The following is a 71,692-nucleotide window of genomic DNA, read 5'->3' on the forward strand; positions in this document are numbered from 1 at the left end:
AGGGCAGGGGGCATGGGTTCCATCCCTGGTCAGATAACTAGGATTCCATATGCTGCATGGCACAGCCAGGAAAAAAGAAAAGAGAAAGAGAAAAAAACAATGAATGACCACCAGATCACACAATACTGCTTGTCACCCTCCGCTGAACAAATGGCACCAACCCCAGACTTCATTTGAGGCTGTGTGCATGTATGTGTCAGTCGCTCAATTGGGTCTGACTCTTTGTGACACTACGGACTGTATCCGGCCAGACTCTTCTCTTTGTGGGATTTTTCAGGCAAAAATACCAGAGTGGGTTGCCATTTTCCTCCTTGAAATGATCTTTCTGACCCAGGAATCAAACCCACATCTCCTGAGTCTCCTGCATTGTAGGCAGATTCTTTACCTGCTGCACCATCAGGGAAGCCCATTTGCTGTTGAAATGTAGCTAGTGAAGGGTTCATGCCTTATGCTTCCTTCACCCAGGACGAGAGTCGTTCCTCTCCTTCAGGGACGTGTTCTGTGGGCCTTCTGTTGAGTGGTTACTTTCAGAGCCAGAAACACACTCGGCTACGAGGGTCTGGGGATATTACTCCCTGCAAACAAGGGGTTTTGCTGATGACAAGGAATCACTCAGAGAAGGTATTTGGGAAGCTGATATATACAAACTGGGCTTCCCAACTGGTGCTAGTGGTAAAGAACCCTCCTGCCAAGGCAGGAGGCAGAAGAGCCATGGACCCCTGGGTCAGGAAGATCCCCTGGAGGAGGGCATGGCAACCCACTCCAGTATTCCTGCCTGGAGAATCCCATGGACAGAGAGAAACCTGGCAGGCTACAGTCCATGGGTCACAAAAAGTCAGACATGACTGAAGTGGCTTAGCACACAGACATATACACACTAACCACAGCGTAGGTCCTTTTTTTGGCTATCAGTTTGATTTGGGGTCCTTCTGTAGAATTTTTTTTGATGAGGACTTGTTGGACGTCTCAAGGTAAGGGGCCCCTGCCACCCACGACTGGGACAGAGGGAAAAGAAGTGACCTAGAATCTGGATGTTCAGGTTAGAACTACTGTTTGGGTTCCAAGTGGCTTTGGAAATGTCCTTTATCTTCATGGTCCGAAACAGCACATCTACAAACCGGGACCTATGACCTGTGCTCTATTAACCTCACTAGTGTGTTGACTTTTCTGCTTGTCTGTTTATTGAATGCTGCTGCTTAAGCAGAGGCCCATGACTCTGAGGCCTATAAAGAAAGGAGATGGGATCCGACAGAGCCTAGAAGACACAGGGTTATTAAATTGAAAGAAGACAAGAACAAGAGGATTCGTGACATGAGCCCAATTCTCACGTCATGTGGAAGTTGTCGGGCTGGTAGACAGGGACATATCTGATCAGCAACAAGAAGGCGCCCAGGTGCTGAGGTTCCTCTAAGGTGAAGGAGGGAGAATGTGCCTTATTGTCCAAAGTGGAACCCTTTTGAGTAAAGGTAGACACTATTAGTAACTATGCCTGGACACTGGGTGTAGACGCGGCTGTCCTGAGCAAACCGAGATGGCTGGTCATCCCCCTTAGGAAATGAAGAAAGAGTAGGAGGTACTTTCCCTTTGGTTCTTCCCTGGTTGCTCAGTGGTAAAGAATCTGCCAGCCAATTCAGAAAAATTGGGTTGGATCCCTGAGTTGGGAAGATCCCCTGGAGAAGAAAATGGCAATCCACTCCAATCTTTTTGCCCGGGAAATCTCATGGACAGAGGAGCCTGGCGGGCTACATACAGTCCATGGGTTCACAAAAGAGTCGGAAGCAACTTGGAGATGGAACAACAGCAACTTTTCCTTCGCATCTGTGAACTTCTGTATGGAGAGGTTGGTAGAGTTTTCAAAAAACTCTGTGATATAGGCCAGAAGGCCCTGGAGAAAGGAGAGGTTTGTAGTAGGCTGCTGCCTTCCACACCCCAGTTTCAGCCCTCCCGTCCTACAAAATGCCCATCAACCCGGAACTGACAAAGCCTCAAAGCCTCGTAAATTACGGGAGCTCAGGTCCTGAAAGTCTCCTGTTCAGGAGCCCGAGACACTTGGATGAGAGAAATATAAATAAAGACCCGTGGAGCCTCCCTCCAAAGGCTTGGTTCACAAGACGCCTCTGAGCCCTTGCTACAGCAATTTCCTTGGACGATGCCCGGCTGTCCAGATGGCGAGCCGGGTAAACAAGAAGTCCCTGTTCTCCATCAGCGTCAGCACGCGCCTCGCTCCGGGCATCTGCCGAGCTGGCGACGGGAGCTCCGTTTACAGCTTGGCCCTCCTCAGCGCGCCAGAAATGTGCCCTTGTGTAAACAGCAGAGCCTCCTCCAGGACACGTGGATGGGGCAGTGGACACCTTGCCCCCGGGGCCTGGGAGAACCGAAGCTTACCCCCCTCTCCTTTCACCAGCCCTGTCCTCAGCCTCACAGCCCTCCAGCAGCCTCCGAGCTCCCAAATGCAGGGAGACACCCAACTGATTCCATTTCTATGAATTCAAATGGCCTGCCAATTTTTCTGAATGTGTATTCAGCTGCTACCCTTTTATCCTCATTGGCTCTGCCTTTTACCAGCTGTGTGACCACAGGCCAGTCATTAACCTCTCTGAGCCTCCCTTTTCTCAGACAAATAACAAAATAATACTGCTGATCTCACAAGGTTCTCACCTCGATAGTAGAACTTCAGAAAATGTGTGTGACAGAAGAACACAGGTATGTGATAATCACTTAGTTGTGTCCAACTCTTTCCAACCCCATGAACTGTAGCCCACCAATCTCCCTTCCTCTGTCCATGGAACTTACAAGGCAAGAATACTGGAGTCGGTAGCCATTCCCTTTTCCAGGGGATCTTCCTGACCCAAGGGTAGAACCTGGGTTTCCTGCATTGCAGGCAGATTCTTTATCGTTTGGGCCACTGGGGAGGCCTGTACATGGGTATGGGGATGGTAAAATAGAGCTACTATCTGATCTAGCAGTCCCACTCCTGGGCACACATCTGGAGAAAACTCCAGTCCTAAAAGATACATGTATTCCATGTTCATTGCAGCACTATTTACAATAGCCAAGACATGGAACCAATGTAAACATGCATCTACAGATGAGTGGATGAAGAAGATGTGGTCTATATATACAATGGAATACTTCCCAGCCATAAAAAGAACAAGATAATGCCATTTGTGGCAACATAAGTTGGACCTAGAGATTATCATACTAAGTGAAGTAAGTCAGACAGAGAAAGACAAATGTCATATGATATCACTTATATATGAAATTTAAAAAACCAAAATGATACAGATGAACTTATTTATAAAACAGACTCACAGAGACTTGGACAAGAAGTCTATGGTTACCAAATGGGAAAGAGGAGGGAGGGATTAATTAGGAGTTTGGCATTAACAGATACACACTATTGTATATAAAAGAGATAAACAATAGGACCTACTGTATAGCATGAGAAAATATGTTCAACATCTTGCAATAACCTATAATGGAAAAGAACCCGGAAAGGAATATATGTGTGTGTGTGTGTAACTAAATGACTTTGTAGTACACCTGAAGCTAACACAACATTGTAAATCAACTGTACTTCAATAAAATAAGAAAAGGAAGAAAGAAAGAAAGAATACATGTAAAAACAGCCTCTTGACCCTGAATTTCCCATTTCTGGTGATAGAGACCCCTTCCCTGATTGAGGAGGGTAATTTCACACAGGAAATTTATTTCCTGGCTTCAGGGTGACAAAAGAAGGCCCAAGCATTTTTCTTTTACCTGCTGTTTCTTATGCAACTTCCATTTAAAATGATAAAATGCTGACACTGCATCTTTTGGGGTGGCCTGAATGCCATCCACTCCTTACTTAAAAAAATTTTTTTTTATTTCTGTATTTTTGACTGGGCTGGGTTGGGCTTTCTCTAGTTGCAGTGAGCAAGAGGTGCTCTCTAGTTGGGGTGCATGGGTTTCTCATTGCAGTGGCTCCTCTTATTGCAGAACATGGGCTCTGGGGCATGCAGGCTTCGGTAGTTGTGGTGCATGGGCTTAGTAGACCTGTGGCATGTGGGATCTTCCCACACCAGGGATTGAACCTGGGTGGGAATGCATCGGCAGGTGGATTCCTAACAGCTGGACCACCAGAGAAGTCCCCCCTCCTTACTGTTTCACTTTCACCTTGTAAGCAGGACTCATGGTCTGTTGCCTGCTCCCACCTCTGATTTATTCTCAATGCCTCACTGGTGGTCTTTCTCTTCTGTTGCCCATAATCTCCATGCATGGCCTCACAGTTATGTCAGATGAATGAATGAACAAATGATTAAATGAATACCAGGACCACAGAAGCACTTTGGAAATTGAACAATGGCATATAACCTTGTAGCAGACGCATCAGATTTGAGACGTCCAAATTCATCCATCACCATAGGGGATTTGTTGTTGTTGTTCAGTCACTAAATTGTGTCTAACTCTTTGCAACTCCATGGACTGCAGAACACCAGGTTCCTCCGTTCTCCACTGTCTCCCAGAGTTTGCTCAAATTCATGTCCAAGATTTGTACTCACTATTAAAAATGTGTCCTGACATTATTTTCCCAGTTCTGGTAGGAAGATGTAACCCATAAGCCTTAGAAGCCAGAGGAAATTTTTGCTACCACTGAATGTTAAATCCCTCTTGAAGGGGATCCAGGCAGAGATCAGAGTCTGTCCTCGTAAACAGAGCCCATCCAAACACGTGGCTCTGGAGCCAGGATGCCAGTTTCCATCCCTCATCAACCCCTGAGTGTCCAAGTGGGTCAGCTGTGGTCTGGGTAACTCACTCTGCCTCTCTGGGGGAGGAACCACCCCCAGTGTCTGTGCAGATACAGGCCAAGGGAGGGCACAGAGTCACACAGAGGTGTGGACCCCACTCCTGCTGGCTTGTTGGAACCAACTGTCAACTTTTCAGGAATTCTGCAGCCCTGTTGATAACCCTTTGGTAGCCTGAGATCAGCCACAGCAGGGGTATTAATGCCAAGGAAATCTGTAAATGCTCCAAAGCTGGGCTTTTTCTCCCTAGAGAGATGGTTCTTTATCATTTGTCCACACCCTCCAATGAGCACATCCCCTCCATTCTGAGCCCCAAGGGAAGCCAGAATAGCATGGAACCTGTGAGCCCCAGCTGCTGCTTCTACAAAATGGAGCAATTTGCCTTGTCTCCCATGTTGTGGGCAAGAACAGCCTTATCCGTGGGTGCAAGAGAGGGCCTTCTTCCTGCTGGCAGAGTTTGAAGGGATACAGAGAGAATGTCTCCATCCAGATCTGAACCACTGCAGGTACCTTCCTGAACACAAATCTGAACTTGCCATTTCTCTGCTCAAAAGCCTTTGATGATTCTGTTGCCTCCAGGTTGTAGTCACATAAAACCTCCTTCATTCTCTCATCCAGTCTGCCTCTCAAGTCTCCTCTCCTTCCCCCAGCCCTTCCTCTCTGCTCCCCAGTCACCAGTTCTGGGTACTTTCCAGATGTGCCAGGTGAACTGCTCCTATGCCTCTTTTCCTGGGTAGGAGCATCTTTACCTTGTGGGAGCTAGCCAGACCCATTATCTGGATTCAGAATCTGGGGTGCATGAGGGACAGCCAGGGACTAAAAACATGGTGGAGGTGTTGATTTAGGGCTGACTGTGGAGGCAGGCTTCCTGCATGAGAGACCCAGTCCTACTGCCTCCCTGCTATGTGACCTAAGCAAGTTACTTAACCATGGTGAGCCTCAGTTTTCTTATCTGCAAACTGGAAATGATAGTAGTATCTCTTTCATGGGATAGATGTGAAGATGAAATAAGCTCTTATACATTAAGATTTCAGCTCAGTGCCAGGAACAGAGTTAACATTCAGACTTTTTAGAGCTAACACCTAGAAACAATGTCCTTCTCATTATAGGGGACTGGAATGCAAAACTAGGAAGTCAAGAACATCTGGAGTAACAGGCAAATTTGCCCTTGGAGTTCAGAATGAAGCAGGGCAAAGGCTAATAGCATTTTGCCAAGAGAACGCACTGGTCATAGCAAACACCCTCTTCCAACAACACAAGGGAAGAATCTACACATGGACATCACCAGATGATCAACACCAAAATCAGATTGATTATATTCTTTGAAGCCAAAGATGGAGAAGCTCTATACAGTCAGCAAAAACAAGACCAGGAGCTGACTGTGGATCAGATCATGAACTCCTTATTGCCAAATTCAGACTTAAAGTGAAGAAAATGGGGAAAACCATTAGACCATTCAGCTATGACCTAAGTCAAATCCCTTATGATTATACAGTGGAAATCAGAAATAGATTTAAGGGACTAGATCTGGGTGATAGACAGAGTGCCTAATGAACTATGGGCGGAGGTTCATGACATTGTACAGGAGACAGGGATCAAGATCATCCCCAAGAAAAAGAAATGCAAAAAAGCAAAATGGCTGTCTGAGGAGGCCTTACAAATAGCTGTGAAAAGAAGAGAAGCAAAAAGCAAAGGAGAAAAGGAAAGATATTCCCATTTGAATGCAGAGTACCAAAGAATAGCAAGGAGAGATAAGAAGGACTTCCTCTGTGATCAATGCAAAGAAGTAGAGGAAAACAATAGAATGGGAAAGACTAGAGACCTCTTCAAGAAAGTTAAAGATACCAAGGAAACATTTCATGCAAAGATGGGCTCAATCAAGGACAGAAATGGTATGGACCTAACAGAAGCAGAAGATATTAAGAAGAGGTGGCAAGAATACACAGAAGAACTATACAAAAAGGATCTTCACGATCCAGATAATCTTGATGGTGTGATCACTCACTTAGAGCCAGACATCCTGGAATGTGAAGTCAAGTGGGCCTTAGGAAGCATCACAGTGAACAAAGCTAGTAGAGATGATGGAATTCCAGTTGAGCTATTTCAAATCCTAAAAGATGATGCTGTGGAAGTGCTGCACTCATCATACCAACGAATTTGGAAAAGTCAGCAGTGGCCACAGGACTGGAAAAGGTCAGTTTTCATTCCAATCCCTAAGAAAGGCAATCCCGAAGAATGCTACAACTACTGCACAACTGCACTCATCTCACACTCTAGTAAAGTAACACTCAAAATTCTCCAAGTCAGCCTTCCTCAGTATGTGAACCATGAACTTCCAGATGTTCAAGCTGGTTTTAGAAAAAGTAAAGGAATAAGAGATCAAATTGCCAACATCCGTTGGATAATCGAAAAAGCAAGAGAGTTCCAGAAAAACATCTATTTCTGCTTTATTGACTAGGCCAAAGCCTTTGACTGTGTGAATCACAATAAACTGTGGAAAATTCTGAAAGAGATGGGAATACCAGACCACCTGACCTGCCTCTTGAGAAACGTGTATGCAGGTCAGGAAGCAACAGTAGAACTGGACATGGAACAACAGACAGGTTCCAAATAGGAAAAGGAGTACGTCAAGGCTGTATATTGTTACCCTGTTTATTTAACTTCTATGCAGAGTACATCATGAGGAACACTGGGCCACATGAAGCACAAGCTGGAATCCAGATTGCTGGGAGAAATATCAATAACCTCAGATATGCAGATGACACCACCCTTATGGCAGAAAATGAAGAAGAACTGAAGAGCCTCCTGATGAAAGTGAAAGAGGAGAGTGAAAAAGTTGGCTTAAAACTCACCATTCAGAAAACTAAGATCACGGCATCTGGTCCCATCACTTCATGGCAAATAGATGGGGAAACAGTGGACACAATGGCTGACTTTATTTTTCTGGGTTCCAAAATCACTGCAGATAGTGATTGCAGCCATGAAATTAAAAGACACTTACTCCTTGGAAGGAAAGTTATGACCAACCTAGACAGCATATTAAAAAGCAGAGACATTACTTTGTCAACAAAGGTCCGTCTAGTCAAGGCTATGGTTTTTCCAGTAGTCATGTATGAATGTGAGAGTTGGACTATAAAGAAAACTGAGTGCTAAAGAATTGATGCTTTTGAACTGTGGTGTTGGAGAAGACTCTTTAGAGACCCTAGGACTGCAAGGAGATCCAACCAGTCCATCCTAAAGGAGATCAGTCCTGGGTGTTCATTGGAAGGACTGAAGCTGAAGCTGCAACTCCAATACTTTGGCCACCTGATGCAAAGAGCTGACTCATTTGAAAAGACCTTGAAGCTGGGAAAGATTGAGGGCGGGAGGAGAAGGGGACAACAGAGGATGAGATTGTTGGATGGCATCACCAACTCAATGGACATGAATTTGAGTAAACTTCAGGAGTTGGTGATGGACAGGGAGGCCTGCGGTTCACGGGGTTGCAAAAAGTTGGACATCACTGACCGACTGAACTGAACTGAACTGAGGCACTATCTGATATCACCATCATCACCATCACCAGCATCATAATCATCACCATCACCACCATCACCACCACCATCATCATTATCACCAGCATCATCACCACCATCATGACCGTCATCACCATCCACATCACTGTTATTATTAGCCTCAGATCGTCATCAGCACTGTTATTCCCAGAAGCAACACCTTAAGACTGTAAGTCAGTCTCTGCCCATGCATTCTTCTGATTTCTGTCCTTAGGTGGAATGTCTTTGGACCAGAAAAATCTCAGGGAAGGACACAGTTCAGTGCCCTTCACTCCCTTCCTGCTATGTGGGCAAGGACAGACTTTGGAGACTCCTGGGACCAAGCTAACAGTGTAGACCTCCCAAGTTCCTTATAAAAACTCACACTATGGTCAGATAGATAACCTAGTAGACAAACAGGAACCCTTATTTTAAAACACACAGAGGCACGCAATGGTTCCTACAAATGGAATTTGGTCCAGGGCTCTCCCACCCTGCATATTTCAGTGTTAACTCAGCCAGAGCCCTTAGCAGACCATATCCTCTCAGAAGCTGCATCTTTGACCAGAAGCTCAGTGCTGTAACTGTGCTGCTCCGGAAATTGCCAGGGCAGCAGAAGTGCCCTGGAGATCTGGTAGTTCATCACAGATGACTTGAAAGGGGAGAGGATGACCCAGGGAAAGCGAAAGTGCTGTGAAAATTAGAAATTACTCCCCATGTTCTCTTGCTGCAGTGCCACAGACTTCAGCGGCCCTTAAGAGAAAGTCCCCAGCTTACCGGCCCCTCCCCACCTGACTCATGTTAAAACAAAGGCTGGAGAAGAGGAGTTCCTTCATCTTGTATTCAGGCCATTTGCACATCTGAAGGACCAAGGAGGAGAATCTGACCGAGCAGGAGATGGACAATAGGAAGCTTGTCTGCTGGGGAGGAAAAAATTCTAGACTAGCACCAATGGCAGCATCATTGGGGAAGAGAGGAGGCGTATGGTTCTGAGTGTCGCTCAGGTCACCCAGCTCCCAGGACTTGTACCTGAATCCTGGCTGGGGGCTGGGGAGAAGCGAGGGAGATGGATTTGATAAGCAGTAAATACTGAGAGTTTTTTCCCCTAAAATCTGTGACGTATGGGCTACACAGAGCAGCCTGGGGTGGTGAAGCTGCTCTTCTGTTCAGGCTCTTGTAGGGAAAGGGAACATTTCAAGGCGGGAACTGCAGCAGATGATGGAGGAGAATGAGGGATAATCATGGCATGAGAGGAAAACAGCGATGGGACCTCGCACTTGCTGCCGGAACAGTCCTAGAGCATGTGAGGCGCTTTGGGAACATTCAAAACAGAGTTTCCTCTTAGAATGGACAAAGGAAATATAGGCATTTGTCTCTAACTGTGATCTGACATGTAACCAGGTTGGTCCCGAGTCCTAGAGAAATAGGACCATGCTCATCTCTACATGGGGCTTCCACATGGGTGACTCAGTGGTAAAGAAATCGCCAGCCAATGCAGAAGACACAGGTTTGATCAATCCCGGGGTCAAGAAGATCCCCTGGAGGAGGAAAAGGCAACCCACTCCAGTATTCTTTCCTGGGAAATCCCGTGGACAGAAGAGCCTGGCAGACTATAGTCCATGGGACTGCAGAGTCAGACACGACTCAGTGACTAAACAGCAACAATTCCACATTGTCCTGTTCTACAAATCCTGCTTCACTCTTTACTAACTGCAGGCAGCTTGCAATTTACCCAAGTGAATGTCCCCACTTCTTCGTCTACAATAGAATCTATCTCCAGGACAGCTGGGAGGGTTAAATGGATTAATACATGTAAAGTGCTTTGAGTGGGATCGGCTTCTGAGGTGGCACTAGTGGTTAAGAACCCCTTGCCAGTGCAGGTAAGACGTAAGACACACCGGTTCGATCCCTGGATCAGAAAGATCCCCTGGAGAAGGAAATGGCAATCCACTCCAGTATTCTTGCCTGGATAATCCCATGGACAGAGGAGCCTGGCGGGCTACAGTCCATGGGGTCGCACAGAGTTGGACATGACTGAAGTGACTTGGCACAGCATGGCACTCAAGTGAGTGCTCCCGAAGAGTGGCATCCACCACTCCATCAACATCAAAGAGAAGAAGGCTGGCATGAGGGTCTTCTTGAGTCAGGGTTGGACTCCCAGCCCCACCACCCTTATCAACAGTGAGATGTTGGGGACTTTAACTCCTCTGTGCCTTTTTAAGTGAAGTGAAGGTGAAAGTGTAAGTCACTCAGTCAGGTCCAACTCTTTGAGACCCCATGGACTGTAGCCCACCAGACTCCTCTGTCCATAGAAAGTATATTAAAGTGGATTGCCATTCCCTTCTCTAGGGGATCTTCCCAACCCAGGGATTGAACTCAGGTCTCCTGCATTGCAGGCAGATTCTTTATCATCTGAGCCGTCACTAATACCCACCTCCCATAAGTTTGTCCCAGGGTTTCAGAGGCCTGTGTCAACAGCGGGGATCTAGTTCACAGGGAGCCCCAGGCACAAGATTGCGGTGTCCGCATTCACAGCGTTGGTTCGGCGTCTGGCAGTCCTGCAACTGTGTCCCAGCGGCTGTCCCCCGTGACCCGTACCCCAGTTCAGTGAGCTCACCCAGTTCAGTGCTCAGCTCACTGCAGTGCCCCTCTGCATGGAACACTCCCCTTGCCTGTTTCTCCAGGGTTCAGTGCAGGTGGGAGTTAGAGTCACTGATGCTCTGGCTGCGGGACCGCTGTCCCCAGACCAGGGTCCTTCAGGCTCTGTGACATCCACACAGGCTCCCCCGAGTGTGATGAAATCACGTAGATCAGTCCTCCTGCCGATGAGCCCTGGTGAGGACTTTGGCTTCACTGGCAGTGAGGGGATGCAGCCATCGATCGCCTCCTGGAGATGCAAAGTGTCTCTTTTTGTCAAGTGGGTTCTTTACTGCTTCTGGTCTGGGTCCTGCTGAGAGCCAACGTCTTCACAGCCTGTGAGCCCTCCAGCTGGCCGGGAGCCTGGGACGTTGCTTTGCTGATCTGTCCACCCCGAGTTTGGGGGAAATCTTCCCTGGTAGCTCAGATTGTAAAGAATCTCCCTGCAGTGCAGGAGACCCGGGTTTGATCCCTGGGTTGGGAAGATCCCCTGGAGGAGGAAATGGCAACCCACTCCAGTATTCTTGCCTGGAGAATCCCATGGACAGAGGAGCCTGGGGAGCTAAAGTCCACTGGATCGCAAAGAACTGGGCATGACTGAGCGACTAACACTTACCCCTCAGGGTCAGGAAAGCACTTGCTCCCTAGCCTGGGAAGGAATATAATGCTTTCCTTTCACTTTGAGGCAGAGCAGGTAGATGGTCTCTGGTACCCCCAGAATCATAACCCTGGAGGAGGGGACCCAGGTTCTGCTGTCTGTCTCTCACAGGCTGTGTGACCCTGGGCAGGTGACCTCACCTCTCTGGGCTTCGATTCCCTCTTCTGCACAAATGTGGGGCTTAGGTCTGAGGACCTCTTCAGTCCCTTCCTCCTGAGCTTCTGAACCGCTTGCTATTCTGGGGCCCAAACTGATCTCGTCTGTGTGTGCTGGGAAGGGAGATGTCCCCATTTGGTCACCTTCCTGAATGCTCTGCTCGGGGGAGAGGGAGTCAAAGAGAAAGCCTCCCTAGGGGTGCCTCCACCACGGCATATTTTGGTTTCTTTTTATTAATTCATTCAGCAAATACACATTTAGTGCTTAAAATATGCCAGTGCTGCCCTGGGCGTTGAGGGACTTGTCATGAACAGTGGAAAGGAAATTCCTATCCTGATGGGACTTCTGTTACTGGAGGCAGATAATGAACAGGAGATGGGAGGATGCGTGCGTGTCTGATGGTGACAAACCTCAGCTGGGGGGGGGGGCACACGGGTGAAGGGGAGGGGATGACCATCTCACATGGAAGTGGGCAGGAGAACCCCACTGATGCAGTCAGACTGATGGAGCAAACGCTCCAGAAAGAGGGGGTCCTGGGCTCTGTGGAGCCTGACCTGACGTACCAGGCGAGGAGGGCACGCTGAGATTGGCCTGATTCCAGGTGGGTCACAGTAGGGATGCTGCAGAGTGTGGGCATCTCTTTGGGGCACCCAGGGCTGGGCCCCTTGCCCTCCGGCGGCAGAGAGGCCAGACCGACCTGGATGGTCTGCAGTGCTGGCAGAGTCCAGGGAGGGGAGTGCTGCAGACCCCGGTGGACCCACAGCAGCCTCCTCAGTGCACTTGGGCAACTGGCCAGGCGATGCTCGGCTAATGAGCTGGAATTCAGGACTCCCTCCATCCTTGCCTCCCTCCTCCTCTCCTCTGGGTGCAGCCGGAGGTGGTGGGGAAGGGCAGGGGTGGGACCAGGGGGCCCAGCGCCCTGGTCGTTTTCAAAGCAGCCGGTGGATTCAGTTCCAGGAGAAGGGAGAAAGCAGGGCTGTGGAAGGACCTGGACCTCCTGCGAGGTGTCCGCTGTCCTTCCCTAGGTGCAGAGCAGAGAGAGAGAGAGGAGACTTCGTTTCAGCTGCAGAAGGTTTTCACCAACTCTGTTTGGAATTTTCCAGCCCAGCTCCTCTCCCCACCTGCCCCATCCAGGCCCACAGGCTGGTGGTGGGAAAGCCTAAGAGAGCTGGAGGGCAGGTTTGTTGACCCCCTCAGCACCTCCACCCATCAGCGCCTCTGTCCAGGCAGCTTGGAATGGAGCCCGAGTTCTCCTAGAAGCAGCCTTGGTCTGGGTCCCCGGTTCCTCCTCTTTCTGCCCTCCTGTGGAGCCTGCAGTCAACGGATCCCTGCCCGGCCACCTCTCCACCTCGGGCCACCGCCTGGGGCCCCCTCAGCCCCTCTCCTCCCCCAGGACTGGCCTCCTGCTGGACTCACTGCCCAACACCTTCCACGACCCAGCTCTCCTCTGCCAAGGGGATTGCTGAAGGAGGGGATGGGGAGAGAAGTCAGTGTAGAAATTCATTCATATGTTAAACCAATGACATATGTGAAGGCCGAGTCGTTGCAGCTGCCAGAGCGGGCTCTCCTGGCTCCCAGGCTGCTCGATTGGAGGGAGAAGCAGGGTGGGGTCTCCACAGACCCCCACCACTGCCTGGGGCCCAGCCTCTGCCAACCCTCCCTAGGCCTTCCCGGACCACCCTCTCATCTTCAGGAAGGCCTCTCCCACCTAACTCCAAAAATTCTCTTGGGGGACACTGGATGCTTTAGCCTCCGTAAGAGCTTTAAAAATAGACTGTGGATCCCCTGCAAAAAAAAAAAAAAAAAAAATCTGTGGCTAAAAATAGCTCTCAGCATCTAAGGAAGGAAAAAAAAGAAACTGCAGCAAAATTCAACTGGAGCAGCGACTTTCCTGCCTCTGACGTTCCGGGTCAGTTACAGCGCTGGGACGGCGAAGCGGGAGGGGGCGGGGCGGGGTCCTTCAAGGACCCGCGTCAGCATCTCCCTCCGCGGAGAAGGGCCTGGAGCACGCATGCTCCCTGACTGCGGGTCGCTGGACCCCTGCCTGGTCCCAGCGGGCAGGCTGCACTGGAGCAGCAGCGGCTGGAGTCCGCCGTGGAGGTGGGCAGGTGCCAGAGGGGACAGGCCCCGCAGTGTCCCCAAAGATGCAAGTTCAGGGGCAGCTGGAGGGCAGCCTCGGATCCCACGCTGAGTCCCTGCCATCCAAAGAGCTGCAGGAGCAATGAGGCCGATGCTCCGTCTTGGAGACCAACTGCCTCCGCAGTCAACAAGGGACAAAGAAGCCTTTGGGACACTGTCACTGGGAAAGTCAGAATTTATACCCCAGACATCAGTGCAGGGAAGGGGGACCCCGTGGTCTTTGGTTTAAGATGATCTGGGCGGCTGGCAGTAGAGCTATCTAGGGAGTGAGCCGACAGCGCAGGGACGTGGCTCTGCTCACTAAGGATGCTCTGTGTGTGTGTGTGTGTGTGTGTGTGTGTGTGTGTGTGTGTGCGCGCGCGCAGGCGCTCAGTCACATCCGACTCTTTGCGATTCCATGGACTGTAGCCCGAAAATTTCCAGGCAAGAATACTGGAGTGGGCTGCCATGCCCTCTTCCAGGGGCTCTTTCCCAACCCAGGGATCGAACCCGTGTCTGTTGCATCTCCTGCCTCGCAGGTGGGATCTTTACCCCGTGAGCCACATCTCTTACCCGAAGACACTTTAAGAGGTGTATGTGGGGTGGGAGCTTGTAGTCTAAACACACACACATACACACACACACACACACACACACACACACACACACACACCTTTTTGTTTCTATCCACAAAAAAAGGGAGTCTGCTCATCTGCGCAGGCCAAAATGCTACCACAGGGAGCTGGAGAAAATTTCAGGCCCCAGCCAGGGAAGAGAGGCTTCTGGTCCCTCCATTCATTACATTCTGGTCCCTCTCCTCCTCCTGTCATTCCATCTTTGCTCCAGGAGGAGCCATCTCCCTTTCATCTCAAGCCACAGTCACTGACTGCACAGGCATGAACAGGGATGCACTTAGGAGACAACAGGAGGAGAAACAAGCAACTTGAAAAGCCAACAGCCTCCACTCCCCACCACACCCTAGATGTGGATGGAGTAGGTTCACACGGAGATGGCAGCAGTCCTGCAGAGGCCGGCACACACAGAGGGATGCCTGAAAGTCTCCGCTCCCATCTCCGCGGTACTTTTCCTCTTGTCAGCCCCTCAGGCCTGGAAAGAAATCACCCTGCCCCACCTGGTGGCCAGCAGGGGCCAGAAGCTCAGAGCACGGACCTGGGATGCTTCCTGGCAACATGGTAATTAGCCAAGAGTTTTGGCCTTTCCTGCTGGCTCAGACAGCCTGCAATGCAGGAGACCCAAGTTGGATCCCTGGGTCAGGAAGATCCCCTGGAGGAGGGCATGGCAACCCGCTCCAGTATTCTTGCCTGGAGAATCCCATGGACAGAAGAGCCTGGAGGGCTACATTCCCTGGGGTCCCAAAGAGCCGAACACTGTGCGACCGGCACTTTCAGGTCTGCTTAGTTAGCACCTGAGCCTTGTGAATAACAGTGGGGGGGGGGGGCCCTTCCGTTTCCTTGGAGATGCATCCATGGCAGTGACTGTTCCCTGTGAGTGCGACAGTCCCCGGTGAGGATCTTCACAGCGCTCGCCGCCCTGGGTGTAGATGATGCATCATTGTGTCCAAGGTCAGCACCGCCCACCAGCCTGGGTGTCTTGGCCTGCAGCCTTGGTGTTACCCAGAGCTTGATAGAAATGCAGGTTCCTGGGCCCCTTCTCAGACCTACTGTTTCAGTAACTGCGGGGGTTGGAGCCCAGGAATCTGCACTTTAACAAGGTCTCCAGATGATCTGAATCCACAGTGAAGGGTGAGAAGGCCTACCCTGGATCACACAGGCCCCTGGTATCCTGCCTGCATTAATATCCGGAGGCTTTCTTGACTATTAAGGCAGTAGACAGGGACGTCCCTGGTGGTCCGGTGGTTGAGAATCCACCTTCCAATGCAGGAGGCACAGGTTCGATCCCTAGTTGGGGAACTAAGATCCCCTATACCTCAGGACAAGTAATCCCTTGTATTGCAACTACTGAGCCTGTGCACTGTAGCAAAGACCCAATGCAGCCAAATAAATAAATTAAAATTTAAAAAAAATTTCTAAAGCAGAAAGGAAAACTGAAAAAGCACATTTTCCTGATTCCAATCAATCATGCATTGCCCAGAACAATGTATTAATTGGAAGGAATTTCTTCTCCTTGCCTCTAAGGAAACCTCTTCACTCCCTTGCATTGTCATCCACTTTTCTTTTCCACCACCACCAAGTCTGGGATGGAGCCTTAGTCAATGAGGCATCTTTAAGAGACAAAGCGGGGCCTGGAAATTCAGAGAAATGAGGATCCTGTCACCAAGCCGTGAGGCAGCCTCACAGAACCCAGACGAGCTGGTCCCAGCCCCTCAGAAATCAGCAGCACCAGGGAAGAAACTAGACAGCAAGCAAGTGATGGTTGACACAGAAAATGGAGATCCCGGCCGCTGCTGTTGAGTTTTCCAGCCTATCACCGTGAAATGACCAATTACTGTTGATACCTAAGCACAGAAGGCTCAGAATCATTTTTGATGAGTTCACCGGTTCTAAGAGGTCAGTCTAATTATGTTTTTAGTGGGACTTTTAAAAGAAGCTCACGTGGGGAAGGACAGTAACTTTTAACAGCCTTTAAACTGCGGAAAGCAGAGAGTTGGTGACAAATGAGCCACAGTGCAAGAGGACAAACTGGACAGACCGCTGTCCCTTGCAGGAGGGACCTTATAGAGCATCGAAATACAAACCTAACAACCTAAACTTACACCTAACACAACTAGTAAAGAAATACAAACCCCTGTCTGACCGAGATGGAAACTGAGGCCCAGAGGTGAAGACTTGCCCTGGAGGATACAAGGTAATGCACAAGGTCACTTATCCGTCCTTCCGCTCCTAACCCTGATGGTAGGTGGGTGTTCTGGATAATTCAGCCTGACTCTTAGCCTGGTGGGATTCCAGAGAATCTCTGTGACCGAGTGGTATCTGAACTAGAAAATCACTTTTCCAAAAGACACCTGATCTCTTTGCCACGTCATCTCCTGGCCCCTGTGGATAATTTCCCATCACTGACAGCAACTCAGGCAGAAGTCCCCGGGATGTCAAGCCTCTGAGTGCAGTTTTCAGGGCAGTTTCTGGCTGCTCTGTTGCCTCTTCCAGGAGGTAGGGGACCCCTCAAGTTGCCCTCTGGACTTCCCAGGCCAGGGGTCTGGGAGCCTTTGGAACCTCGGCTCTCCCTGTATCTACCCTGGCTCTCTGAGAAGCACCTCCTGGGGCTCCTGCACGGATGAACAAAGGGGCGGTGGGAGGGGGTCATCCCCACTCCCTGGACATCCAGCTACATCAGGACAGCTGAGTAGAGACCCCAGCGGCCCCAGGAAAGCAGTGCAGACTCTCAGCCCTGAACGGACTCAATCAGCAGGTGTGGCTAGACATGCAGGGACCCCTCGGAGGGACCGAGGGCCAGGAGGTGTCCGGCTCCAGGGCAGCCCCAGGGTGTCCCATCCCACCCATGGGAGAAACAGAAGCAGTGGTGGCGCCCTTTAGTGGCGCTGTCTGCAATGGCAGGTGACTGGGGACCAGAAAGGCAGCCGCAAGGACCCGCGGGGAAGGAATGGAGCTGATGAGCGCAGTCCTCACAAGTCATCTCAAGTAGTAGATTTTGGAGGACGTTGTTTTCACCTCCAGAACAGGAGGCTGTGACTGCAGGCCTCAGAATCAGCAACAAGCCCAAGGGCCCTGAGCCCTAACCTCCCACCCAGGACGTCTCTTCCAGCCACTCACTTCCCACCGTGGACAAACCCCTGTCACTTTTCTGGAGGTTGTCTTCCTCCACATGTTTGTGGGGGGCAGTGCGTGCAAGTCAACCAGCTGATCGCCCGTCCCTGAGATGCTCTGAGACGCCCCGACTGTCTGATGAGCCCACGGTCTGCCACTCACCTACGAGGAAGCACAGCATTGCTCATAACCTCCTACGCTTGGAGGGAGCCTGACAGTCAGCCAGCACTTCCAGGAAGAGCATGATGACAGTCTGACGCACCTCGGCCTCACCTCTCCCACCACCAGGCCAGCATCATAGTCTGAGGTTGAGCTGAGAGCTGGAGGAGGCCCTTCTGCCACCCACAGGGACAAGGATTCTGGGCCAAGGGGTCCATCAGGGTTTGCACTTGGAAGCCTGAGGAAACGAGACCCAGGAATTCTCCTCCTTAAGAGATCAAACAAGTCAGTCCAAAAAGAAATCAGACCTGGATATTCATTGGAAGGACTGATGTTGAAGCTGAAGCTCCAATACTTTGGCCACCTGATTCGAAGAACTGACTCATTGGAAAAGACCCTGTTGCTGGGAAAGATTGAAGGCAGGAGGGGAAGGGGATGACAGAGAATGAGATGGTTGGATGGCATCACCAACTCGATGGACATGAGTTTGAGCAATTTCTGGAAGTTGGTGACGGACAGGGAAGCCTGGCATGCTGCAGTCCAGGGGGTCACAGAGTCAGACACGACTGAGCGACTGAACTGAACTGAGCAGGAAAAGATGTCTACGCGGCCAGCCCATAACAGTCATGACAGTGACTACTGTCGCTAACATGACACGTGCTGATGGCAGCCGGGCTCTGCTTCTGCATTAACTCACGTAATCAGAACAACCCTGTGTTGCAGGCGATCCATCAAGTCATTCCTGCCTGGATCCCAGAACAGACACAGCCCATCACCTGGTATAAGGCCTGTGGGTATTTGTCATTCTGTCACTAAGTAGTGTTCTAGTCTTTGTGACGCCATGGACTGCAGCACACCAGGCTTCCCTGTCCGTCACCAACTCCCGGAGTCCACCCAAACCTATGTCCATTGAGTCAGTGATGCCATCCAACCATCTTATCCTCTGTCGTCCCCTTCTCCTCCCGCCCTCAATCTTTCCCAGCATCAGGGTCTTTTCCAATGGGTCAGCCTTCACATCACATGGCCAAAGTATTAGAGCTTCAGCATCAGTCCTTCCAGTGAATATTCAGGGATGACTTCCTTGCAGTCCAAAGGACTCTCAAGAGTCTTCTCCAGCACCACAATTTGAAAGCATCGATTCTTTGGTGCTCAGCCTTCTTTATGGTCCAACTCTCACATCCGTACATGACTATTGGAAAATCCATAGCTTTGACTATACAGACTTTGCAGGTGCAGATGCTTAATAAGAATTGAATCCATATGATCTCCCTAAGCAAGACGAGAGGGTTTTCATCTGCTGTCAGGGATCTGGAAATCAACTCGCTCTCAGTTATCCAAGTGATGGAATTAAACATCTCAGAATTCTAAGTGGGAAGAGACGTGGGAGATTGCTGGGTCCGGTTCCGCATCTCTCAGGTGATACAGATGTGCAAAGTCTCAACATGCACCGCACAGTGAGTTTAGTGGCAGAGCTGGAACTGGGGTCCCAGGTCTCCGGACTCTCGGCCCACAGCGCCTGCTACTCTGTTGTTGGAGAGGCTGATCTGAGCTAGAGGGTGGCCCTGAGACCACCCCCCAACCTCGGATGGCCCACTGGGCTCCCCGGACCCCAGCCAGCACAGCTGAGCCCAGGAAGCAGTGGTCCTCCTGATGCCAGCCCTCAGCACCTGCGAGTGGCCTCGTAAATCAGATTCCGGCTATCTCACCTCGGAACAAAGATGAGAGTTTGGTATGATGCTGGGCACCCAAAGCTGGTGCTCTGTGACAACCTGAAGGGATGGGGTGGGGAGGGAAGTAGGAGGGATTCAGGATGGAGGGGACTCATGTATGCCTGTGGCCAGTTCACGTTGATGGATGGCAAAAAACCATCACAACGTGGTAATTATCCTCCAATTAAAATAAATAAATTTTAAAAAAATGAAGACAAGAGCCACCCCCGGAAATGGTGCATCCCAAATGCAGACCAAAGGCAGAGAGCAGGGCAGTCTGAGGGTGGCCTGCAACAACAGGCTTCCTGCTGTCCATTTGTCCACTCTGGACAAGGCCTCCATGGCCCTTCCAGGAGCCAGGAGGGAGGTGTTCTCAGCCTCCCGCTGCTGTTTCTTCTTTTCTCAGATCGATTTCGGGTTCTCCTACTGGAGCGCCCCAACCATCCCGCCATTCCTTCCCCAAGATCTCAGCCTCAGGCAATTCTGGTCTCCCGTGCACCCACTCCAGCTTGGCTGCCCTGGGAGGCGACATTACCTTGACTGCCAAGGCCAAGGCCAGCCAGGTCCCCAACCTCCCCAGGAGGGAGAGACTGGACTGAATCACAGAAACGCAGACGCGGTCTGTCCTGGACATGGGGTCAGGGAGACAGACGGCGGGGGCAGAAGCAGCTGGCCCTCATCTGTCCACCAGAGAGGGCAGTGGGGCTGGGGGCAGTCAGGCTATGATGGGGGTGGGGTCTGGAGGGTAAGGTCACCCCTCATCCTGGCTTCTGGGAGGGGGTTGCGGGGTCTCCAGCACAGCCACAGAATCCTCCCGCACTGTCCAGCCTCGGGTGTTCCGTCTCTCCCCCACAGGCCGAAAGCCATCCTTGCCTTCACTCTTCCTCTTGACCCCACACCTAATCCCTCCTGTCGGTTCTTTTCTCAAAGTTACGCAGAATCTGTGTTTCTCATCACTCCCCCAACTGCGGACAGCAGGGTTCAACCACCAGCCGCTCTCGCCTAGGTTATCCCACCAGCTTCCCAACTGGAAAGTCTGTTCAATGTTAAGTTCGATCACATCCCTTCTCCACTCAGAACCCTGGAGGAATGGCTTCCCCTCCAAGTCCAAGTCCAGGCAGAGTCCTTTCAGTGCCTCCACGGCCCTGCCTGGCTGGACCACCCTCGGCGCTCAGCTCGCCTTGACCTTGTGCCCTGTGGGCTCACTGGCTTCCAGCCACGCTGGCCCCCTTGTGCTCCTAGAACACACCAGCCAGGCTCCCACCCCGGGCCTTTTCATCCCGAACACCTCCCTCATTCCTTGACCCCTTCTGCTCTCCACTCGATCATCCCCTTCCAGGTCAGCCTTCTCTTGTCCCGCTATGATAATCTGGTCTCCACTCCCCTGCTCTCTGGCTTCCCAGGTGGCTCAGTGGTAAAGAATCTGCCTGCCAATGCAGGAGACACAGATTCGATCCCTGGGTCGGGAAGATCCTCAGAGAAGGCAATGGCAACCCACTCCAGTGTTCTTGCCTGGGAAATCCCATGGACAGAGGAGCCTGGTGGGCTACAGTCCATGGAGTTGCAAAGAGTCGGATACGACTTAGCAACTAAACAAGTGTTAACTGTGTATATTAACCAGAGCCTACATTCATTCATTCATGACCTTACTCATTCGCCGGATACTTTGTGAGTGACAAGTCCACAACTGGGGCTTTACTAGACATCAGGTGGGTATGTGGCTGAGAAGATGGTCCCTGCAGCCAAGGCACCTGCAGTTTGGTGACCCAGCACTCAGATCTGGGAGGGTCCAGCATTAAAACAGACAGTAACTCTGGAAACACCTAATTCGAAAAGTAAGCCCAAGGCAAGAAAATCAACCTCATGCGTTTTGTCACCAAGAGGACAGACACTTGGATGAGTGGGCGCTTGTGGGAATGCGCCCCCACTAGAGCACCCTGGAAGGATGCTGCAGGGAGGGAGGGAGGTAAGGAGGAGGGACGTCCCAGAAGTGGAGCTGCTCTCCTTCCCCAGGGGACAGGCCAGGAGTGAAGTGGGTCACACACTAGAAAGAAGCCCCCACTGTCCTGGGAGACCCCGTGCACGGCTTCATCATCTGGCCTCGACATCTGCCCGAAGGCAGACTGCTCCTTGACCACAGGTGACACAGCTGCCCTCCGTGGAGAATGTCCCCTGTCCGGGGGCGTCACCGTGGAGGGGACTCAAACACTTTTTCTGATGCCATCTGTGGCTGGGCCCTGGGATGCTGGCCAAGTGTCCTGGCACCTCGGGTAGCTGCCTGCCTTTGTCATGACTACTTGACACATCTGCTCACCTTAGCTGTTGGTGTTTGCACGCAGTGAAACGTACAGCCTCCGAGACTCTGAGTGTATTTATTGTGAGTCCTCCATGGCCACCCTTGTCCTGGGCGGTCCTGCAGCACAGCCATGCGCTTGCCGGCATCACTCGACCCCTGACCCCTCCACACCTGCTTTCTTCTGTCTGCACCCTCAGTCCTTCTGTCTCTCCTCCCTGCCCCAGCCTCAACCCAGTATCCCAAGTCCCATCTTCAAATGCCCGTGGGTCCCATCCCAGTTTTCTCCAGCCTGGTCATGGCTCATGGGAGGCCAATGGAGGAGCGTCAGGCCCATCCACCCAAGGAGGGGGGTGTCTCGTCTTCTGGAGAAGTTGAGGGTCCCGGTCCTCTTTGTCCAGCCACTATCAGAAAACAGATGTAGGTCTCCTGGTTTGGAACTCTGGGCCAGCCTCTTCCTTTCTTCCCTCCTGGGGACAAATCAGAAGAAAAGGAGGTAAGTTAGTGACAGGAGGTTGGGCTGTGTAAGGAGTGGCCCCAGGAGACCTAGGACGGAGCTCCAGCCTCTTCCTTGGTTCCTCTGCATGCTGGTCCCCCACCTGCCCTGTCCCTGGGCTCTCTGGTTCACCTCCCACCCCACAGGCTCCACAAGAGTTCCCCAAAGCCCATCAGTAGCTGCTGAGCCCTAAAGGGCTCCTGCAGAAGCTGCCTTTATACATGGCCACAAATACTCCACTTGTAATGGCCCCTCAGTCTCCAAAATCAAGTCCAAGCAATTCATTCAACTCCCAGGCCCAGGAAGACAAAGCCTCATACAATTTATCAGCTGAGCTCCCTTCTTTTGGACACTGACACCGTTCTCCTGGGTCCCAGGGCTCGTCTTAACCCTCAGCATCCATCAGACACACCCTCCTTCCATGAAAGCGTTTTTGCCTCAGCCTGGCTACCCACCCTTGGTCCCCCAGAACCTCCTGCCTCTCGGCCCAACCTCCCTCCATGCCCTCCCCATCCCTCCTGGCCCAGCCGAGCCCCAGAGCTTCCCAGAGCCTCCCTGGCCACATCAACACAATGGATCTCTCTCTCCTCTGATTCCTGACGCCTTTGCAGTCTGTCCCATGTGATATCAGATGTCACTGTTTTCTACTGGAAAGCACATGAGACTGGGAGCCCAGTGTTCCATGTTCAAGGTTTGTATCTACAGTTCCCTGGGCTGAAAAAGCCACCTGGACGTGCCGGCAGGTCCCTGTAACTCCCACAAAGCCCTCCAAGAACAGGCCAGGGTTGCCTTAGACAAATTCCTCCAGGTATCCTGCCCACTCCCACAAAACCAACCCCCTACCCCTCTGCCACTCGGTCAGAAGAGGGGAAGTTTATCTGATTTGAAGACGCACTTGCACCCCTATGTTTATAGCAGCAGTATTCACTTAGCCAAGACATGGAAGCCACGTGTGTCCATCGACAGATGAATGGATAAAGATGTGGTACCCGTATACGATGGAATACCACTCAACCATACAGAAGAATGCAATAATGCCTCTTGCATCAAGATGGATGGACCTAGAGATGATCATACACAGTGAAGAAAGACAGAGAAAGACAAATATCATATATTACCTATATATGGAATCTAAAAAAAATGATGCTGGCAATGCAGGGAATAATATTTGATAGTGATCATGGTATGAACCCTGAAGACTGATTTAACCAAAAAGTATGTTGGAAGCAGGGAAGGTGGGAATATAGTTTCCAATCAAGACATGAGGTGCTGTCCCATCACCCAGGGTAGAAGCTGAGATCATTCCAGCAGCCCACGAAGCCCTCCCCAATGGGCTTCCCCACCCCACCAAGCCGATCCCACCCCCAGAGCCCTCCCTACTCGCCTCGCTCCAGCAGCAAGGGCCTCTCTGCTGTTCAGCCCCTCAGTGAGCCCCAACCTCCTCCAACCTCGGGGCCTCTGCACTCGCTGCTGCCCTGGCCTGGAACGCCCTCTCGCCACACACCCACAGGGCTCCCCCCAGTCCTTCCAGTCTTTGCTCAGATGCTGTTTCTCGGGTGGGTCATCCCTTTCCCCCCTTCCCTTACTGACCTCTACATTCCTCCCCAGCAGTGCCCACAGGACACCCATGGATGCCTATTCTTCACCATATTACCTAGAGCCGTAAGAGCCTGGCGGGCTACAGTCCACGGGGTCACGACTGAGCAACTAACACCTGCATCCCCACAGAGCACTACCTTTATACAGTGAGAGGCTGACAGCGTGTTTTATTTAAACCTTCATGCATCCTCCACACCTGAGTGATGGCTTCGTGAGGGCGGGGGGTTTTGTCCACCACGTGTTTATTTGTAGGATGTGTGTTTTTGTTTACGACGTGTACTGTGCTCAGGCACTTTATAAATATTTACTAGCTGAAAAAACAAATTAGGAGATAACGTATTTACAGAGAAAAACAAAGGGAAATGCCAAAGAGTAACTGTTAAAATAATTGAAAGCGGTGGCCTCTGAGGACTTGGATTCATGGGGAGAAGAGAGGCGGAGCCTGCCAGGTTTCCTTAAAAGCCTTACAGCATTATGTGGCTTTTCAAATTGTGTGTGTGTCTTGAATAAAAATGAAAATGTTTTAAATATGCTGTTTGCACCTCCCCCAGCTCCAATCATAATTCATCGCAATACTAAAGAAATGAGTACTGGATTTCCTATTCTTTTGTATTATTAATCCTAAAAAATCACCTCCTTCCTCCCATCCACCTCTTTCTCTCTAACCCAGCACCTCTGATCCACCCCAAGGCTGGAAGCGCTCACCTCCTCCATTGCTGCCAAATCCATTCACCTCCTTCTGTCTCCATCACTAGGGCTCTAGTGCCATCGAAAGCTTTGTGACTTGTCCACCTGTATCCACACAGTGCATCCAATCCACTGCACTGTGGTGAGACCACCTTGCTCCGTGGGTACCTTTTCCCTTGTTGCCTTGGCAACTCCATCTCTTGTACTCACTATGTTAATCCCATCACCAGGGCCTTTGGACATAGTTTGCTTTGCCTGGAATGCTGTTTCTGGAACCTTTGCCTATTTAATCCCCTTTTCATCATTCAAATAACATTAAATCAAATCCCCCCATTTCAGGCCCTTATAGCTCAGGTATGTGGATATCTGTGATTTGTAACACTTGTCACAGTTGCAGTTTTATGTTGGGGTTTACTAGATTAACATCTGCTTCCATATGCCCCATCAACGCACACACACCTCGTGATTGTCATCAATTCTGTTAGAGGAAGAAATCATTTTTCATGATTTCATTTATCATTTTATTTATCATTCTCATTTCATGTATCATTCTATCACCACTGCCAAGCACACACAGGAGTCAAACAAATAAATACTGAACCTGTTGAGCCACTACCATTTGCTATGGCAACAACCAGTATGTATTGCTTGGGTGCGCATAACATTCATCTCTGCCTTGAAACTCCAGGATATGGAGACTGCGTGCTTTTTTTAAAGCCCTTCCACTCACACCTCTCTAAACTTGCAGTTCCCATCTTCATGCATAATTTCTGGAAGTGCGTATTTATGTAAAATGTGCAAAAGATTATATGTTGTGTGGGGTTTCTATCCTAGAGTGCTAAGGTCTGATGAAATCCTTCCTCACGCTTTGCCGGGCAGATACAATCATCCAGGTCTATTTCCAGCACTTCACACATGATCTTTCAATATGTTTCCTCCCTTCATAATCCAACAGATTCAACTGGCTGCATCCCAGTAAACCACGGATTGAAGCTAAAGATACAGCACTTCTGGCAAATCTAATGATTCTTATCTTGTCTCAGTTCTACTAACATCATTGCTTGGTACCGTTAATTTTTCCGTGTTCCCCTCAATTTTCTAAAATAAAGGCAAACCATGCAATGGAGTAGCTGAATTATTGCATGCACGTGACTATACAAAAGATGGTGACCTGGCCAGCAGACAGGGCCACCGTGAGAATGACTGTTTGTTGCAGCCAACGCATAAAATTCCAAATCCAACTTAAAATAGGGCATCGAGGGTTCTAAATTTGAACACCTAATGTTGCACACCATTTGTGTACACTTCCTGTGCAATTAGGGACTACCTGGTAATCCAGTATTAATTTAACCCTTTTCTGAGTAAATCAAGTTTTAATTCATCCATTTCTTCCTACTTATTCAGAGTCATATGAAAAATCAAGCATTCTTCAAAGTTCCTTTCAAAGAGTAAGACTGTCAGGTTGTCCCCTTTAACTCCCCTTCAGACACAAGCTAAAATAATCAGGGGGAGTCTGAAATGTTTATGTTTCCAATGCAGTACAGTTGAACAACTAAATTTGAGAATTCTCATGCATGTATTTTTAAAACACACCCCTTCCTTTGCCCCTAAAACCAACTCTCGGCAATTTCTCTCAGCAGGGAGGGGTTACATCTTCAATGGGCTGCTCTCTCGAGAGCACGGACCATGCCACATGAGCAGGGGAAGGCAAGGACCAGAATCCGGATGATTCGGCTTCTTGCTGGGCCCAGTGTGAACCACTTACCACTTGAATCTCGTGTCTACACTCGCTGGTCTTATCACTGTTTTCAGAGGTAGGCTCACCAACTGTTTTCCAAGCACTCAGCCTATCTGTGAGTGATGTGGAATTTGGCATCCCTTGCGACTTTGAGCTTAATCAAAGTTTCTGCTCCTCGGGGGTATGTCTCCACACCCTGTGCATCCCCAGAGAGATGGAGATGTGGCTTGCAGCAAAGTGAGGACTCTGTCAGGCTTCAGACACCAACAGGGAGACTGCCAGACTCCCCCAAGGCTTAAGGTTCACCATTATCTTTAAGAGTGTGTGGCCAGGACATGGAAGCAACCTGAATGCCCGTCGACAGAGGAATGGATAAAGAAGATGTGATACATACATCAGCCATGAAAAAGAATGAAATAATGCCATCTGCAGCAACACAGACAGACCTAGAGATTGCCATACTGAGTGAAGCCAGTCAGACAGAGAAAGAGAAATACCGTATGATAGTGCTTGTATGTGGGATCTAAAAGGAAATGACACAAAGGAATTCATTGACAAAACAGAAATGGTCTCACAGCCTTAGGGAACTTACGGTTATCAGAAGGGAAGGGTAGGGGGAAGGGATAGTTAGGGAGTTTGGAACTGACCTGTACACACTGGTATATTTAAAATGGACAACCAACAAGGACCTACTGTATATACAGCACAAGGAACTCTGTTCAATATTATGTAACAACCTAAGCAGGAAAATCTAAAACTGAATCACTTTGCTGTACATCTGAAACTATCACCACCTTTTAAATCAACAATGCGTACATGCTAAGTCGCTCAGTTGTGTCCGACTCTTTGCGACCCCATGGACTGTAGCTCACCAGGTCCTCAGTCCACAGGATTCTCCAGGCAAGAATACTGGAGTGGGTGGCCATGCCCTCCTCCTGGGGATCTTCCCAGGAATCGAACCCACATCTGAGGCTTCTGCATTGCAGACAGATTCTTTACGGCTGAACCACTGGGGAAGCCCTAAATCAAGTATACTCCAATATAAAAAGTTAAATTTAAAAAAAAAAGCATGCTGCTGCTAAGTCACTTCAGTCATTTCCAACTCTGTGCGACCCCATAGATGGCAGCCCACTAGGCTCCTCTGTCCCTGGGATTCTCCAAGCAAGAATATTGGAGTGGGTTGCTATTTCCTTCTCCAATGCATGAAAGTGAAAAGTGAAAGTGAAGTCGCTCAGTCGTGCCCGACTCTTAGAGACCCCACGGACTGCAGCCTACCAGGCTCCTCCGTCCATGGGATTTTCCAGGCAAGAGTACTGGAGTGGGGTGCCATTGCTTTCTCCAAAAAGAGCATGTGAACATTATAATTAGCAACAAAATACAAACTACACAAGATACCATTTAATGCCCATCTGGTTAACAGCCACCCTCCCCAGCTCAAAGCTGGTTGGTGACACAAACAGTCTCATATAGAGCTGATGATTCCTTCTGTCTGTCTCAGTTTCTATCCATCGACCACAGACTATAATTTTTCAAGGTGGCAATAACCTTTCTGATCCTAAAATGTACATACTCATTTTAAACAATGGAGGAACTATAAAGGAAAATTATAAAAGGAAACTGAACGTCACACACATCCCTTCCACTCAGACAGAATCATTTTGCCTTTGGAGTCACACAGATCCAGTTTGAGCCCAGTTACTTACGTGGCGGCCTCATCTGATAGGTGGCACTAATAATAATTGAGGCTGCCTTACGGTGTGAGGATTTACGATAATATTTTTGTACTGCACAGTGTTCAGTAACTGGTAGCTATGACTATTATTGTTGTCAATACACCTTCAGTCTGTTTTCTATGCATATGTACATGTGTATAAATGTCACCGTGCACACTTTATGTCCCTACAAGCTGCTTTTGTGTGCCAAAAAGATGATTTAGGAGACCTATTGCTTTGATAGATAAGTATTCAATTTATGAAGGGTATATATCTTTAAATTGATTTTTTTCTGAAGCTTTTGAGCTCAGCAGACAAACTGTACTATCCTATTCATAAGCAGAGGCTGCCTGTGTTGTTTTTCAAAAGCCTGAACTCCTTCAGATTTTTGAAAGCAGTAAGAGGAAAGCATCTTTAAAGATATAGGTTATAGAGGACTTTCCTGGCGGTTCAGCGGTTAGGACTTCACCCTTCCCTGTCAGGGGGCGCTGGTTCCATCCCTGGTTGGGGAACTAAGATCCCACATGCTGCGCAGCATGGCCAAAATTTTTGTTTTAATTTTTTAAAAAGATACATGAATGCTTTGTTGTTGTTTAGTCACTAAGTCGTGTCCAACTCTTTGCGACCCCATGGACTGTAGCCCACCAGGCTCCTCTATCTATGGATATCCCAGTCAAGAATACTGGAGTGGGTTGCCATTTCCTTCTCCAGGGAGTCTTTGCAATCCAGGGATTGAACCCAGGTCTCCTGCATTGACTGGCAGAGTCTTTACCAACTGAGCCACCAGGGAAGCCCAGAATGTATAATTGAATTTAAAAGGTAACAAAGTATTAATTAGTTTATTTTTGATTTTATTTTTAGCTAAGTGTTTTATATGTACAAGACACATATAAATATACACACATGAATCATCTGGAATAATTATACCACGATGACAGGAATTACCTCTGGACTGTGCAATTATTGGTGACCTTTATTTTGCGATATACACCTTTATGCATATACAGTTGAACTTTGAACAGCGAAGGAATCTGGGATGTCCACTCTCCACGCAATCAAAAATCTGACTATAACATTACAGTCAGCCCTCTGTATTCTCAAATTCAAACAGCCTCGGACTGTGTCCTGTAATACACATATTTATTGAAAAAAAATCTGCATAAAAGGGACCCATTTCATTCAAGTCCATTGCTCAAGAGGCAACTCTATTATCTTAATAATCAGAATAAAATAATAAAGTTATTACAAGTTGGGAGGAAATGTACCAGTAACTTTAAAAAAAGGATTATACAAAAGCATTCTTTGATAATCTCAAAAGCTAAAGCAGCAAGCCCATGTGTGGTTTTAGAAACAGCTTACTTAAAGTCAGAGCCACGTTCCTTGTCCTATTTTGGCGTTGATTTACCTAAGCTATGATATTTTTCTCTTGCTAAAAGAGGCACAGAAGAACCTGGATGTGGTAGATAGTCACTACTTTTGTTTGTTTGGGGAGGGTGGTTGCTATATTTTTGGTTACCCACATCTATGTTATTCCTTCTCTTCCGCACGCAGCACCGACTCTCCTCTGGAAGAACAGTCTCCACACTCAGTGCATGTACTCTGGATGAAACTGACTCCAGCCTTGCCTCCAAGAGTGTGCACATGACCCAGGTACGTCCAATTAGATGAGAAAATGAGGTGAAACTCTGCCAATGAAAATCAGATCATGGATGTTGTCAGGTCAATGAAACACTCTGTTTATGGGACTAGAACCTGGGAGGATATATGCCTAGAGCTACTGGCCATCATATCACCATCTGCAGTCCACATGGACAGCAGAATTGCATTAAGAGGAATGAAAAAAAAATCTATCTCCTGGACCACACTGTACCTGAAGCCCAACTTTTCAAAAGAATTGTATTATTTTCAAGTAACATACTATGGACCTTAGACTTATTTTGAATGTTCCAGCACAGGCTCTGGTTAATTTAATGGATATGAGAATGAAATTAATTGAGTCTAATAGCACTAACTGAAAAACACTATTTATAGGTACAGATAGAATTTCATGGGTAGATATACCCTAAGCCTAAAGAGGAGGTTGACGTGCATCCAGCACACATAGGATGTGTCCTGTATTTAATAATTTTGTCCTGCTTTGACATCCTCAGGACAGCCTAAATATCTCATCATCAGCTTTTTTCAATACATTACAAAAATTCAGCAGTTAGAGCTATTCATTACATTATCTAGGCATGCTGGTACTTTCATTTTGTTAAAATTTGGGCCTTACTAAGGAAGGCCTCTCTAAGCCTCACATTCAGGTTTCCCTGGAGGCTCAGCGGTAAAGAATCTGCCTGCAATGCAGGAGATGCAAGAGTCGCAGGTTCGATCCCTGAGTTGGAAATGGGAACCCACTCCTTGCCTACGAAGTCCCGTGAACACAAGTGGAAATCCCACGAACATAAGTATTCTTGCTTGGCAAATCCCATAAACTGCAGAGCCTGGGAGACTACAGTCCATGGGGTCGCAAGAGTCGGACAGGACTTGGCGACTAAACCACCAGCAGAGTCATTCAACCCCTACAGCTGTCCACGCCTTGGCCTATTCTATGGTATCTCTGCTACCCAAAGCCCAGTTTCAAGGAATCATGAGTAGTAGATTTCCCTTTTGGAATAAATCAGTTTGAGCCAGACATTTGAGGCTCTTGTAACCCAAAGAAAGCTAACTGGACCCATTTAATTATAGAATCACTAACACCTACGTTCTGTAGCCCAATTAAAATAATAGCTATACTTTACTCATCACTTGGTGTGTTCAAGATATTTTAAATACATTATCTCATGAATAAGCCCACTCGTCCTTTGAGATAGACATTATTTTCTCTGTTTCACAGATGAAGGATCTGAGGCACCACGAGGCTAAATAATTACCCTCAAATCACCCCGCTAGATGGACAGAATAGGAAACCAAGACACCAGCCCTACATTCCACCACTATGCCACGCTACCATCCTGTCTAGACTTAGAATTCTAAATTCCAGTCTCGCACTAGAGATAGAGTTCTTTTATTGGGCTTGGGTGTACTACCAGTTGAGTTTAAAAAAAAAAAGAAAGACAAAAAAAAAAACCAGAAAGCTTACCTTCCCACAAATAGCCCTGATAGAAGCCAAGCATAGGAAAAGCACACAAACAGAGCCCTGTTTAAAGTGGGAGGGGAGGCTTCACTAGTGGTCCAGCGGTTAAGAATCTGCCTTGCAATGTACGTGGGTTGCACCCCTGGTCTGGGAAGATTCTGCATTACCTTGAGGCAACTAAACTCGTTGGCCACAACTACTGAGCCGGCACTCAGCAGCCTCTGCAACTACTGAAGCCTGCATATGTAGGGCCCATGCTCTTCAACAAGAGAAGCCACCGCAACGAGAAGCCTGCAAACTCAACAGAGAGCAGATCCCACTCTCTGCAACTTGAGAATGCACCGCACAGCAGTGACGACCCAGCACAGCCAAAAATAAAATAAATGTTTAAAAAATTAAAAACTACAGTGGATGGGGGAAGTCCCCTCGGTGCTACCATGTTCCTCTGATTTAAAAGCAACGATCAAGATCTGAGAGCAGGTTCGGGGCTCACTTGAGTCATGCCAAATGCCCACGAGCCTTGTGTAACCTCCGAAGCATTCGTCAAAGCTGACTCCATTGGTGAAATTAGCTGAAAAGCTGCAGATTTTCCACTTTATAAGGACATTTGTCTAAGCTGGACGTGAGCTATCACCAGATTTCCAATAAGTCACTTCTGTTTCTTATAATTATATGAAAATGTAGCAAAATGGTTCATGTGCATTTACCCGAGACAGGGCATCCAATGTGCAATGCATCTAGTTTGCTATTTCTCACAGTAACCCAACTTCACTCCCAAGAAACCGAGGTACAACAGACCCATACAGATAGACTGTTCAAAGTCAGGCAGGCCCGGAGCAAACAGATAAAAGTGTCCTGCTTTTCATAGTGTTAGCTGTCCATGGAATTCTCCAGGCAAGAACACTGGAGTGGGCTGCCATGCCTTTCTCCAGGGGATCTTCCCAACCCAGGGATCGAACCTAGGTCTCCTGCATTGCAGGGAGATTTCTTCACTTTTCAGAGGCAACTAAGTCACCTGGTCTATTGAATCGCATTTTATTTAGGCTACAGAGCCATCAAGGTCAAGGGAAGCAGTCTTGCTTTCCTCAGGTTCAGTTCCCCACTGAGAGCACCCACATTAATCCCTGCCGCCCACCCCCTACCCCGGGCATGGGTGGCATGATGCTACAGCTCCCTAGGCAGCAAAGGTGGGAGATGGAGGCGCCTATGGAAGCCTGGGCGGATGGAGGTTGGCAGGCAAAGCTTCTCCTTCTGAATAACCCTGCTTGTCAAACACCTCCCCTTGATGATTTCCTGGCAGCCCTGACTCTTTTACGGAGAAAGTTTCAGGGACAAAAGAGTGGCTGTTCCTTCCCACTGGCTCTCAGCAGCGGAGGGAGGGCTTCTGCGGCTCCCAGAGAGGGTCCAGGGGAGCCAGGGTGGCCAGAGGAGATGGGGTTTGTGAGACCTGTGCCTCTGAGGTCAGCAGGATGGTGACAACTCCCCCCGCCCTACTCCCACTCAACACCCTCTAAGCGCACACACGTGGGCAGCTTCCACTTTCAAGAAACTCTTGGAGGCAGACAGCTTCTGCAGCCTGGCGCCGCAGCACCCAAGTACAAAGGCTCTTTTCAAATCCACCTCCGAACCGCAGAGCCAGTGCTCAGCCTGTCCATCCAAGAGCTCCTGGCACACATGACCAGAACCTCCTCTATCTACCTGGATTCCTGTAGGAGCCTTCCTTCGGGGGCACCAGGAGCAGTGCATTAAGACAAGTCTGCCCTTGCACGGGCAATAAAGGACTGCCCTGTCCACAATAATAAACCTGGCCAGAGGTCACCTGTGCCAGCAATGATGAACAATGTCAGTGATGAAACCTCGGCGTACCACTCCTACCACCCTTCCCCTCAACGTGCCATGCCAGCCACTGCATAGCATTAGGTCTCAAGCCTCATTTCCCCTCCGGTCCTCACTTCAGCCAGAGGGTTCATTCCCAAAAGGCATCTCAGCAGGTCATGTCTCTGACTGACAGCTCCTGCTGCCCCCACGGGTGTCAGAATGAATCCAGCCCCTAACCAGCTTCACGGCTCTTCACCACCTGAGTCCAGTCTATCTCTCCAGCCTCTACTGCACACTCTGTCTCACCCTATGTGTCCCCAGCTCCCAGTTCCTTGAACACATCTCCTCTTCTTGGGTCCCTCAACCTTTTTTTTTTTTTTTTTTTTTGCAACATGTGGGATCTTAGTTTCCAGCTCAGGGATCAAACCCGTGCCGAGTCTTAACAACTGCACCTCCAGGGAGTCCCAAGTCCCTGTGCCTTTGCTCAAGTTATTCCTTCTATTGAGAATTCTTAATCCTGCAAACTCCTATTCATCTTGCAAGGCCCAGATGATATACTGACTTCTTTGGGAAACCTCCCCTGACTCCCTCCAGCCTCCAGAATTCTCTGCCTTTCTTACCAGAAGCATCTTCCATATGATTTCCAAGGAAGGATTAAACCAGCTGGGAATGTAGACTTACTGCAATTTTCAGAGTCTTGTTCTCTCTCCTCCTTCTGCAAGTCACCTCTAAGAAAGCTGGTCAGATTCTGGTTTCCTCATTCTTCTCTTCCTGCCTTTGGACATGGTGGTATGAGGACTTGATTTCTGGAACCACTGCAGCCTTCTGTGGACATGAGGTAAGGTCGGGGGGCCAAGTAAGCCCGAGAGAGTAGGACCCCCTGAGCCTCGCATCATGAAATGAAAGTGAAAGTTACTCAGCTGTGTCCAACTCTTTGCAATCCCATGGACTATATAGTCTATGGAATTCTCCAGGCCAGAATCCTGGAGTGGGTAGCCATTCCTTTCTCCAAGGGGTTTTCCCAACCCAGGGATCGAACCCAGGTCTCCCACACTGCAGGCAGATTCTTTACCAGCTGAGCCACCAGGGAAGGACAAGAATACTAGAGTGGGTAGCTTATCCCTTCTCCAGCAGATCTTCCCAACTCAGGAATCAAATCAGAATCTCCTGCATTGCAGGTAGATTCTTTACCAGCTGAATTACAAGGGAAGTCTATCATGGTCATGGGCAAAAATGGTTCAAACTTACTGTTCTGTCCTTTGCAATGTGATCTTGAAGCTCCTTCCAAGGTAGAAAGGAGTAATGGTCCCTCCCCACTTTGCCTGCAGTCCCAGCTGCATGTTTCAACTCAGACTTTTACTCCAGAATCCCGAGCTGGAGGATCTGAGTGCTGCTTTGATGCTAATAAAGTTGTCTCTCAATTCCTGCGTCCGTGTTTGCCTGTGCATCACTGACTCAATGGATGTCCATTGAGCCTGAGCAAGCTCCAAGAGATGGTGAAGGACAGGGAAGGCTGGTGTGCTGCAGTCCATGGGGCCACAGAGAGTCAGACATGACCGAGCGACTGGACAGCAACAACCCACAATCAGCTCAGGGGTGATGTGAGGGAATGACAGGGCAGGATGTGGGCTGCATGGAAAGCCAGTACCCCCAGGCTCCATCACTGGGCACACTGTGCACGGTCAGCTATCTACTCATGTCTGCCATGTACCTCCTTCCTCAAGAGAGCAAAGCCCTGCTCACCTTTGATTCTCCAGAGTTTGGCTCATGTGGGCCCATGATACATGTCTGTTAAAAAAGAATGAGTGGGTACCAGACACTGAATAAGGTGCTTCCTCCATCCTACCGATTCCCAGAACTGCTGCCATCCCCTGCCCTGCTTCTCTGCGCCCGGAAAGTCAGTTTTGTTCAAGTTTTTAAGCACGATGCTCTCACGTTACAGCCGAGGAACACAGAGCATCAAAGAAGAAAGAAGGTCTCGAGGCTAGCGAGTCAGAGAGGCAGGGTTGGAACCTGCTCTGATGCTGCAGCCGCTGCTGGTATCTGCCAGGGGGTGCCGTCACCTGTCACAAGGATGCTGAGCAAGTAAAGGGAAGCAGGGCCTCCGCACCTGCACCTCCTCCGGGACAGCTCTGCAGCCTGCAGTGCAAAACCCCGCCTCCTCCCCACCCCCGCCCCCTTCTCAGCATCCCAGGGACCAAGGCTGCAGGCTTCTGACACGGAGCCTGCAGTCCCTGGGAGCTGGTCCAGGATCCCGCCTGCGCGAGGGGAAAGGTTTGAACAAGGGAAGAAAGAGGAAAGAGAAGCAGAAGTCGTCGCTTTGAGTCGGGGGAGAGTGTGAGCCAATAGCTGGTTCCTGGGCAGAGGATGGATAGAGAACGTATACAGGTACCTGCTTCTGTCCTCCTCAATCTGGTCCACATTAAGCACCAGTCCGTCCCAGATGTCCAGAGAGGAGATCCGCCACTGCAGGGGCTCACAGGAAGGACTCAGGTGGGCCTGAGGGCTATCCTGGGGGCGGGGTGGGAGGGGAGTGGGTGCAAGAGAGAAGCTTTGGTGGTGGAGGGAGAATTCGGATGGGAGATGACAGCAGGGGAAAAGCAGAGGGAGTCCTGGGCAGCTGCTGCCAGACGCAGCTCTGCTGGCTCCTGCCAGGCGCTAATGCGGAGGATTAGCCATGAAGGGCTAGGTCTGGGGCTGGGGGTCAGACCCTTCTGTCCTTGGAGCCATCATCTGTTACATGGGGGTGGAGCTTGGAGAAAAGAGGTAACTGGCACATTTCACGAGGAGCTCTCTGAGGAGGAGACGGGGCTGCGGTAGGAGGGATGTGGGTGAGAAGGCAAAGAAGCAAGCTCCACGAAAAAGAGGCTGAGATGATTCCATCCTGCAAGATCTTCGGGGAGGGGAGGCTGTCCCTTCCCAAAGGGTCAGGCGGGACCAGTCGGGGCTGGGCAGGGGACCTCTGCTCTGACTGGTGGGGAAGCTGTGCCACCTCGGGCACCTCAGTCAACCTCTCTGGGCCAAGGAAAGTCATACACATGCCTGCTCTACTGGTCTCAGTGAACTGTTGTGATGTCCCGTTGTGAGTGAGCTTTGTAAAACGTGAAGGGCACTTAAAGGTGAACGTATAAAAGCATGAGCTCTAGAACCTCCTAAACCAATGGTCCCCAAATACGGCTGTACCCTACAACCTCTGGAGAAGCTTTTATTTTTTAAGTGTTGCTCCTGGACTCCATCCTAGATCAGTGGTTCAAACTGGAGAAGCGAGGAGTTAAGACAGCGAAGGGGGCAGAAAGCAGTACTTTTTAAAATAAAGCTCCTGGGGTGATTCTGGCTTCCCTGGTGGCTCAGAAGGTAAAGAATCTGCCTGCAATGTGGGAGACCTGGGTTCGATCCCTGGGTTGGGAAGATCCTCTGGAGGAGGGCATGGCAACCCACTCCAGTCTTCTTGCCTGGAGAATCCCCATGGACAGAGGAGCCTGGCGTGCTATAGTCCATGGGGTCTCAAAGGGTCGGCCATGACTGAAGTGACTAACACTTTCAGGGTGATTCTGAAGTGCTGAAAAGGTGGAGATCCACCACCTCAGATCTCCTCAGGTTTCCTGAAGACAGTCACGCGGCATGCACGTCTTAGAGAAACAGACCCTTGGCTTCTCGCAGACCTCCTACGTTAGGGTTTCTGGGAGGCCGAGCGGTCTCTGCACTGAACACCATGATGAGGCAGCCTGAACCATCATGCTGTGATGAGTCTGTGATCCCCTCTTCCTTGCAGGATGAACAGTCACACCTGCGGGCATCACCTTGCTCTGGGCAGAGCCACTCAGGGAGGGGACACGCCCTTTCAGGGAATACATACAGACATGTGCTTTGGGGACAGGGTCGCATTAGACAGCTCCTCCCGCCCCATTCCTGCTCCACTGGACTGACAGTCCAATTCTCACGTGACCAGTTTCCCAGCCATAGGAGCTGAGATGGGTTATCCTCAATGAATAACACCAAATAACCACGTTTCATTGTTTTGTCAACAGATATCCAGGCTTTTCTGCCCCATACTCTCTCTGTTGGCTCCGCTCCATTCCTAAGATTACATAAGTGTGTGTACGTGCACACACACACACACACACACACCAATCCCACTAAATACACAAACGCCAGGGTGAAGAGGATTCAAGGATTTAAGGAGCCAGGAACTCACATCAGGCAACCAAGTCACTTGGGAACATGGTTAGTGTAAAAACAAATGATGTAGATGACCTTGGACCAGATAGAGACCTGGGGACTGTTCCCCATCTCACGGGGAAGTTAAGAGCAAGGATGCTACAGCTAGAATGCCTGGACCATGAGACTTGGACCAGCAGCTCCTCTGGGGTGGAGATTCTCACAGTGCTGCTGAGAAAGCAAACAAGTCACTGCAGGCGAAGCTCTTAGAAACGTGGTCGCACCTGCCACGCTGGCGAAGGGTCTCCTGCTCTGAATCACTGTTGTTTCTGTTGTGGTTTTATGATCAGTGAGGAAGCTGAGGTATAGAAAATAATTTGCTCAATTTATCTATGCTACTTGACTCTTGGAGGAATACAACCTAAGGAAAGAGTCATAAATGTGAACACTTACGTGGAGGAAAATGTCCACTGTAGCATCATTTAGAACAAAAAGCTAGAAAACAACCAGAATGACCCACAGTAAGCAGTAGGTTACCAAAACAATAGTGCATCTATGTAATAATTGCATGAGAAAACTAGAGACAAAATATGGAGCATTTTTTTTTTTAAATGAAACACAAAATGGGTCTCAACAGAGAGAGATGCAGAGACAGAGCTAGTCTGGAAGAAAAACCAGCAAAATACCAACACTGAAAGTCTCCGGCTATGGGACTGTGGGAACTTTTATTTTCTTCCTTGTGCTTTTCTGAATTACACTAGTTTTCCATAATGAGCAGATATGACTTTTAACGTCAGTAAATAAAACTGCTTATTTCAAGCCATTTGCTCAAACCGTGCACTCGGAGTCCACATGGGTTTTCTCTGTCTCTGGCCAGACCTCTGCTGCTTGTCAGGCTGCACCAGCAGTAGGAAGCGAGGCAAAATGAGATAAGGATGATGCACAAACACCAAAAAGCACCAGGACCTGGGAGCCAGTTCAACAGGGACCCTGGTCCCGAAGTGCAGCCCCAGCTCCCGGGACCGAGCTGAAAGGGCAGAGCTGGACAGACCTTCCGATCGAAGAAACCGCACAGCTCAGTGGGAACATCCCAGCAAACAGGCCGACATCCGCCCTCGGGGTTACCCAGAAGGAGTCAGCTCCTACTTGGAAGACACCAAAGAGCTATACCTACTAGGCTTTGTCTTTTCTGCAGGTTCCCTCTGCAAGTGGGGACCCAGAGACCCTAGAGGATACTAGATCAGCATCTCTGCTGGTCTGCACTCCCTGCTTCTCCCTAACATAGAAGCGTCCGTCCACACCCCATGTCTTTCCAGGCAGAAGGCCAAGGTTCTGACAGAGACAACACCGAGGAACGCTTATTTTGCTACTCTGAGATTTAAAAGATCTGGAAATCACTCAGTGACTAAGAAAGACTTCACCTAAGAAAACAGGAAGGAAGGAAAGGAGGGAGGGAGGAAAAGAAGAAAGGAGGGGAGGAGGGATGGAGAGTAACTGAGAAGCAGAGGGAAGAGATTTATCATACTTGGTATCACATAAAAAACTATGTCCTCTTTCAAAACTTCGCTGTAACCTGCTCAGTATATCTTTTAAGTGTTAAGTTCTGATCTTTGTAAAATAAGAGACTGGAGTAGATAACCTCTGAAACAGAATGAGTCTATGTAAAGTTGAAATTGTAAGTTAATGCCCACTCTCTCTTTCAACGATCACTCTAGTGGCAAAAGTCAAGCAATAAAGTTGGCCAAGTGATCAAGGGAACCAGTTGTACATTTAATGAATAGGCTTGAGCACCCACAGAATTTTCCAGCAAAAGCTCAAAAATTGTCTAACACAACCACCTCACTGTACAGATGAAGACACTGGGACAGAATCATACCGCTAGTTAATACCCACCCAGTGCCAAGCAGGAGATTTGCTCAGGATCACAGCAAGCCAGTGACAGACCCAGAATTAAATGTGATTCCCACTTTCCCCACAGTCCACTTGTTCTGACTCTTGGTGGATTTAAAGATGAAAGCATCAGTTATCAGAAGCTCCTCCTCACGGCCCAGGATGTCCAGAAGAGGAGCTGAGACAAAGGCAACAGCAGGTCAAGAGCAACCACATCCTCTCCTTTTGTCTCTAAGCATAGAAGGGACTTCCCCAGTGGCTCAGCGGTAAAGAATCTGTCTACTATTCAGGAGACCCAGGAGGCCTGGGTTCGATCCCTGGGTCGGGAAGATTCCCTGGAGAAGGAAATGACAACTCACTCCAGTATTCTTGCCTGGAGAATCCCATGGACAGAGAAGCCTTGCGGGCTACAGTTCATGGGGTCGAACAGAGTCAGGCACGACTGAAGTGACTTAGCACACATGCGTGCAATCTCTGATTTGGTTAACAATGTGCATGGAAATCAAACTGTTAGCATCGTAAGGCAACCCTGAAATCAGCCATCCATTGGCGAAGTGTATCTGAAGTGTGGCCACTTGTAAACAAAGCAGAACATAAACTTCACCTCTAATGAAGAACAACACTTGCAGTTCTTTTCTCAAGGACTTCTACTTAAGAGAAAGGTCACCAGGGGAGAGACTGTCTCCTTTCACATTATTCAGAGCCTTTATCAACTCACTGATTCTGTAAGCCTTTGCACAGACTTAAGAGGAATGTGGAAAACTTGAAGAGGGTTGCTAAGGAGGTCCACAACGATCCATTTGAGAAGACCTTTATATAAGGGCTGAGGTTTCACGGACTCAAATCCGTCACCAGGAGTTTCAGATCTCTTTGAGTTTCTCAATATGTATTAATATTCCTTGGATTACAGGGGTTTTTTTGTGGGACATGAATAGAAGTTCCCTCCAAAAAGAGGTGGAGCTTCTGAGGTTAAAAAGAAATACTTTGAACAGCACTGATTTGAGAAGTGAAATAGCTTTACTTGTTGCAGGACTTCTCAGAGGGTTTAAATCTTCTGCGCTTATGCCTTCTGTATCTCTCAGAGGCAGTGCTTGTTTTCTTTTTGATTTTTTTTTTAAATTTATTTGGCTGGGTCGGGTCTTAGTTGCAGCACGTGGGATCTCCCTTGTTTTGTGCAGGATCTTCTGTTGCGGCCCACAAACTCTCCAGTTGCTCAGGGGTGCTGGAGCCCGTGGGCTCAGTAGTCGTGGTAGCAGGCTTAGCTGTCCCTCGGTATGCGGAATCTTAGTTCTCTGACCAGGGATCGAACTTGCATTCCCTGCATCACAAGGCAGATTCTTAACCACTAGGACCATCATTTCTGAAACGGGCATCATGCCCAGAGATTCTGTTCCCGTGGGAATGTTGGACGGGTGCTCTGCAGATCACCTTGAGGAACTGACAGAAGGAGCTATTCTAGGTAATATGGTCAGCTGAATATACACTGCAGCAGAAGCAAAAATACGAGGAAGTTAAAGTACCGCAGGCAATGTGTAACGACACAGGAGGAAAAAGTCCCGACAGCAAAGGCTGTGAAGCCCAAACACATGTCCTTGAAGGGGTGTAGGATATGGATTCTCATTGGGGAAGTCTCAGAAGAGGCCTGGGGGACTTTCCTGGTGGTCCAGTGGCTAAGACTCTGGGCTCCCAATACAGGGGGCCTGGGTTCGATCCCTGGTCAAGGAACCAGATCCCACGTGCCGCAGCTAAGACCAAGTGCAACCAAATAAATAAACAAATATTAAAAAGAAGAAGAGTAGGCCTAGGATAATTAGGAACTTACTCAAGTGCAAGGCAGAGTACTGGACTCCCTGACTTCTGAAAGTCTCTTCTTGTTCAATTATTCCATTTCATTTTGTCTTGTTGTCTACGTATTTACCATTAAGTGAGTTCAACCAACTTCCATGCACATGAAACATGTTCCTGAAATGCTGTGTATAAAGAAATACGTTCTCTGTAAATTGATCATATTTTCCACCGATTTGTTGTAATTTCGAAGGAACATCGACCCCAAACATATAACGAAAGGGATGTCAATGAGCTGCTGGGCACCCCAGGTAGCACCCCCACCTGGGCCCAGAAGTCAGGCAGGTAACCAGCTGAGCCCCAAGTCTGTCTCCACGCACTTACTCACATGCTCAGTTAATTCCTAAGTGAGCTGGAAGCTCTCACTGCTCCCAGGGATATGTTGCCTCATTGCTTACGTCCTTTTTAAACGTATTTCCTAGACTCCTTGGATACTCTCCTCTGCTGGCATTTTTAGCCTGGAAGTAGTTTTCAAGTCAAAAAGGGCATTAAACTCCTTTCCATGAGTCTCCTCTGTGACAGCCAAGAATCTGATGATTGAATAGCTGGATCGTGGTCAGCAAATCTAAATCTGCAAATCGAGAGAAACTATTATGTATACTTATATCTCCCAAAAGACTAATTTATGAGAGCTCCGAGTGGTTTCCACCATTCTGAAAGGTTGGACAGTTTTCAGACACTTGCCAATTGAAGCCTCAACAGCCCACTGAACCAGGGAAAGAAAGAGAGACCATGGAAATAACACTGCTGCATTGGATGTACTGGATGCTTGCCAGGTCGTGTGACATACCTGGGTCAGCTCTGCCTCATTACATCCCACTGGCCGCCATGAGGGATGTTTTTACAGGGAAGAAAAGGCTCAGAGAGGTTCCCAACACCCCCAAGGCCACACAGCGGCAGAGCCAGAGGGTGGCAGCACTGCGCGCCAACTCCTAGGTTGGCTGGGATCGCCTCTCCCGACTCGGCTTACAGAGAAACTAGGGGCTCAGAACTGTGTCCTCAAATCTCCCACCCTGCCTTCTCTGACACGGTCACAGGGATGGAAAATATAATACTGCCAGGTGGCACAGTTATAAAGAATCCGCCTGCCAATGCAGGATACCCAAGAGATGTGGGTTCGATGCCTGAATCAGGAAGGTTCCCTGGAGGAGGAAATGGCAACCCACCAGGGGCCTGGCGGGCTACAGTCCATGGGGTCACAAAGAGTCGGACAAGACTGAGTGACCGAACTCGCACACATTGGAATACTGGCAGATTCGGCACCTAGAGTCAAAATGCAGTAAGAAAGACATGAAAATGGTAAGAGTCACTTCAAGTTCCCATTTTTGAAGATGCATTTTGAAAAATATCCCCTCCTTCTGCCAACAGATAGAAAGGCTCTTTCTTTCTAAAATCTAATATGAGAGTACTCCTTTACCCACCATTGGAGAAAGGAAATTAGGATGGTATTCATAGGAAGTGTGCCACGAACAAGGCAAGGTTCCTTTTTCTATAGACCTCATGTAAGTTTAGCTATATTGTGATTTTTTTAAATGTGAAAAGGTTCCCTACTATTGAAAACACCTCTGACTGAAAGTGAATCTATTATTTTTATACACACACACCCACACTACAAAAACAGCAACCTTTTGGAAGTGCACCTATTGGAAAAAGTGAGGCAGAGAAGCATTAAGATGGAAGGCCCATGATGGATTTCCTTTAAGTCCAACCTGATTTCATTCTTTCCACACTCCTGGAAACAGCAGATATTTTAGGGGGAATGGAAGGAAGGGTTATAGAAATCTGTTCAACTTAGGTTTTCTGCTGTCCCTGGTAAGGGATGACCTCACCTCTCTTGGAATCCGGGAGGATTTTGAGCTGATTGCAGCTCAAATTGCTTTTGAGACTTTCCATTTGAATTCTAGCCCTGAAATATCGCAATGAAATTACCCGTAAAGCACTGGAAAAAGGGAGACTTTCTTATCTGCCTCCCAAGGCGATATGTTGGACATGGATCCAATTCTACAATGATTTAACTTTCAGCCAGTAAATCTCACAAGCACAAGAGTTCCCCCTGGGAGCCGAAAGTCACTGAGAATAATCTCAGAAGGACAAGACGGGGTCTGGGGCTGACAGCGGGGTCATGATGTCCCAGACAGCCGACAAATACAGAGCCCAGGCTGAGAGTCAGTGATGACCCAGGAAAGCCATATGGTCCCACTTTAGGAATGCCCTCTCTCAATTCTCTTCCACTCCCAGCCGGCAGGCATGGGGGACACCTAGTTATCTGACATCAGAGATGCAAGAGGTCATCCTCAAATGGGAAATATCCCAACACCACAGTTTGCCTTTTTCTCCTTCTAGTCATTTTAGATGGAAATCCTTTATTGCTTCACACCCGCCTGTCTCCCTGCCCACGTAATTGAACAGAGCATGTAACTTAGGGTGTTCATTTTTCCCCAAATTGAATGGTCTAACATTCAATTTGGGACCAATTTCCCCAAATTGAAATAATTCCCTGATGGCTCAGATGGTAAAGAATCTGCCTGCAATACAGGAGACCTGGGTTCGATCCCTAAGTAGGGAAGATTCCCTGGGAAAGGAAATAGCTACCCACTCCAGTATTCTGGCCTAGAGAATTCCATGGACAGAGGAGCCTGGTGGGCTACAGTCCATGGAGTCACAAAGAATCAGACATGACTGAGCGACTAACATTGCAGTAATTCTAACACTGGGTGCCGAGAACCTCCACAACAGTGATGGCAGAGAGCCCCGGTGTTACATTTGTACAGTGCGTGCCGGGAGGTCCCTGCTCCTCTGCAACCACACCACTCGTCTGGAGTTGTGACTGTCTCCTCCCCAGCTGCCAGCCCTCACCTCCGCTCCCTCCCACTGCCTGTGTCTGATAACCACCCTCCTCCCACCCCCATCCAACAGTTCGCTGTGACTCAGTCCAACACGATCCCACAGCAAGGCTTCCAAGAGCACCCACACAAGCTAGCGTCCACAGGTCACCGGATGGAGGAGGCCGGGGCACCCTGGTTCACTCTCTGATGTCCGAGCGCGGGGTGCACTGAACACGTAGGGAGGGGCCTCCTCCCATGAGAAGCCCACACTACAGGCACAGAGCCTCCATGGACAGCAGGGGCCTCCCTGGTGGTCCAGGGACTGAGACCCCAATGCAGGGGGCCTGGGTTCAACCCCTGGTCAGGGAACTAGATCCCACGTGCCTCAACTCAAGACCCTGCATGCTGCGAGTGAAGATCCCATGCGCCATAACTAAGACTCAGTGCCGCCAAGTAAATAATAAATAATTTTTTTTTAAAGGATCACTCTGCCCTTCTGACGCACCGGCTGTGTTCTGTGCTTCTGACCAATGCTAGAAAACGGAAACACAAGTCCAAGAGACCAGACCTATTGTTTTTCAGAAGAAAATAAAAATCCAAGTCTGCATGCGAACGTTTCCAACATTTCCTCTGTTTTATTTTTTCTATTCTTTCCACCTTTACTGAGACGTAACTGTCGTGTCCAGTATTTCTTAGTGTCCCATCATCTCTGATTTAGGACATGTGGTCAGGAGTAGCTGTGAAATCTCAGGTAAGGCACTTTGTGATAGATGTTTGGAATTCTGCACATATGTAAAACCATGTACCAGGGCAGTGCAGACGCAGAAAGAAAAAATAAAGAGTAAAGTAAAATACAAAAAAGATCTTCATGACCCAGATAACCACGATGGTGTGATCACCCACCTAGAGCCAGACATCCTGGAATGCAAAGTCAAGTGGGCCTTAGGAAGCATCACTACGAACAAAGCTAGTGGACGTGATGGAATTCCAGCTGAGCTATTTCAAATCCTGAAAGATGATGCTGTGACAGTGCTGCACTCAATATGCCAGAAAATTTGGAAAACTCAGTGGCCACAGGACTGGAAAAGATCAGTTTTCATTCCAATCCCAAAGAAAGGCAGTGCCAAAGAATACTCAAACTACTGAACAATTGCACTCATCTCACATGCTAATAAAGTAATGCTTAAAATTCTCCAAGTCAGGCTTCAACAATACGTAAACTGTGAACTTCCAGATGTTTAAGCTGGATTTAGAAAAGACAGAAGAACCAGAGATCAAATTGCCAACATTCACTGGATCATCAAAAAAAGCAAGAGAGTTCCAGAAAAACATGTACTTCTGCTTTATTGACTACGCCAAAGCCTTTGACTGTGTGGATCACAACTGTGGAAAATTCTTAAAGAGATGGGAACATCAGACTGTCTTACCTGCCTCCTGAGAAATCTGTATGCAGGTTAAGAAGCAACAGAACTGGACATGGAACAACAGATTGGTTGCAAATTGGGAAAGGAGTACATCAAGGCTGTATATTGTCACCCTGCTTATTTAACTTCTATGCAGAGTACATCATGTGAAATCCCAGGCTGGAAGAGGCACAAGCTGGAATCAAGATTGCTGGGAGAAATATCAATAACCTCAGATATGGAGATGACACCATCCTTATGGCAGAAGGCAAAGAACTAAAGAGCCTCATGATGAAAGTGAAAGAGGAGAGTAAAATAGCTGGCTTAAAACTCAACATTCCATAAACAAAGATTGTGGCATCTGGTCCCATCACTTCATGGCACAACAGATGGGGAAACAATGGAAACAGTGAGAGACTTTATTTTGGGGGGGCTCCAAAATCACTGCAGATGGTGACTGCAGCCATGAAATTAAAAGACACTTGCTCTTTGGATGAAAAGCTATGACCAACCTAGACAGCATAGCAGAGACATTACTTTGCCGACAAAGGTCCATCTAGTTAAAGCTATGGTTTTTCCAGTAGTCACGTATGGATGTGAGTGTTGGACTATAAAGAAATCTGAGTGCCAAAGAATTGATGCTTTTGAACTGTGGTGTTGGAGAAGACTCTTGAGAGTCCCTTGGACAGCAAGGAGATCAAACCAGTCCATCCTAAATGAAATCATTCCTAAATATTCATTGCAAGGATTGATGCTGAAGCTGAAACTCCAATCCTTTGGCCACTTGATGCGAAGAATTGACTCATTGGAAAAGACCTTGATGCTGGGAAAGACTGAGGGCAGGAGGAGAAGGGAGTGACAGAAGATGAGATAGTTGGATGGCACCACCAACTCGATGGACATGAATTAGAGCAAGCTCCAGGAATTGGTGATGGACAGGGAAGCCTGGCGTACTGCAGTCCATGAGGCTGCAAAGAGTCAGACACAGAGCGACTGAACTGAACTGAAAGTAAAATAAAAAGTGTGTACGTGGGGAGCCCAGGTTCTCATTCACTCCCAGACTTCAGACCAGGACTTCCTGGTAGTTCAGTGGTTAAGATTTCACCTTCCAGTGCAGCAGGGCGTGGGTTCAATCCATGGTCGGGGAACTAAGATCTCATATGCCATGAAGGCAAAATACCAAAACATAAAACAGAAGGAATATTATAACAAATTCAGCAAAGACTTTAAAAATGGTCTACATTCCAAAAAAAAAAATCTTTTAAAAAGCAAAATAAAACAGAAAACGAACACCCTTCCAGATGAGTAGAGGGCAACTGCCTGAGGAGGTCTGGGGGTGAACAAGAACCTGGGCTCACCACACAAAAATGTATGTAGCTCCTGAAAAGCCTGACACATCCCCTACAGCAGAGAGCAAACCTCACAGGCAACACGATTTTTCCCAAGCACACCAGACTTTTTCTCTCTTCCCAGGGATGCCAAATTGCCTTAAAGCAGCCGATGAGTGTCTGTCTGATTTATGACTCAGCTACCATGGCCTCTGGAAACTTCACTCTGTCTGACTCTGGTCCTGTGATTCTTGTTGTTTGCTCAGTCACTTAAGCCGTGTCTGACCCTTTGTGACCCCGTGGACTGCAGCACCCCAAGCTTCTCTGTCCTTCACTATCTCCGAGTTTGCTCAAACTCATGTCCGTTGAGTGGGTGACGCCATTCAACCATCTCATCCTCTGTCACTCCCTTCTCCTCCTGCCCTCAGTCTTTCCCAGCATCAGGGTCTTTTCCACTGAGTTGCCTCTTCCCATAAGGTGGCCAAAGTATTGGAGCTTCAGCTTCAGCATCATTCCTTCCATTGAATATTCAGGGTTGATCTTCAGGATTGGCTGCTTTGATCACCTTCCTGTCCAAAGGACTCTCAAAAGTCTTCTCCAGCACTACAGTTCAAAAGCAACAATTCTTTGGTGCTCAGCCTTCTTTATGGTTTGATTCTCACATCTGTACATGACTGCTGGAAAAACCATGGCTTTGACTATGAGGACCTTTGTTGGCAAGGTGATATCTCTGCTCTTTAATACACTGTCTAGGTTTGTCACAGCTTTTCTTCCAAGGAGCAAGCATCTTTTAATTTCTCTACATTAAATCATGTCTTACACACAATTTATTTAAAGAGATTCTGCAATGAATCCTTTAGGAAAAGAGCCTTCTAGTTTAAAAGTTGCTATCCTGAGTCTATTTTTTATGCCGTATTTCATTTCAATGTTGGTTTCAGAGAACGAAACTGCAGTCAACTGGGATGCCCTTTCTTTGAGGTGCAGGTGGCTGGTCACTGTGGGTGACTGATCAGTGTCACTGAAGCCCCCTCGGCTGCCTGGCAGAGCAGGGAGCCAGGCTCTCCTGAGAGTGTGTGGCCTGGGAAATGCTTTCGCTTGCAACCTTGCAACCACCAGGTGGGGTGAGTGGAATTCGCTTCCTTATTTCGCAGAGGGTAAATGGAAGCATGGAGAGATTTAAACAAGGTGCAGCTGACAGATGATTCAAACCTACGTTCTCTGAATCTGAAAGCAAGCAAGCCAGGAAGTTCTGAATGCAGGATGGGGAGGGCAGTCCCATTTCCTGCCTGAGGCCAAGTCCCCCACGGGACACTGCGGGGGCCTCAGGAATGAGCTACGGATGTGTACAGCTGTCGGCCCCGAACGGAGACCCTCGAGCCAGCAGCTGTCCTCAGTCACAGTGGAAGCAGCCCAGAAAACCAAAGCAGTTGAGGGAGCAGCTTCTTTTGACACCAGGGTCTCCTGTACCCGCTGAAAGAAGGAAGTTGCTCAGACACTCCATAGTGTCCGACTCTTTGTGACCCCCATGGACTGCGACCCGCCAGGCTCCTCCGTCCATGCGATTCTCCAGACAAGAATACTGGCGTGGGAAGCCATGCCCTTCTCCAGGGGATCTCCCTGACCCAGGGATCGAACCCATGTCTCCTGCATCTCCAGCACTGGCAGGCAGATTCTTTACCACTAGCACCACCTGGGAAGCCTCTGAAAGGAGAAAAAAACAATGGGAAACAACCAAGGAATGTCAGCAGGTATCCCACTGCAAAGGGGAAAGGACACGGTAGGACAAAAAAGGACTCTAAGGGTGAGGACCAGGGAAGTGGGATTTTGAAAGCCAATAGAACTGTAGATGAAAACTGAGCCAGGGTCCAGCTTGTGGGTTCTGTCCTGAGGGTCACCTGTGAGACCCTGCATTTGTTCCAAAGGAGAGGATTCAAAGGAAGTGTGCGAGGAAGGCTCTAGAAGAGAGCCACCCCCACCCTCCCAGGCTGCTAATGCATGAGGGGAGGAGAACAGTGATGGGGTGAGGAAAGACCCTCTAGAAGCATGCATGAGCAGCTCTGTTCCTTCGGAGACCCAGAAGGAAAAGAGCATAGGAAGCCTGTGGATTTTCAGTCAAAAAGACAAACTGGCAAGTAACTAAAAGCCTATCGGGGACTCCCCTGGTGGTCCAGTGGTTAAGAATCTGCCTTGCAATGCAGGGGGCTCGGTTTTGATCCCTGGTCAGAGACCTGGGATCCTGCATACTGCACAGTGAGGCCAAAATTAAAAAAAAAAAAAAAAAAACTTAGGACTTCCCTGGTGATCCAGTGGTTAAGACTCTGTGCTTGCAATGCAGGAGGAGCAGGTTTGATCCCTGGTTGGGGAACTAGGGATGCTTGGAGACATGGCCAAACAAAAAGCTATGTGCACATTCAGGAACCACAATTCATTCTCTCTTCTTGTTGAATATCCATTGGACTTTTCCTGGGTTCTGCTCATCACATCTCCCCTGAGGGCGGTGGACCACTAGGTAGCCAAGTGCCCTTGAACTTGCCCACTGAACCTCAACTGTCTTCTCTGCCAAAGAGGAAAACAATGCCTAGCATTCCCATTGCATTTGGTTGTTGAGGAATAACAGCATTGATGATAATATCAACCTCTGTGTTGTGCTTGCTTACACCACACCGTGTACATGGTGTTACTTGGTGTTATATAAACAAGGTGCTCACATTAACTCATCTACTCTTTGAAACAGCCCTGTGAGATTGGCCCCATTATGCCCCCATTTCATAGAGAAGGAAACTGAGGCACAGAAGTTTCCAGAACTTGGTTTACATCACCCAGCCGGTGAGCTGCAGAGGTGGGATCTGAACCTAGACAACTGGCTCCAGAGTCCAGGCTCCTAACCTCTGTTATAAGACATGATGTCTGAAAGCACTGAATTGAGATGCTTTCTTAAATGAAAGATTCCATTCTCACTCCTGTTAGAACCACTCCCATGGGGCAGGATGGATTCCCAGATGGGGGTGCCACCCCAGCTTCAGACCCACCACCCCACTGGCTGGGTGCCAGCCTCCTGGAAGAGAGGGAAGGCATGGCCCTGGTCCCTCCCAGCTGCAGGACTGTCTTCCTATATTTTTTTTCCAAAGCAAAATGTCTGCTGCCAAGAGCGGGGTTTGTCTGTCTCCTGGAGACAGTGGTTGTCAAGTCCTGGGAGCAAGCAAGCATGTCAAAAATAGCAGCGCCGTAGACAGCTCGGCTGCAGGCTCCTTGGAGATGTTGGTTTCGCTCTCGCCAAAGAGACAGAGTCTGTCTGCATTCCCTGCACCTGTGATGAAGGCCACTTAAGGCTCCAAGACGTTTTCTAGGGCCGGGCAAAAAGTGTTTGCCGGGCGCGTGACAGACGAAAGGAAAACCCTCTCCATAGCAACAAGGATGAGGTCAGAGCTGTGCTCAAAAAAAAAAAAAAAAAAAAGGTCATAGATAAACTATGATGAAAAAGAATATGAAAAATAACGTCTATATATGTATAACTGAATCACTTTTCTGTACAGTAGAAATTAACACATTGTAAATCAACTATACTTCTATAAAATAATTTTTTTTAATTGTCATAAATTCCACCAGGGCTAGGCCCCCAACGGCTAATGCTGATGGCCAAGCTGAGACCAGTATGGATAGCCAAGATGAGGTACCAGTGTTGAGGTGTCTGCCTCTTTTTCTTTCTTGTTCTGAAAGAAGCAGTCACTCATTCTGGAAAACCTTTCCAAGGTGCTCACTGATAGGTTTCCATCCCCTTCTTAGGGACGAGCACCAGGATAACTCACAAGGACCTACTTATAGCACAGGGAATTCTGCTCAATACTCCATAATGACCTATATGGGAAAAGAATCTTAAAAAATGAATAGATATGCATATAGGCATAGCTGAATCACTTTGCTATACACCTGAAATTAACACAACATTGTAAATCAAGTAGTCTCCAATAAAAAGGTTTTTTTTTTTTTAATATATGGAACAAAGAGGTGGTGAGAACTCTCTAGGAGTTCAGAGCAAAGGGAGGGGAAAGAAATGACCATCTCCAGCCCCACAGGGACCTCAGGCCCAGATCAGGAAAGTGGTTCATCACGAGATATGATAACGCAGCAACTAGGAGCCCATCTGTCTTCATTCCCAACAGCTTGCATCTAGAGGCTCTCTCTTGGGAGAAGCCGCAAGCTCCAGCCCGATTCTGCCCCAAGAGAGCCTCCGCACCCCAGGGCAGCCCGGCGTCAAGTGGGAGTGAGAGAGGAAATCCTTCAGTTTAAAGAATGGGTTTCTTTTCCTTCCCTAAGTGACCCTGACAAGCTAGAATTAGACCAAACTTTGCTTCCCCGGGCAATAACTCACAGTCAGAACCAATCAGAGCCGGCCCGGCAGGTTCCAGCCAGATTGTCCCAGGAGGACCGCGTTCCTTGGAAATCTATCTTGGCATTTATGGAAAGACGCCGGGGGACAAAACATTGCCAAAAGCACAGGCTCAGCCAGCCGAGAGAAGGCATGACAAATAGCAGGACTGGAAGGTGTCATGTAAGGAAAAGCACCGAGGGCAGGGAGGGGAAGGAAGGGATCGGTGAGGGGAAGGCAAGTGAGAGCAGAGAGCAAGGACATCTGGTGAGCACTCCAAAGGAGGACCAGCTAAGGGAAGACCCTCACCCCTGCTTCTCCTGTTTTCTGAATGCGCCATAACCTGCGACACCCGATCAGCGGCTGGAGGGTGGGGAGCGGACCAGGAGAATAACACCTTGGCTCCATTGTAATTTCTCAAGGAACTCTGAGTTTCCAGGGAAACAGAGATGAGGTGGGATTTTCTGCATTTGTTTGTGAGGTTTCGCCAGCAAAGTATAAACCCCTTAGCTTTGGGCTGGCGGGGGGCGGGGGTGGTGGGCAAGTTGTCTTTGTGCTGTCACCGAGTCATCTCCAACGTGCTTATCCTAGTTCAGGACAAGCTGACCAGGCTCTGACTGGACCAGAAATGGCCTCGCCTGTCTTCAGAGCCAAAAGAAAGGGGCATGTCAATCCCACAATGGTCTCATTGTCAAAATTCAAAACAAAACAAATGGTTCCTAGCACTGGACGGGAGCAGCATGAAAGCTCTAAAGTGTCCCCATGTGGCAGAGGAAAAAACTGTCATTCCTTCTTGAATATGCAATCTGGTACATCTTTAGAGAGGCTTAACTTCTAGATTTATAAAACCAAACCATCTCCCAGACAAGACATGAAACTCTGAGGTTATTAGCCTCATGTCACTTTAAAAAAAAAAAAAAAAACAATTCAGTGACTTTTGTGAGTTAACTTATCAAGTACAACTGTCACTGCAATCCTCTTTTAGAAAATGTCCACTACCCTCATTGGAAAAGACCCTGATGCTGGGAAAGATGAAGGCAGAAGGAGAAGGGGGCAGCAGAGGATGAGATGGTTGGATGGCATCACTGACTCCATGGGCATGAGTTTGAGCAAATTCCGGGAGACAGTGAAGGACAGGGAGGCCTGGCGTGCTGCAGTTCACGGGGTTGCAAAGGGTCAAACACAACTGAGCAAGTGAACAACAACCCTCCAAAAACCTAATATCCTGATACATGTGGAACTCAGTCTACATGACCTCCAACAAAGAGATGTACAAAGAAAAAGCCTCCCTATAGAATGGTTGGTCAATCTTAAGTCATCTTTCTAAACAGAGTCGTCCCCTGCACTTCACACCAGTGGGATTTATGAACTCTGCTTTTGTTCTGCTTTCAGGATATGAGAGAGACAGCTCTGAGAAACTTCAAGTGAATTCAGGGCATTCAGAAGGCCAGCCTCTTGAATTAAGGCTTTTTCTAGGTTAATTCCACTCTATGGCTTCCTTCTACATCCTCTTTTCTGTGTTTATTTCACTCTATCTAGAGTGCATTGTCTGGAACTCTTCTGCAAGCTTCTCAAGGTTGGGAACCCGGAGTGAGCAAAGTCCAGCGCTACACAAGCAAAATATTTATCTGAAATATATGAGGTTCTCTTTCTTCTCTCCAACCCGCCTTCTCTATTTTCTCCTTGCAGATTCAGGAAATATCATCAGAGATGTTTTCTAAACCGACAGCAATCTCATCTTGCTCCAGAAACTCAGGACTCCGCCCCCAGAGGTGAGCAAGCTAGGACAGGATGCTGTACTGGCAGGAAAAAGGAGAGTCCTCCAGCTGGAGAACAATCTTCTGAGCAAACACCCTAGGTCACAGCCATCCTCGAATCCAAAGAGTGAGCCCAACTGAAATGCCCCAAGGTGCTCCCAGCCCCCGAGAAAGAGAGAGAGAGATGCACAAAGAAGGAAGAAGAGGTTCAAATGGCAGATGAGAGAAAACCAGGAAGGTGAGAAGAAAGAAAGGCAGAGCAAGTGAGACTGCAGGGAAGAAAGAAGGAGGCAATGCAGAGGAAAAAGGGGGGTGATTTAGAAGGGGGAGTGAAGGGAGATAGTGTGCAAGCAGAAACAGAGGAGAGTAATACAGATGGAGACAGAAACACACGCAAAGGGAGAGAGCGAGGAGGCTGCTGAGCAGATAGTCAAAGGCTTCATTCTCCCCAAATGCATGCTCTCCCGCCCCTCTCTGCCCCTCCCCACTCCTGCTCTCATTTGACCTGAAAGACTGAGCCAGAACGAAATTCCCCAGCAGCAGAACCTACCTCGGGTGCAAAGACGGCCAGCTGTCCCCTTCTCTCCTGGGGCTTCTCAGGCAGGAGGAATCCCCCCACATCTCAGTCGAGCCTGACAGATCCAGGAAGACCTCTGGGAGCTCCTGCCGGCCCAAGTCAGGTGTAACAACAACCTGAACTCCTCTGCTGACAGCTGTGAAATCACCACCCCAGCTGTCATGGCGACACGGGACACAGATTCCCTCGGTGCTCAGGGAATGAAATCCACATCAAGAGGCTCAGGATCAAAGGGGGTCACTTGGCGAAATCCATCAGAGGAAGTAGGTCAGGTCACAGCCTCCCAGTTTGTCTTGGATGTCTTTAAGAAGAACCATGTATGAGGTCCCTCCCAGGAGCTAGACATTTCCTTGGGAAGAAGTAGCATCATCTCTCTGTCTTAGAGCTGGGAGGGGCCGACGTGAATGCTCCGTGGTGCTATTATGGACTAAAACTAGTAGCAGCTGCCTCTTGAGAAGCTAGTCCCCTCCAAGGCCATTTCGAAAGAGAGAATATGGTCTAACTGGCAGTTGCCTAGCATTCAAGTTTCTGAAGACTCAGGAGTGAGATGAGATGGCTCCAGTGATGGGGTGGGGAAACCAGGAAGAAAGGCCCAGATAGAAAGCTTTGGGAACCTGCTTCCCGCTCATTTTCCAAAGGCCACACATCCCTGTCCCAGCCCTGCCAGCCCCTAAACAACGTTATGTGAGAGGCATCCGCATTTCAGAAGCTGGGAATAGGTGGTCTCTCATTCTCCCTGGCTGCCCAAATCAGAAGACAGAACAGTCTGGAAGGTTGCTAAGGCAACCAGAATCCCCAGAGAGCCCAGCTCTTCATAAACCCTTTCCACTCAGGCATGCTCTGACTTGAAATGGTGAGGATGATGAAAACACACACACACCCATTCTGAGAAGGATACATCCGTGTTTCAACATTCACTCTCGACGTAAGCATCCCTTTTGCCTCTGGGTGGGCCTTCTCTTCCCCCCGCCCCCCGGACTGTCAGGAGTAATATTCCAGAACAGATGTAGAAAACTGGCACTTCATAGCCTCAGAGCAGGTATCTGAATCATGAGCACTTTATATTGCATTTCAGATTTGGAGAAGTCAAGCTCCCAATCAAGATGGTGGTGCCTGGCCCTAAAAGGACGCCACTGAATCGCTCCAAAGAGCATCTTCCCTGCTAAAGGGGAAGAAGTAAAGAATGAGGCCCAGTTCAAGAGGCGAGGGAGGGATTTAAAAAGCTAAGGACCCAGAATGGCCTGGACGTGTGGGCTTTGGACCCAAAGCGGGAACCCTGGGAGGAGGCTTTGCCTATGGGAGAGGGGGAAGCAGGGTAATGAACTAGAAATCATTACGGAAGTTCACGCATTTGCATAGCATCACCCACAGGATCCCAGCTGAGTTCCTGGGCCATTCCCCACGAAGTGGGGGGTGGGGGGACAGACGTCAATGTTCCCATCAAACGGGTGGGGACACTGAGGCACAGAGAGGAACTGCGGCCCCCAAGTTACCCTGTAAAGTGCGGCAACATCCAGACACAGTGTCTCTCAAGAAAACCCTCAAGAGGCTGTACCTCGTAAGTTGGCTCTTAGAGAAAAGCTTTAAAAAAAAAATCTCATCAAGGAGTCTTAAAGCCTAGATTATAAAACTAAAAACATGTTAACAGTCCTTTCGGTTTCTGAACTGCACCCAGGAGAGCTCAGAACAGGTCATCACAGTTTATCAAGGCAGCAAATGAATGGCAGTGCAAAGAGGAGGAAGAGGGGACGTGGGCAGGTGGCACAGGAAGAGCAGCTCAGTTCACGATGGAAGAAGATGGCTCAAAACAGGTAGGGGCACCTCCGGGCATCTCCCTGGAGACGGCCAGCGACTGCGGCTCCAGGGCTGGAGCAGGAGGATGTTTACCTGACTCAGCAAAAAAAAAAAAACCCACCCTCTACCAGTGAGGCTGTCGGCAAAAGAACAATGCTTCTTCCTTACTCTAAACCGCCTATCTCATTGCCTGGAAAATGCAAACAGAAACCCACACTAGCATCCAATGTGTGCTTTTACCTGGCGGCAGATTTAAGCTGGAGTCTGCATTAGCAAGCCTTCAGCTGCAAACCTAAGTCAGATTCTCAGGAAGAAGGATGGAGGGCTAGAGAGGTCTGGGGGAAGTGAGGGAGAGGAATTTGCTGTCAGCAACAAGACTCCTCCACTGCTCCGAGATGGCACTGTCTAAGGGACACCGCTTCCCTAAGAAGCGGTCAGGCCAGGTGCTTGGTTCTGTTCGGCCATTTCTCGCAGCTCCGTAGTTCCCCTTTGTCAGTTCCTCCGCACAGGAAGGCACCTGAACAGACAGAGTATTTGGCTCTGAGAAGGAGGAGCCTTCCTGGAAGCCAGAGAGAGTCAGGGGAATCAGAGTCGAGAGAGCTAAGTGGAGACCAGAGACTAACATCTACCGTGCCAGGTCACGCTAGAAGAATCCATTGGCCCTTTAGGTCCAGGACTGACCTCTCACGTCCTCCAAATGGCCAAGTGGCATCGTAGTTTCTCTAATTGCATCCAAGGTTAGAGACAGATAACATATGTCCAGGCTGTGCAACTGAAGACTCTCCTAAGGCTTCTCTGCAGAATGACCAGCCGACCTTACAGGGCACTGGAGGAAAACAACAAGATGACTACTGTTTCTGCCCACCAGCTTCGGCTAGTTAGCACGTGGCCAGAAGCTACGACGGGAGGGTGCACGCCCCAAAGCCAAGGATGCTAAGGAGAAACAAGACCCTGGTATGCCTGGTTTCCAGCCTGTTGACGTCACTCTTCCTAGAGACATCACAAGTTCCAAACGTGAAAAATCAGAGTCTCGAGGGAAGGTCAGATGGAAATCTCGTCCACGTGACATAAGATGGGCACGAATGGGTGGCACCATTAGAATTTCAAAAATGTCACTTAGATGGAGAAACCTGGGATGCTGCAGGGGTCAAGTAACAAGGCTGACAGTCCAGGTGTGTGGTCCTGGCGCCAACCACTGGGTGTGAGGAAGAGAGTCAGGAGGTCACCTGGAGCTGGGATGCGAGTAGTGGAGGATGAGAAGGGTCCCTAAGGAAGGGTGTGTTCGGTGTCTTCCTTCCGTGCAGGTGCTGCCTGCATCTGTCAAACCTCAGTGAGCATCCTTTTCTCTGCATACCCTCGATGTGGAGTGGGAAGGTAGCTGGGTCTCCGCTCCCGAGCGGCCTCCGAGAATTCAGGCTTGCCAAGTCCAGTGTCGGCTGCCTTCAGGTCCGGGGCAGGCTGCCCACAAGTGACGTGGGTATACTGGCCTTGCTCCTCCTGCTCCGTCTCTCGGTGGTAGAAGTAGTTGAAGTTGGAGACGATGACGGGCACGGGCAGGGCGATGGTGAGGACCCCGGCGATGGCACACAGCGAGCCCACGATCTTGCCCCCCACCGTCATGGGGTACATGTCCCCATAGCCTACTGTGGTCATGGTGACCACCGCCCACCAGAAGGCATCCGGGATGCTGGGGAAGAGCGAATCATCGTCATCAGCCTCCGCGAAGTAGACAGCGCTGGAGAAGAGGATGACCCCGATGAAGAGGAAGAAGATGAGCAGGCCCAGCTCCCGCATGGAGGCCTGCAGCGTCTTGCCCAGGATCTGCAGCCCCTTGGAGTGGCGGGACAGCTTGAAGATGCGGAACACGCGGACCAGGCGGATCACTCTGAGGATGGCCAGGGACATGGCCTGCTGCCCGTTCTGGCCGCCCCCGCCACTGGCCGACTGCTGCTCCTGTTGCTGCACCAGCTCGGTGCCCAGGGTGATGAAGTAGGGGAAGATGGCCACCAGGTCGATGATGTTCATGATGTTCCGGAAGAAGGCTGGCTTGCTGGGGCAGGCAGAGAAACGTACCAGTAGCTCGAAGGTGAACCAGACGATGCACAGCGTCTCCACCAGAAAGAAGGGGTCCGTGAAGAAGGAGCCCCCGAGAGTACTTAATGAGGATGAGCCCCCTGCCACCATTCCCCCGGGGGCGATGCCAGGATGGAAGGTATAGGAGTCACCTTCATCCTCTTCTTCCTCCTGACTGCCCCTGGACACTGGGGAGACACCGCCACCGTTGCTTCCGCCTCGACCTTCTGCACGGAACTGGGGCAGCGTTTCCAGGCAGAAGATGACGATGGAGATGAGGATGACCAGGACTGAGACGATGGCGATGCCCCGGGCGGGCCCCGAGCTCTCCGGATACTCGAAGAGCAGCCACACCTGGCGCTGGAAGGGCTGGGAGGGCAGCGGCTTCTCGTCCACTCCACCCTCGGGCAGGCAGCCCTCGTCCTCGCGGAAGGCAGCCAGGGCCTCATCCCCCAGCTGGTAGAAGCGGATCTCCTCCAGGAAGATGTCCAGCGGCACGTTGACCGGCCGGCGCAGCCGGCCCCCCGACTGGTAGTAGTAGAGGATGGCGTCGAAGCTGGGCCGGTTGCGGTCGAAGAAGTACTCGTTCCTCAGCGGGTCGAAGAAGCGGACGCGGCGGCCGGGGTCCCCCAGGAGCGTGTCCGGGAACAGCGACAGGGTGCGCAGCTGCGTCTCGAAGCGCAGCCCCGAGATGTTGATGACCAGCCGCTCGCTGCTACAGCAGCCGCCGCCGCCGCCGCCGGCCTCCGGGAAGTCTCCCGCATCCTGTTGCTCGCCCTCCGGCCCGCGGACCTCCCCCGGCGCCGCCAGCGTCAGGGATTTCTCCGATCGCATGTCCCCTCCGCGCTGCGCTCCCCGCCGCTAGGACGGCGCCCACGACGCGACCACCACCCGGGCGCCGCGGCGCCTCCCAGCTCTCGGCGGCGCCCTCTTTGCAGGGTGGGGCTCGCGGTCCGAGCCGGCGGCGGGTCCCTGAGTCCCGAAGCCCTGGTCTCTGCCGGGCTAGGTCTGAGGAGGTGACCGGGGCGCGGAGGGTTCGGCCCCGCGCCTCCAGCTATCCGCGCCGGATGCCAGATGGAGCTTGGAGTACCTGGAACCGCAGCCTGGCGCGTGTGCAGCTGGACGCCCGAAAAAGACGCGTGGCTTGGCCCCTCTCGCCCCGCCCCAGACTGGGCTCCGCGACGCGGGGGTCCGCCCTGGGTGTCAGCACGTCCCAGCTCCCGCGGCTCCAGACCCCTGGCCGCCGCCGGGACCCGTGCCCCAGATGCGCCTCCCTCCGACTCGGCCAAGACGCCCGGCGGGGCTCGGCCTCCGCCCAACGGCCACCGCGCGTTCCGCTGGCCAAGGTCGCCGTTCCCGCCGCCACGGCCGCCACCGCCTCCCTCCGAGCCGCGCCGCCGGCCTGCGAGAGGGGCCCTGGGGCCGCCCCGGGGGCCGGGGCGCGCGGACCCACCTCCCCAGCGCTCAAGCCTTCGCTGCAGCCGCCGCAGCTGCAGCGGCTCGGCTCTCCGCTCTGCCCTTCCTTCCCAACACACTCGCTCCAAGTGACGTGGCAGGCCCCGCCTGCTGCCCCCTCCCACCCCACTCCCGCACACCCCTCGCCCGGCCAGGGGCTGCGCGAGCCCGGGCGCGGCGCGCAGAAGCACCCTAGCCTCTCCGGCAGTCTTTCCCGCGCTCTCCTGGCACGCCTCTCCCTTAAGCGCGTCCGCATCCGCCGCCCTCTGAACAGGCGCTTACCCCCCTGCCACACCCCCCCGCCCCCGCAACCGCTTCTCCCTTTTCGGTTTGCGGAGTTGACCTGCGCAGTGCATTTCATCAATAAGAAAACACCCCGCCCCGCCACCCGGCACAGAGCTCCGTGCCTCCACTCACCCCGAAACTGAATGACAAAAAAAAAAAAAAAATCAAATCATCTTTTCTCCTTCTGAATTTACAAAGATCCATTTGCCAGCTTCTCCATCTCCACTTACAAAATAAAGGAAGCACGTTTTGATGTCCAGAGAGCTCCCGATTTAAACTGTACTTGAGTGTCACTCCCCATAGAATCCCATGGGTCTTTTTGCAAACCTAGGAGGGCGGGTGAGGCTGCCCTTCTAGGATTGCAAAGTGAGAGCCCAGAAAAGGGTGGGAGGTCGCCTGTTGCCTTTCCCAACAGAGGTTTTCCAAGGGAGCTTGGGCAGCAGTCCCAGGGAAAAAAGAACCAGAAGATGGTGGCATCTCACAGGTAACATAATCTAAGGAAGTATTATACACCTTGGAATTCATAAGCTCCCAGCCTCCCTGGGAACGAATCTGGAGTGTCTGAGAAGGGCGTGTTGATTAAACTAATGGCTGTGCTTCCTCTGCACCTAATATGTGCCAACCACCTTCTGGGTGCTGCACCGGCACCATCTCATTCACTACCCCACAATCTTCTGAGAAAGATGGCCTCTGCTCCTAGGCAATGTTACAAGGAAGACCCACCTGGCAGTATTTGCGGAGGGACCAGATTTGGTTGTAGGGAGCTTCTAGGAGGGAGGCGGTAAGAATGGTTTTCCACACATTTCGGCCAGAGACCATCACTAGATCAGATAGGTTAGGGTCTGATCGTTTCACACTGCCTACCTACCCAGTAGGGTTGACGCTGGCTTCTCGCTGCCTCAGTTTCCCCTTTTGGGGTGGCTATGGACAAACATAAGTTGGCTGACAACCAGAACAAGAAGGTGTTCTTAGAGAATTGGTACAAGTTCATGGACGATCATGATGGGAAGGATACACAGAGCTACTCTCAAACCGCAAGACTCGTGTGAGAGTTCTTTGCATAAAGCGCGGTGTTGTAAAACCACAGTGGTCCATTCCCAGCAGGGTTCTGGGGAGGAAGGTGAGTTGGGAACCAAGTGGGCTGGATGTGTAGGGCAGAGGTCATGTGCTGAGACAGTAGGAAACAGATGGCCGCACCACCGCATTTTCATTCTCTAGTCTGGTCCCTCACCATGTCTTCTAGGTGGTCGTTTCCATTTCATTCCTGGTCATTGCTGCTCGCTTCTCCCAGCTTGCCTGTTTCAGTGAACGTCAAGAGCGCAAGTATATCATCCAGTTAGTATCTTTCTTTTTCACAAGCTATTGTCATCAATCAATTTAAACTTTGCACTAGTAGGTTGCTCCATTCAATTTTTTTTTCTTTCAAGAAAGAAAAGGAAACCTACAAGTATAATCCAGAAAGTACTGGAGTTTCTTGGTTTGTCTTTACCCCTGTCCAATTATCTGTAATTCCTTTCTGAGTGGTAAACTGACTTACTTATGATTCCTTTTGTTTTTGGTGAGCAGCTTTTACCATGAAATAGTCATGGGCATGCTTGTTTTCATCACTGCCGTTTTTATGCACGAGGTTGTCCACTAGGTCAATCACTCTTCCAAGCAAACCTTGGAGAAACGTGGGGAGGAGCCTGAATTCTGTCTAAGATGGTGATGGGAGCAGCCCTTTGAGTGTCGCCTGGGTTAAGGCTGCCAAGCTATAGTCAGAGAGAAGCTCCATAGTTGCCTTGACATGGGGCATAAGGCTCTGCCCCAAGAGAGGTCTCACTGGGCACAGAAAGGTTCCCCTCAAGGGAAAACCCATTAGCAAGTTAGCGAATCAGAGTTGTGTTTTTAGTTCTTGTGTGAAAGAGACTCATTTCTTAGCCACAGAAAAGCCCTTTTCTCTAGATCATTCCTCTCAAGCAGATATTAAAGGGTGAGTAAAATCACACCTTTAGACGTGCCAGTTCCCACGTGAAGGAAGACAAGAGGAATAACCCCATCCTCAGACTGCAATGCCACCTCCAGTGACAAGTGAACATTTCTCCAGAATCCACGGAGCCCCGGTTTCACGACAGCATAGGCTTTCCTAAGTCTATCTAAAGCCAGACGTTTTCACTGATGGTCACTATCATTCATTTATTTAATAAGCTTGCACCGAGAAGTTATTGGATGCCCATCATGTGCCAGGTGCTGGGGTTTTAGGAGTAACCTGGACAGACCATCTGCTTTTATTTCTTGCAATAAATATATGACATTCTAGATAGAAAATTTTCACAATAAACAATAAAGAAGATATTTACATATTGTACTGAAGGCTCTGAAGAAAATAAACTGGATGCTGAGTTAGGCACAAACCTGGGAATTCTGCTTTGAAGCATCAGGTGGTTGGGAAAGTTCCTTCTGAAGAGGTACTAATTTAACTGAGAATTCAAAGAGAATGAGCCAGACTTGCTACAAGCAGGGAAGATCATTCTGGGCAGACAAGTTCCAAAGCCGTGAGCTAGACAGGTCATGGGTATGGGTGTGTGTGTGTGTGTGTGTGTGTGTTTGCGCACTTGTGTGTACGTGTGTGTACGAGCATGTGCGCTTGTCATTACCCCAGCAGTGGGATCTTCATGGTTTTCCTCTGGGGAGACTTAACCTTGCTTCTCTGAGTAATCTCTGTGAATGGTCCTTTCCACTGCCCTTTCAGCCACAGACCTCCATGGAAGGAAAGAGTTGTAAGGGGTCAGCTTCCTCAGTTCCTACCTGTCTACAGGTGTGTATACACATACCCTCCCTAAGAAGAATCACCTCTCTCTCTAGCTTTTCACCGTAGATTGTTGAGGGCAGGAATAATAAGTCTAACACCGTGTCCCATGACCATTTCCCCCACTCTGGGCTTTCCCTGGGACCAAAGTGCCAAGTGGAAGGACAAACGCAAATACATCTTATAGATAAGGATCATTTATAATTAGCTGCTTAGCAGGCGTTTTTGACGATGATGGTGATGATATCAACTACAGACTGGTGAAGGAGATAATGATGCTCCAGAATCCACCAGAGAAAAATCTAACAGTTTTCAGTTGAGTGAAGCTATATATTGGAAAAGGAATGCATTAGACATCTGAGTCGTGCAAATCAACAGCCCTAGGAGATGACTAACCCTGCCAAGAAATAAATCTATAAAGAGCATTTTATCATTCAGGGAGGATCCCAAGAGCACTTGTTAGTTCTGCAAGTTTGCAGCCTGCTTCTTCATCCTATTTCCCTACTGTGGCATCATCAGTGATATATTCCAAATGTCTCCAGCTCTCTCCATTTCAGGAAGGTGGGGAATTGTACACTCTACCTCACTTACGGTTGGACCAGGCCAGTAGTTCTAACCAATGAGCTGTAAGCAGAAGTGATGTGTGTAATTTCTGAACCAAAATATTTAATTAAAGCCTCCAGAACTTTCTTTATCATAGCCACAATGGTCAGCATCATCCATGATAGTGACTGCTCTGGCAGAGTGAGATGAGTCCCAGAGTGAAGTGACCTGGGACAGGGCCCCCAGACAATGCAACAGAGATGAAGCATAAGTAAGAAAAAAATCTTTTGTTCTAATTTTCTGATATCTGGGGATGGACTTGTTTCCATGGCCTAATTTAGTCTACCCACACTGACTCACTATGATACCCAGAGTTGAGAAGCTACTATAACCAAAACCTAAAATTTACGACCTGGTACGTTGCCTGGAAAATCCCATGGACAGAGGAGCCTGGTAGGTTGCAGTCCATGGGGTCTCGAAGGGTCAGACACAACTGAGCAACTTCACTTTCACTTTTCACTTTCATGCATTGGAGAAGGAAATGGCAACCCACTCCAGTGTTCTTGCCTGGAGAATCCCAGGGACAGGGGAGCCTGGTGGGCTGCCATCTATGGGGTCACACAGAGTCGGACATGACTGAACTGACTTAGCAGCAGCAGCACGTGGTTCAGACAGTAAAGAAATTGTCTGCAATCCAGGAGACCCAGGTTTGATCCCTGGGTCAGGAAGATCCCCTGGAGAACAGAATGACTATCCACTCCAGTGTTCTTGCATGGAGGATCCCATGGACAGAGGAGCCCAGTGGGCTATAATCCACGGTATCACAAAGAACTGGACACAACTGAACAACTACGACAACAACAATCAGGGGCCAAGTTATGGGTAATAAAGACATTTTATTTGAGGCTGTTATGGGCCATTCATGTTATGAGTGGCAAAATATTTGAAAAATTGTTTCTGGTGATAACTTAGAAGGCAGATAATGTACCTAAAAACTTGTACATCTGTGAAAAAGTTGGAAACCAGATGGTTAGTATCACATGGTGGCTACTATTGGCAGCAGAGAGGAGATGGACAAGAGAGAGTCCAGAAACATGGGGATTTTCAGGGTTGGCAGAAGCAACTGCTTGTCAATCAGAAATAAGTAAAATTTAAAAGACTTCTGTGCCAGAAGGGCTGACTAGGATTCAGGCTTGCTTCATGTAGCAAGTCAAGCATAGGACAATTATGCCCCTTGCTAATACCTCTGAAGAAAATAAGGTGTTTTACAGAAGCCTAATTAAAGTTGTAGCATTCAAAAAGTATTTGAATTAGATAAAGTGACTTGTGGGGGTAGAGGGGAGAAGTTAGAAGGTATAACCTCCTACTGAAAATGAATAGTCTTGGGACTTCCCTGCTGGTCCAGTGGTTAACACATTGCCTTCCAATGCAGAGGATGCAGGTTCGATCCTTGATGGGGAGCAAAGATCCCATATGCCCCATGGCCAAGAAACCAGGACATAAACAACATAAGCAATATTGTAACAAATTCAATAAAGACTTAAGTTTTTTTTTAATTGTTAAAAAAAAGAAAACTAATAGGCTCAAATTATCCACTGTTAGGTTGATCTCAAGAAGAACTGTGGATATGGTTATTGGCTCCAGGATGTATGGCTATATTTCCAGAGAGCTGCCTGGACAGATAGGAGAAAATCTAAGATGATTTACACCAGTCGCGCCACCAAGGGAAGTGACATCTGGACTAACCCATGCAGGACTGTTCAAGACTTGCAACAACCTTCTTTTTTTTTAATTATATGCATTTATTTTTAATTGCTTGATGTGCAACAATCTTTAGGGTCCTAAATCTTTATGGTCAAGAAGCAGGCAGAGAAAGCTGCTCTGTCTCCAAGGAGCATATCACTTGCAACACCCATCTCAGGTAGGACCAAGGAAGATGACAGAGAAAAGGGGGGGAGAAGTCGAGGACAAAGAACAGTGACCTGGGAATCCCTCCCAAGCAGCCACACGAGGACCTCATTCTGCGAAGAGGTGTTCAGAACCGTCACGACCACAGTCCAAGGAAGGCTGCACTGATTCCATCTCTCCCCTTTCTGAATGGGAATATTTATTAAGGTTGTGTGTGTGTGTGTGTGTGTGTGTGTGTGTGTGTGTGTGTTAGTCACTCAGTCGTGTCCGACTCCTTGTGACCCCCTTGGCTATAGCTCGCCAGGCTCCTCTGATCATAGGATTTCCCTGATAAAATACTGGAGTGGGTTGCCATTTCCTTCTCCAGGGGATCTTCCAGACCCAGGGAATCGAACCCAAGTCTCCTGCACTACAGGCAGATTCTTTACTATCTGAGCCACCAGGGAAGCCCCAAATCAACCTTTGTCTGTTGTGCTGTAGACGAGAGAAAGATAATCTATCTTTTTGTTTCCCTGAGGTTTTGAACTGGGAGGACCCACCTCTATAACTGATTTAGAGACCAGAACATGTCCCTTTTCTAAATGCATTTATTTTTAAGTGGAGGATAATTGCTTTACAATATTGTGTTGGTCTCTGTCATACATCAACATGAATCAGACACAGGTAAACATATGTCCCCTCCCTATTGAGCCTCCCTCCCACCTCCCACCCCATCTACCACCCCTCTAGGTTGTCACAGGGCACCCACTTCCAGCGCCCTGCATCAGGCAGCAAAGTCCCACTGGCTATCTATTTTACATATGGTAATGTATATAGTTTATGCTTCTCTCTCAATTCGTCCCTCTTTCTCCTTCTCCACTGTGTTCACAAATCTGTTCTCTATGTCTGCATCTCCATTGCTGCCTGGAAAATAGGTTCAGCAGTATCATCTTTCTAGATTTCATATATATGTGCTAATATCAAACATGTCCCTTTGAACACAAAGACTACTACCCATCACTGGAGGTCCTATACTTTGAGCTTGATGTCTGGACTGGATAGGACTTAGGGGTTGTCTCTCTTAGAGAGTACATGTATTTTGCCTGTGATGGTCAAACTTTTTTTTTTTTTTGGTCAAACATTTTTGATCAGAAGTGCAGACAATGGTAGCCATTGCTGCTGTTTACCAAATATTTCCATCTTCCTACCTTCTGGGTACGTGGTAGGATTGTGTCCTTCCTGGTCCATGTTCGGCGGAGTGGGGTCACGTGGCTAGTTCCAGCCGATTCACTGTGACTTGTGTCCCATCTATGGCATCACTGACTCAATGATCTCTGGGAGTAAACTCCGGGAGTTGGTGATGGACAGGGAGGCCTGGCAGGCTGCAGTCCATGGGGTCGCAGAGTCGGACACGACTGAGCGGCTGAACTGACTGACTGTGTCCTATCTGGCCTGCAGCACTGAAATACCCTGAGTCTTCTCCTCTGCCATAACAATCCTGAGTGCTTGAGAAGGTGGCCGCTCCATCAACCTGGGCCCCAAGAATGCCAATGAAGTATGCATAGTCTGAGAAATAAATAATCCTTCAATGGAACCCACTGAGAGGTGTGGGATGTTTATTACTACAGCTTAACCTAGCCTCTCCTGACTAATTCAGCTACTTGTTTTCCTGCTTGGAGATATATTCAGCAGACATCATTTTTATTTTTTGGCTGTGCTGGGTCTTCATTGCTATGCAGGCTTTTCTCTAGCCATGGTTCACCGGCTTCTCATCGTGGTGGTGTCTCTTGTTGCAAAGCAGGGGATCTAGGGCAAGCAGACTTCAGTAGTTGTAGCTCATGGGCTCAGTAGTTCTGTTTCCCGAGTTCCAGAGCACAGGCTTAATAGTTGGAGCATCTGGGCTCAGTTGTTCCATGGAATGTGAAATTTTCTTGGACCAGGGACCAAACCTATGTCCCCTGCATTGGTAGGTGGATTCTTCACCACTGAGCCACCAGGGAAGCCCAACAGAGATCATTAATGTTCTATTTTCTATGGCCACAGGAAAAAAAAATTGAACATAAATCATGAAATTCATTTCAAAAGCTTAATCTTGGCCAACTCTTTTGTTTTTGGTGTTCTTGTTGTTAGTTATTTCTTCCTCCACCGCATCATCCTGCAGAGGGGATGCTCGGAAAAGGTGGAGAAAACATTTCCCTGCTTCTTCCTCTACTGGAGTGAAGTGTAAGTTCATGAAGAGATGGGTCTGGAAGCTTTGACACCGTTAAAGGAGTTGTTTCTCTAGTTGATTTTGCTAACTGATATTAAAAGTTCTTTTCGTTCTGATGACAAATGAAGGGATTTTTATAATTAAGGGTGGCGAAACAGCAGGTTTGTGATGGGAGCTTAAGGCAAAGGAAGTTCTATTGCTTTACATCAAAACAGAAGTAAAATGCTTTTTGATTGTCTTCCCAGGGTCAGGAACTTGCAGAGAACTAAAAAGGAACAAATTGGGACTTCCCTGTCAGTCTAGTGGTTAGAATTTGGCACTTTCATTGCCCAGGGCGTGGGTTTGATCCTTGGTTAGGGAACTAAGATCCCACAAGCTATACAACACCACCACCAAAAAAAGGAAGAAGGAAAGAAAGAGAATAAAATAAAGAAAATAAAAAGAAAGAAATTAGAGAAGGCTGCCTATCAAGGAGGACAGGTCCCCAGAACAGAGTGGAGAGGCAAGATCACAAAGACCTTGAGAGGTAGCCTGTCAGATGCAGAAACTGAAAGAGAGATGTCTGGTGTGCACTTTTAGCTTCCGGGCTTGGTTTCCCCTTGGATAATGACAGAGCTGCTTTGGAGAAAGAGATGGAGGAAGTTAGGGAGGACTCCACAGAAAGAGGAGACCCCACCTGAATCCACCACTCCCCTCTCTCTCTTTCAGATACAAATGGGCACATGGGAGCTGTAAAGGGAGGCCAGACAGCTGGTGCCTGGTTCCTTCCAAAGCATATATGCTTCCTACCCCCAAGTGTAAGGAGGTATGGGTGTGAGAGCTGGACCATAAAGAAGGCTGAGCACCAAAGAGCGCCAAAGCATTGATGCTTTCAGATTGTGCAGGAAAAGACTCTTGAGCGTCCCTTGGACTGCAAGGAGATCAAACCAGTCAATCCTAAAGGAAATCAACTCTAAATATTCACTGGAAGGACTGATGCTGAAGCTGCAGCTTCAATACTTTGGCCACCTGATGCGAAGAGCTGAATCATTGGAAAAGACTTTGATGCTGGGAAAGATTGAGGGTGGGAGGAGAAAGGGGTGGCAGAGGATGAGATGGTTGGATGGCACCTCCGATGCAATGGACATGAATTTGAGCAAACTCTGGGAGGTGGTAAAGGACAGGGAAGTCTGGTGTGCTGCAGTCCGTGGGGTCGCAAAGAGTTGGATGAGGCTTAGTGACTGAGCAACAACAAAGCCCCCAAGCACCCTGCAGGCAGAGAGCCACAGTCCTTTGCCCAGTGAGTCTAAGTTGGATGTGGTTGGGCCTCCAAGGTGCTGCTTTCTTTCCTGAGGAGCTAAGAGTTTGATTTTCATGTTCTGGCTCGTCCGCTTTCCCGAGGGAATGAAATAGCTGGGGCTGAATAATGCAACACTCCCGGTCCACCGATGGTAGCCTCTCTCTTTTTTTAACTACAGCCTCTAATTCACTCCCAGGAACAAATTATATTTGATGGCCTTTTACTAAATTATTCATCCCTCCTCCCACTGCTCTCGGTGGTTCAGGAAGCCTGGAGATGGCCTGGGGTAGGGAGGACCTCATTTCCACCCAGATACAGTTCCCAGAGGCAGCCAGGCTCTGACCACAGTGGGGGCAGGATGCTGGCTGCCAGGCTGGGAGCAGGGAATCCAGAATCCCGCTCCATAGAGCTGGTCTTCCAGGACACCTGGAGATTGGGGGCTTTGGGGGCCTCGGAGGCCATACGGGAGGAGAGTGAAAGGGAGTCATGCTGCTCTCCTGGTTTTCCCACATTTCGTGAATTTCTTCTGAAGACCTGGAAGCCTCGCCAAGCAGCCTTCACACACGTCCCTCTTCCTCCACACCCTCTTTTCTAAAATGTACGTGTTGTTCCCACCCAGGCCCGAGGCCAGGACACCAGCAAGGGGGTCAGAGTCCAGAGAAGGGGCGGGGCTGGAGGGGTGTCAGAGGGAATTTAGGGGAGAAAAGGGAGGGGTGATGGCTGCTTTCTCTCCATGTACGTTTCCCATCCAATGACCAGGGGACACGTGTTCATAATATCATGAATAAGGCCCTCACTTGCTTACAGTGCTTTACAGTTGGCAAAGAACAGTCATGTTCAGAGGTTTGAGCCCTGAAGTCGAAGTTGGGGAGCTTGACATCCAGATCTGGGGTGTCCATGTTCAGCCCACATCACTGCACTTTCCCGGGCTTGTTTCCTCGCTTGCACAGTGAGGGGTTTATACGAGAGGTCTTTGGAGTCTAAGGTAAATTCTAATCCTGGTTTTACAACCCTCACTCTCTGTCTTGTGAGCTCCTAATCCTAGGCTTTTACCATCTCAGAGGGTCTCTGGGCATGTGTTCACTGCAGGTAGAAAGAACTCCATTTTCTTCTAAAACAACAGCATCGGTAGAGAGCAGTTTCCCAATGCAAGTCTCACATCGTGATCCCTGGCAACACCCAACAGGTCCTTCCCTTAGTTGGGGGAGAGGAGGACTCTAGGCACCCCTCCCAGCTGGTCCAGGACCTGATTCTTGGAGGTGGTTCCCAGAAGGACGTGTATCACCAGCTGCAGTGCACAGAGGCAGCGAGAGAGAAGGCAGACACCCCCAACGCCTGGAGGCCACTCCCCCCATCTTCCCAAGCAAGCCTGGACCCCTCCGCATGGAGACATGCTCACGGGGACAAAATGAAGGATCTGACACTAGCGGCAAATTACAGCAGAGAACGTTTCCCAACTGACTTGTCATCTCGAGATCTCAAAGTACTCAGTGTCTCTCAGTTATTCCCAGAACTTGTTCATGTGAAAAGACTAGATTAGTTAATGTGCACATTTTCAATTATATGAGGCAGAATATGGTAAGAGTGCGTGAGTCCTGGACTCCTCAAGCTGGATTAGCTGTCAAACAGAACTCTCCACCTAGTCCAGGGTGACCTGAGCAGTGTTCCTGTGTGTGGAGGGGACAAGTGGCTCCTTGAGAAGGCTGTCACCATGCTCACTTGTCTTGTCATCGCCCGCTGTCTTGGTCACACACACTGGTAACCCAAGAGGCAGTCGTCCATCTATTCCACAAATAATCATTGAGCATCTCCTGTATACCAGTACTGTGTTAGATGCTGGGTTGAGAGTGTTGTATGAAATAGCTATAAGCATGACCCTAACCCTAGGACAATCTACCCACCTGGGGAGGGGGGAGTATATACATACAGGTGTACAGAGGGGCTTCCCAGGTGGCTCAGTGGGTAAATGAGGAGCAATGCAGCAGGCGCAGGAGTCACCAGTTCGATTCCTGGATCAGGAAGATCCCCTGGAGGAGGGCATGGCAACGCACTCCAGTATTCTTGCCTGGAGAAGCCCATGGACAGAGGAAGCCTAGCATGCTATAGTCCTGGCATGCAAAGAGTTGGGCATGAGCACGCATGCATGTACCGACATAGGCGTACAGACACAGGTGCACACACACACGTTTACAGGGACCGAGAGGCTCCTCAAGCAGCCCTAGCTGTTTTGGGACTTGGTAAGTCACATCATCCCAGCTGAGACCCCAGACACCACAGGAGATACAGAACATCCCCACTCTGACTTGTGTGGATTCCTGAGCCCCAGAATCATGAGCTATAATGACAGCAAATCAATATTTGAAGACACGAGGTGTCAGCTGCCTGGTCATGCAGACAGAGATAACTGAACCCCTCAGAGAAGCCACGTAACCTTCAGAGAGTTGTTCAACTATTAGGTTTTACAGCGGAGCTTCCAACCCAGCTGAGTTGTGACAATAGACTGCCTCCTGGGGAGTGAGGGGGGGTAGAGTCCAGGGGAGCCCAGAACTTTCCTCAAAGTGGGACTAGCCCTCTGCACTTTCTCTTCACACACACACTCACACACACGCATGCACACAAACACATACACATGCACACAAAAACATGTGTGTGCACACACTTGCGCACACATGCACACGTGTGCATATGCATGCACGCACACACACACATTCACACACACACATACTCACTCACCCCTAGGCATCACATTTCACCATCTCATCATCAGAAGGGAGTCCATGCAGGAAAAGCACCGGCAGAAAGCCCCTCCTTTAGAGAGAAAGCTGCAGCTCAGCTAAGCCGAGTCAGCAGACCTGTGAAATCCGAGTCTGGCTGGTGCAGGCCACACTCTAGCCCTGCTCTGCAACACATAAGGTTCCAATTTGAATTCCATTTCCATGAAAAACACGTCCAGCCAAATCCTCTGGTCCTTCCCGAAGCCAGGAAGAGGCCCCGCGCTAGGAAAGAGCCCTGCATCCTTACAAAACAGGTTCCTGCTCTCTTGTCAAAAACAAAGAGGTTGAGAATGGGGGATGCAGAGGGGCAGGGGAGGTGGAGGGTGGGCACCCACTGTCTGGAAATTCTGCTCTCGGTATTCTGTGCCATCAGCTCAGGAATTGGCCGAGGAAAGGGCAAAGCAAGCTTATGGAAGCAGGAAAGGGAAGTTGCAACTTTTGATACCTATCATATGTTTTTTTGTTAGTTGCTAAGTTCTTTCTGACTCTACGACCCCATGGACTGATGCCTGCCGGGCTCCTCTGCCCTTGGGGTTTCCCCGGTAAGAATACTGGGGTGGATTGCCGTTTCCTTCTCCAGGGGATCTTCCCAACCCAGAGATCAAACCTGCATCTCCTGCTTGGTAGGTGGATTCTTTACCATTGAGCCGCCAGGGAAGCCCACCTTCCGTATGTCCCAATTCTATTCCCACTTGGGGAAATATCAAACCACACAGGCATCCCTGAGTTCCCTTAGAGCCCTGGGTGGGTGGGGACTGAGCATATGGGGCCTGCACCCCGCATTGTAAAGGGGAACCAGGCAGGGTGTGGACTAACTTACAAGGTCAGAGAGAAGCCCTCTGATCTGACTGCAGCCCCCATACATCACTGTCTAAATAATAGACATTCATACCCTGTTGCATGAGTGGAAAAAAGAAATGATCTCCACACAACTGCCCTGATGTCAAGTCCTTAAAATATTAGGAAGTGTGTGGCCCACTCCCCATTCAGATGCCCTCTGATCTTCTGAGAAACGGGGGAAGCTCCTTTGCCCACTGGTAGGGCCCAAGCTCAAGAGAAATGACGAGGAAGGAGCACAGGCCAGATGCCACTCTCCAAATGTGTGAGCCTGGATGCATTTCCCAACCTCTCTGAGCCTCCGTGTTCCCATCTATATGTGGTACTTATACACAGTGGAATATTACTCAGCCATAAAAAGGAACAAGTTTGAGTCAGTTGAACTGAGATGGACGAACCTAGAGCCTGTTTTACAGAGTGAAGTCAGTCAGAAAAGGAAAAGTATCATGCTAACGCATATTTATGGAAGGGAGATTAGCATTGACATATAAACTCTACCATGTTGAAAGTAGATAACTAGTGGAAAGCTGCTGCATAGCACGGGGAGCTCAGCTCGGTACTGAGCTAGAGGGGTGAGATGGGTGGGGTGGGAGGGAGGGAATACATGTGTACATCCAGCTGATTCACTTTGTTGTACACCAGAAAGTAGCACAGCATTGTAAAA

The 71,692-nt window shown here is 49.3% G+C and overlaps 1 protein-coding gene across 3 annotated transcripts; it reads right to left on the reverse strand.

The window, feature by feature from the left end:
* Nucleotides 1-21,863: 21,863 nt before the first annotated feature.
* Nucleotides 21,864-57,805, reverse strand: KCNA6 (potassium voltage-gated channel subfamily A member 6). 3 transcript variants are annotated; one of them, XM_065942513.1, is made up of 2 exons: nt 55,580-57,805; nt 21,864-22,260 (listed from the first exon to the last, which is right to left on the reverse strand). In XM_065942513.1, the coding sequence occupies exon 1, from the start codon at nt 57,803-57,805 to the stop codon at nt 56,219-56,221; it is 1,587 nt and encodes a 528-aa protein (XP_065798585.1). In that variant the 3' UTR covers nt 21,864-22,260; nt 55,580-56,218. The 3 variants fall into 3 exon arrangements, with proteins under 3 accessions (XP_065798585.1, XP_065798575.1, XP_065798565.1); XM_065942503.1 differs by having other exon boundaries at nt 55,139-57,805; XM_065942493.1 differs by having other exon boundaries at nt 53,078-57,805.
* Between the last annotated feature and the right edge of the window lie 13,887 nt (nt 57,806-71,692).

This window comes from Muntiacus reevesi, chromosome 1 (assembly GCF_963930625.1).
Source record: "Muntiacus reevesi chromosome 1, mMunRee1.1, whole genome shotgun sequence".
NCBI lineage: Eukaryota > Metazoa > Chordata > Mammalia > Artiodactyla > Cervidae > Muntiacus > Muntiacus reevesi.

Excerpts from the sequence above, each read along its gene's own strand:
- KCNA6 (XM_065942513.1), bottom strand. The coding sequence starts at position 57,805 with ATGCGATCGGAGAAATCCCTGACGCTGGCGGCGCCGGGGGAGGTCCGC.